Source organism: Salvelinus namaycush, chromosome 4, assembly GCF_016432855.1.
Source record: "Salvelinus namaycush isolate Seneca chromosome 4, SaNama_1.0, whole genome shotgun sequence".
NCBI lineage: Eukaryota > Metazoa > Chordata > Actinopteri > Salmoniformes > Salmonidae > Salvelinus > Salvelinus namaycush.
In genome coordinates this window covers 75,454,678-75,526,766 of record NC_052310.1, presented here as the reverse complement: position 1 = coordinate 75,526,766, position 72,089 = coordinate 75,454,678, and the positions used below count along the sequence as shown (strand labels likewise).

Below are 72,089 nucleotides of genomic sequence, written 5' to 3'. Positions count from 1 at the left end.
CCAGGTCCTCTGACGGCTCCAACAGTAGCCTGGGTCAGAGCTCCTTGGAAATTCACACATCCTCACAGAAAAGGGAAGTTCCTATTCTATGTGCCAAAATCCAACTACTGTAGGATAACATCAACACTAGACCACAGTTACCATTCTGGTCTAGCCAGAGCTACTCTGACCCTGAACACCAACTGAATTCTCTCTCTCTGGACTGTTGCTGCTGTATGAATAATCTGGTGGACGGTTATTTCAAGGAGCACTTCTGAAATGTTAATGCTATATTCGTATTTTATTGGAATATTGGTGTAGTCCCATTAGCACTGGTGTCTAGGTTGTCGGTTGATAAAAGTCACAAAAAGTCACACATTTAGCATTTACATGCAGAGCTACAGATTATTTCATGATACTACATGATGTTTAGATGGAGCTAAAATGACGCTCCACCATGAAGACCATATTTATGATCTACTTTAACAATATCAATACATCTACATTATGGGAAAGTGAACAAGAAATTATCAATGCAAAATGACTTCTTACACTGTGACCAAACCGGCCCAAACCGGCCCACGCTTGCGTCCGCATGCGCCATCGTGCGCATTATCATTTTGTCTATCCCTACCAGACGTGATCATGACACGCAGATTAAAATACCAAAACCAACTGAAACGATTGTATTAATTTCTGGGCAGGTTGAAACACACATTAAACTTTCATAGACATTTAGTTAGTTAGCTGTTGCTAGCAGTTTGTCCTGAGAGATTGGGTTGTTATTTTGCCTGATAGCACACATTCGTCTTCCCAACATAGACACGACATATATAGAATACATCAGGAAGATGCAGTTTAGACATTGTTTGCTCATTGGCAAGACGTCTTTTATTAGAATACCTACATTCTAAATTCTACTGTTCTACATCGTTTGTATGGTCGGCCAGACATCAACATTTTAATCTGATGTCTAGGGGACGTCTTCCCAATGTGTGAAAACTCTCCAAACTATATATTCCCTAAGCAATGTGATACGTCGGCTGAAGGTGTGTGTGTTTACTATGGTCCTTTAGATGGGTCGTTGTAGAACTGACCCAGAGTAAAAAGGGAAACCTAGTTAGATCAAGCACCCACATGGGTTTGTATTTTCAGGAAAACTAATAAGGAAATGGGAGAGGTGGTACTTGCATCGTGTCGAGCATCTTAAATAGAACCATGTTAACTATCAGCGATGCATCACCTAGCCACTCTAGCTTCGCCCGAATGGCTCACCGTGGTTACTAGCATACCGACAGCATGCTAGGTATTGCTAGTGTTACGGAACCGATTGGACAAACCTACTGTTACATTATCCTCGATGAGTCTAGGAGCCTTAGGCTTGCCTAATTGTTCTGTAACCTGACTAGGTGTGTGCATTAACGTGAATGTGTACGGACCGTGTTGGATGTGTGTGTGTGTGCCTGAGGACAGCGAACTAACCGTGATCCAGGACCAGCTCCGTGGGTCGGTTAGACCAGCTCCATCCTGACTCCCATGGGTCGGTTAGACCAGCTCCATCCTGACTCCCATGGGTCGGTTAGACCAGCTCCATCCTGACTCCCATGGGTCGGTTAGACCAGCTTCATCCTGACTCCCATGGGTCGGTTAGACCAGCTCCATCCTGACTCCCATGGGTCGGTTAGACCAGCTTCATCCTGACTCCCATGGGTCGGTTAGACCAGCTCCATCCTAGATCCTATGGGTCGGTTAGACCAGCTCCATCCTAGATCCTATGGGTCGGTTAGACCAGCTCCATCCTAGATCCTATGGGTCGGTTAGACCAGCTCCATCCTAGATCCTATGGGTCGTTAGACCAGCTCCATCCTGAATCCCATGGGTCGGTTAGACCAGCTCCATCCTGAATCCCATGGGTCGGTTAGACCAGCTCCATCCTGAATCCCATGGGTCGGTTAGACCAGCTCCATCCTGAATCCCATGGGTCGGTTAGACCAGCTCCATCCTGAATCCCATGGGTCGGTTAGACCAGCTCCACCTGACTCCCATGGTTCGATTAGACCAGCTCCACCTGACTCCCATGGGTCGATTAGACCAGCTCCATCCCGACTCCCATGGGTCGATTAGACCAGCTCCATCTTGACTCCCATGGGTCGGTTAGACCAGCTCCACCTGACTCCCATGGTTCGATTAGACCAGCTCCGTCCTGACTCCCATGGGTCGGTTAGACCAGCTCCATCTTGACTCCCATGGGTCGGTTAGACCAGCTCCATCTTGACTCCCATGGGTCGGTTAGACCAGCTCCACCTGACTCCCATGGGTCGGTTAGACCAGCTCCACCTGACTCCCATGGGTCGGTTAGACCAGCTTCATCCTGACTCCCATGGGTCGGTTAGACCAGCTTCATCCTGACTCCCATGGGTCAGTTAGACCAGCTCCACCTGACTCCCATGGTTTGATTAGACCAGCTCCACCTGACTCCCATGGGTCGGTTAGACCAGCTCCACCTGACTCCCATGGTTCGATTAGACCAGCTCCACCTGACTCCCATGGGTCGATTAGACCAGCTCCACCTGACTCCCATGGGTCGATTAGACCAGCTCCATCCTGACTCCCATGGGTCGATTAGACCAGCTCCACCTGACTCCCATGGTTCGATTAGACCAGCTCCACCTGACTCCCATGGGTCGATTAGACCAGCTCCACCTGACTCCCATGGGTCGGTTAGATCAGCTCCATCCTGACTCCCATGGGTTGGTTATACCAGAGGATTATTTATTAGGGAGGTCAAAATATTTACAAAAAGACACTCAGATAGACCGGTTGAAAATTAAAGAGGTCAACTACTGTAAAACTAAAGCTTTTAACTACTGTAAAACAAACTAAAGAGGTTTTCTACTGTAAAACCAAATAAAGAGGTTAACTACTGTAAAACCAAATAAAAAGGTTAACTACTGTAAAACCAAATAAAAAGGTTAACTACTGTAAAACCAAATAAAAACCGGCAGGCCTATGGCTACCTCTTTCTCAAGGATTAACCAACCTCCCAATTGGCCTTACCTGCACACTTTTTGCCACACCGGACAGTAAGACATTTTTTTATTTTATAGGAAGTAGAGTTTAACTCAAAGGAATTCAAACAAATTCAACTTCAAAGTCTCATTCATTTGACACATTTTTTGTCAAAAGGATAAGTCACTTATTAATGCAAAGAATACACATACCATTTTATTTTTCTTTGTCATAAGACGTTAGATTGTTCCCTTCCATACTGCAGTGTTTGATGTAATGCATTCTGGAAAATAAAATATATCTCATATTTCAAAACATTAAGGGAATTATGAATTATTATAAACAATCCACAGTATGATCTTGGAATATTTCCAGACCACTGTAATTACTTACAATTGTTATAGGAGAATGAGTTTAAAAATTAAAGGTTTCAACATTAAACATTTCTGTGGTGATGTGTGGAATACATAAAGCAATTGTAATTTCATTTAATTAAATTCTACTTCCTTTAATTCAAATTCAATTCAACTTCTGCTTCATGTTTTTATTTATTTATTTTGCTCCTTTGCACCCCATTATTTATATTTCTACTTTGCACATTCTTCCACTGCAAATCTACCATTCCAGTGTTTTACTTGCTATATTGTATTTACTTCGCCACCATGGCCTTTTTTGCCTTTACCTCCCTTATCTCACCTCATTTGCTCACATTGTATATAGACTTATTTTTCTACTGTATTATTGACTGTATGTTTGTTTTACTCCATGTGTAACTTTGTGTTGTTGTATGTGTCGAACTGCTTTGCTTTATCTTGGCCAGGTCGCAATTGTAAATGAGAACTTGTTCTCAACTTGCCTACCTGGTTAAATAAAGGTGAAATAAAAAATACAAAAATTAAATGTGGGGTGTGGACAATTCAAATTCAAGAATATAATTGGAATTGAAGAGTAGTTCATAACTCAATTCAGAATTGACCCCAACCGTGCAATCTAGTAGGGGCTGGAAGCTATAGTGAACTTCGATTGGTCAGTTCACCTTTCCCAAATGTAGGTCTCGCCCTGTTCACGATCCCTCGCCCATGCTTGTATCATCCAATGGTCCCCGCCCACTTCTCTTCTCTTCCATTAAAAATGAATGGCTTCTGTTGTTTCATCGCCCCACATCCTTTTCAGTTTATCAGCACCTTTACATGCTGACTAGACCGCTCGCGTGAGTGCGTCTGCGCACGCCATTGCGCGCATGTTGATTTTGTTCACCCACACCAGACGCAATCAGGACATGCAGGTTGAAACATCAAAACGAACCAACTATATTAATTTGGGGACAGGTCGAAAAGCATTAAACATTTAAGGCAATTTAGCTAGCTTTGAATTTTTTTAATTTATTTTACTAGGCAAGTCAGTTAAGAACAAATTCTTATTTACAATGACGGCCTAAGAACAGTGGGTTAACCGCCATGTTCAGGGGCAGAATGACATATTTTTACCTTGTCAGCTCGGGGTTTCGGTTACTGGCCCAACACTCTAACCACTATCTTGCTGTTGCTATCTCACTTGTCCTGGGACATAAACATTGGGTTGTTATTTTACCTGAAATGCACAAGGTCTTCTACTCCGACAATTAATCCACAGATAAAAGGGTAAACAGAGTTTGTTTCTAGTAATCTCTCCTCCTTCAGGCTTCTTCTTCTTTGGACTTTATATGGTGGTTGGCAACCAACTTTAAGGTGCATTATCATCACCAACTGGACTGGAGTGTGGACCTCAGTTCATTTTTCAATCATCCACGTGGGTATATGCTCCTAAAAACCAATGAGGAGATGGGAAAGGCGGGACTTGCAGCACACAGTCACAAATATAACCAATTTCTATTTTAGCGCCTGGCCACGCAGACGCCTGCGAGCAGTGTGGGTGCAATGATTGAATAAAATGTATGTGTACATATATTTTGCAACACTCGCTCACGCGACGCGAGTGGTGTGGTCAGTATGTTAGCGTTTGGCAATGCAGACGCTTGTTGATGCGCGCAAGCAGTGAGCATGAAATGATTGAATAACATGTATGTGCACATTTATTTTTCAACGCTAGCGCACCCAACGTGGCAGGTCTAGTCACGGTGTGAGGAAAACCACTTGCACATCTGAGTAGGCTTATTGCAGGTGCATGGTAATCATTTGATGTCTTTAAAGAAAAGAAAATCTTGCACTTGTCTGTAATACTTACGTATCGTAAGGACAGAATACTTCTAACATAATTCACTGACTGTTTTGGAAACAGTCCAGTCCCTAGTGTGATTTTGTAGACATCTACCCACCCAACTAATAACTATGCTGCTCCATATTTGGACGACGAAGTTCTCTGCTTTTCTCATCTGTTTTTGTGAACAGCAAATGAAACCAATGGGCAAAAACATAATGATATAATTTCATCCAACAGTAATCAATCAGCATGTGGGTGTAAAGTAAATACTTTCTACCTTGCTTCATGTATAATCAGATGGTTTACTGCTGTACCACTGTTTACACTAGCATCTATCTTTCCCTTCCCATATTTAGCAGATAGAGGGTGGATACTGGCAAGGGCTTCCTCTAGGTCCCTATCCATTTCCTCAGTAAAACTTTTGCCCAGACATCATCAGTCAGTGGGAACAATAGACTCAATGGTTGTTTAGCAACAAAAGCAATGCGTGCGCAACTATGGGGCAAAACAGACAGGGTTGGCTTAGATTGTTGACAACATGTAAACTATATTTTGTCTCCAATGCTTATTGAAAACAAAAATAAAGTTGCACAATGATCACTTGTCTCTCAAATACATAGATACAGTTGTTGGTTAGCAAGCTAACAAATGTTTGCCATTTTAACATCGACGTGACATCTGTCAAAACACCACAAAACAAGATATGGTATCAAGGACAAGATGAAACTAGCTGAAACGAGCCACTGCCGATTTCCCACATGGCAGTTTCTTGTCATTGTTGCTAGCTATCTGGCCATCCAGAATCACAACAACCAGTGGAGGGTCCTCAGAGGAGGAAGGGGAGGACCATCCTCCTCAGTGAATTTCAAAAAAATTAAAATAGTGAAACTTTAAAGTTATCCCTTTTAGATAAAACTGTACTAAATATATCCACGTCACCAAATAATTGATTAAAACACACTGTTTTGCAATGAAGGCCTACAGTTGCCTCAGCATAATTCTGTAGGGTAACACCATGGTATAGCTGGAGGACAGCTAGCTCCTGTCCTCCTCTGGGTACATTGACTTCAATAAAAAATCTAGGTGGCTCATGGTTCTCACCCCCTTCCATAGGCTAACACAGTAATTATGACAACTTCCGGAGGACATCCTCCAACCTATCAGAGCTCTTGCAGCATAAACTGACATGTTGTCCACCCACTCAAAGGATCAGAGAATGAATCTAGTACTGAAAGCATAATCTACAGCTAGCTAGCACTGCAGTGCATAAAATGTGGAGAATAGTTGACTCAAAGCTAGAGAAAGACAATAGTTGAACAGTTGAGAGGAGGAGAACGTGTAGATGGTTGCGAGAAGGAATTATACAACGAGCAAAGTGATCATGCTGTTTTTATGTTGCTGCTATGAAAGTGAACTGTGTGATCAGGGGTGTATTCATTCCACTGATTCTGTTGAGAAACATTTCTTAAACGGAAGCAAACTGAATGAAACAGGGATAAATATGAATTTGTTCAATAGAAACTCTCATTTGCAACTGTTGGACTAATGATTACATCCTAGATCAGCTAGATGCAGGCAAGAGTGTGCAAGGCTGTATCGTATGTGTCAATGTCTGTCACCTTGATTACTCAAAGTTCTCTCGACCTGTGCACCTTCATTGTAAACTTTAATTAATATGCTAGATTGTAGCAACCTCATGATGGGTATAGGTCAAATTCGAGTATCATGTAGTAGCCTAAACATATCGATGTTACATTGAGCTGTGTTAATGGAATATGAATGACAGTCATCCAATGTGCTGTAATAGAAATAAGGCCATGCTCATAAAAAATAATCATCCTACCTCATCTTAAAAGTCACCGACCGCCACTGAGAACAATACACAGACTTCCACCCCTTTGAAGTGCGCACATCGTTTTCGTGACGTTGTCAGCTAACCCATCTATATCTCAAGCATTCCTCTGGAACGAACACCCACGCACACACACACACACACACACACACACACACACACACACACACACACACACACACACACACACACACACACACACACACACACACACACACACACACACACACACACACACTCTGTTCTTGTCCAATTAGCTTTAACCAGAAAGCAAAGTCACTTTTCCCCTACCTACATGTATAAATTACCTCAATTACCTCGACTAACCTGTGCCCCCATACATTGACTCGGTACCGGTATCCCCTGTATAGCCTCGTTATTGACATTTTATTGTGTTACTTTTTTTACTTTAGTTTATTTAGTAAATATTTTCTTAACTCTATTTTCTTAACACTGCATTGTTGGTTGAGGACTTGTCAGCAAGCATTTCACGGTAAGGTCTACACCTGTTGTTTTGGCGCATGTAACAAATAAAATTTGATCTGTTGTGTTTTCCCCACCAACCCCATGGTGGGCTATTATCTGTTGTGTTTTCCCCACCAACCCCATGGTGGGCTATTATCTGTTGTGTTTTCCCCACCAACCCCATGGTGGGCTATTATCTGTTGTGTTTTCCCCACCAATCCCATGGTGGGCTATTATCTGTTGTGTTTTCCCCACCAATCCCATGGTGGGCTATTATCTGTTGTGTTTTCCCCACCAACCCCATGGTGGGCTATTATCTGTTGTGTTTTCCCCACCAATCCCATGGTGGGCTATTATCTGTTGTGTTTTCCCCACCAATCCCATGGTGGGCTATTATCTGTTGTGTCTTCACCACCAACCCCACGGTAGGCTATTTGCTGTGTTTTCCCCACTGATCCCACGGTGGGCTATTATCTGCTGTGTCTTCCCCACCAATCCCACAGTGGGCTATTATCTGCTGTGTCTTCCCCACCAATCCCACAGTGGGCTATTATCTGCTGTGTCTTCCCTACCAACCCCACAGTGGGCTATTATGTGATGTGTCTTCCCCACTGATCCCACAGTGCGATATTCTATTTGCATTGTGATTTCTTTACCTACCTATTGTTCACCTAATACCTTTTTTGCACTATTAGTTAGAGCCTGTAAGTAAGCATTTCACTGTAAGGTCTACACCTGTTGTATTCGGCGCACGTGACAAATAAACTTTGATTTGATATTCTGCTATGACTCAGTGGACAATGTCAGGAGGTAAAAGTGGCTCCCTAGGGACCAAGCTTCTTTGAGTCCCTTGTGCTCACTCCTCCCAGAAGAGGCTCTTGGAAATCCTACCAGATACACCACAGGAGAGAAAACAGACAGGGAATCTACCATATTGGACAGATAGTTATCAAATTTCGCTGTGGTGAAAAATTCACATTTTTATAGATTCACCTTGTTGTTCAAAATTTTTCTGTGCTCAATCATTTTCCAGTTCAATACAAATTTCAGCAGTTTCTCCTTGTTTAGCAATATCATAAACTCAACTTTTCAGAGGTTGATGGTTTTTTTCATGCCCTCATAGGAAAGTGAAATGAAGAGTAGCATCCTCCCAATGAGGATCACTGTGCAGAGGCAATGACAACAGGTTTCTAAGCATGGCAATAACTTCCTTTGCACGATTCGTGGGAACCGCCTGCGGCAGACAATGATTAAATTCACAATGGTGCATACAAAGGCCACCTTTGGGAGAAACCATATCCCACAGCATGATGGGAAAGGGGAGCAATGGAAGCAGATGTCAGAACTATAAGCAACAGATGCCTCCTTGCAAGAATTCAGCCCTGCGCACAAGCCAAACCCACAGAGCTGTGCTGAGCCAAAGAGCGTTGAGAGCTCATGAATGGAAGTGCACACAAATAATAATGGATTACTCTCTGTTTGGTGGAGAGAAGGAAAATGTGATGAAATCAAGGTACAATTGATTCGTGATTGTTTTAATTGTATTCAATGTTGTACATATTGATGGGAACTTATTGGTTAGTTATTATTCCAAGTTTTCTTCACGCCAAAAGAATAAAGATGTCAAAACAAAATCTGGGTAAAGACAACCACATACATATTTCAGACCAGGGAAACCAGTCAGTCATTTACATTTATCAAATTGTGAGTGAAATGGTCCTCACATCCCATTATATTGAAATAGATTTTTTTTAAAGACACTGAACAATGTTCGTGTTTTATAAGCTACTGCGAGTAAAATAAATGGATCATAATGAGTTTTATCCAACAGACCCATTTAGATTACATAATTTTACAGGTCTTCAGTAGCTCAATTGGTAGAGAAATGGTGCTTGCAATGCCAGTATAGTGGGTTTGGTTCCTGGGACCACCTGTATGTGAAATGTATGCACACATGACTGTTAGTTGCTTTGGATACAAGCATCTTCTAAGTGGCATAGTTATTTATTAAACCTAAACTCAAACTAAATGCTTTGAAATTCCTGGTGATCCAGTCCTTGCTTGGTGTTTTTGATCTGCTCATTCATAGATAGACCTGCTGAAAATGTCAATGTTCATTCAGAAACAGAATGATCAATTTATTTCACTGAGAAGCCACAAGGAATTTAGTGGAATTTATGAGTGATAATATTGCTGGGAGGAGATTATAAATTGTGCCAATGAGTAGTAATAGTTGCATTTGTATTTGTATTTATTATTGATTCAGTGAGATGCTGCTGTTGTTCCCAGTCAAGAATCATTGTTGTTTTCTTCTCTGTTTTGTGTTGCCTGGCCCTGTGGCCAGTGTGGCTTCTGGTCAATGCTAAACGATCCTCTGAATATGAGGCCTTTTCTGAGGGCCCTTCGTGACCTATGGAGTTCACAGGACACAGGACCTTGATCCCAGGCACCGTAATTGACACGGTGCAAAAAGAGCCACGACACCCCAATAAATAGCATGCCCCCATCACGAGAGCAAATATAATGTGTATATAAATGCACAGCACCTTTACTCTCGTGCTCGGAAAGCGCCGGGTTGCCAGGTCTTCTCCATTGAAGCGAGAGCGGGGCGTGTCCCTTGGAGACAGCGTTCAATGTGGGGTGTGTGGGAATGGATCGGTGAACTGACGCCTGATTAATGACCACTAACACTGAATGCTCTGCTCTCTTGAGATGATAATCATTTCAAATGGCAGATGGGTAGGAAAGTTGATGTTTGGCCACAATCAACTGAATGAAAATCCCTTCGGTTGAGAACAAAGGAAAAAGTATTCCATGTCCTCCTTTGGCCTTTAGCTTAAGGCCAATTACAGGGAAAACAAGAGAGGGGACGGATGTGTGCTGTTCACCAGATTAACCATGAGGAGGCATCTCACTGGGATTATTGTGACTAGACGTGAGATGTGACTCATCATTTCACTTATTTATTTGGACAGTTATACCCCTGAGAAGAAAACAAGAGAGGAAGAGGAAGACATGATGTCATCCCTGACAACACTGTATATGGGATCTTCCACTGCTGACACACAAGGACAGAAAGTCAGTCTCACATTCAGATGAATGACAATGACACAAGACAGTGTGAGTATGCCCAGTCATGGCGGGGGATGGATGTATCCATAAACATCAGTGCTGAACAGCCCCTCTCTCACCCACCCATCCCCCCAGTACATTGTCCTCCCCTCCCGTGTCTGCGTGGGACTGCTCTAGCCAGCGGAGCTCTGGGGACCTCACTCTGGCTCCAGTCTGCCTGTGATGCCATGCAGCTGGGAGTTGACATGGATGCCTCGCCACTCCAACGGACAGATGGTGAGCAACGCCCATCAATGGGCTGAGCGGTATTGCTCCGTCCCTTCTGGTATCTACCGGCCTGTGCTGGCATTTTCTCATCCCTCTCCTCCGGCAGACATGCCAGGGCCTGGCTGGCTTGCCCCATACTTCCCTCCACAGTATGTAAATGACTAGACAGAGAAGGCTTTCATCTGAATATGAATGGAGGAAGAAGAAGCTGAGGGAGAGAGATCAAGAGAGAGAGAGAAAAGCCCGCCCCCCTCCCTTATAGACTTGATTCTAAAAACAAAACTCAGACAGGACACAATCAAACTGATTAAAACAATGAGATATGTCCCATCGTCTCCCATCATTTTTCTCTTCTTCATTGTGTTTAGTATAACCATAACAATAATAAATGCTATTTTGGTCATATACAGCAAACAGTTTACATGAATACAGAATTGAATTTGGTTTGTGTTTAGTCTCGTTCTTTGAAAGGAGTAACTTCTGAAGGGATCTAATGAGTGAGTTGAATTGACCCCCGTCTCTATGAATGAACATCAGGAAGTCTAATCAGAGAGCAAAGCAAGTCCTAAAGACCACATCAAAATGAGACAGCCCACAGGGTGTGAATTAGCCACGCTAAACGCTAAAATGGTTATTGTATTCTACTGAGTCATTTACTTTATGTTCATATTCTTATCTTTAATTATTTCTTATTTTTGTTCCATTGTCCAGAAGGAATCTGCAAGTAAGCATTTGGTTGGACAGTGTATACCATGTGTATCCTGCACATACGACCAATAAAACGTAAAACTTTAAGTAGTAGTCACACAGTCACATTGACCTAGGTTTCATCCCTGCCTTCCTCCTTTGACACAGGGTTTTATCCCTGCCTTCCTCCTTTGACACAGGGTTTTATCCCTGCCTTCCTCCTTTGACACAGGGTTTTATCCCTGCCTTCCTTCTTTGACACAGAGTTTCATCCCTACCTTCCTCCTTTGACACAGGGTTTTATCCCTGCCTTCCTCCTTTGACACAGGGTTTCATTCTTGCCTTCCTTCTTTGACACAGTTTCATCCCTACCTTCTCCTTTGACACAGGGTTTTATCCCTGCCTTCCTTCTTTGACACAGAGTTTCATCCCTACCTTCTCCTTTGACATGGTACCGTACAGTGTGGTTGAGCATGATGATCAGCTTTAGTAAAATTTGATTTATTGATGTATGTGTGTACTGAATAAGCCTAAATACACCTTTGCCAAAGGATAATTACACTTTTTGAATGACATTTACATACATACATTAGATATTTTCCTGTAAAGTGTAAAAGTTCCTTCATCTTTTGAATTTAAACACAATATTTGTGCTCCTTTCTGACGTTAAAGTACCAAAGAGACTGGGATATCGGTTTTGGAAGATCCATTTGTATCTGCAAGCCCTATTGGAAACTAAATGATGGTTCAAACTGGAGTGTTCCTCCTAGACCAGGCTGGGAGAGCAAGGTAAACATTCTTCATCCGCATGGTAGGATAACGGAGAGTTGCTGATTAAGAATGCGTTCGTCGACGGGGGACTGCAGGCTACTAGAGTTATTGCAGCAGGAAACAGTGCCTGCTTCTTCCCAGGAGTCCCCTGAACCGAATAAAAACAAGTGATAGATTCAGACTTGGATTGGTAGATTAACACGTTGTACATGTTATTTGGTCTAATTACTGTAAAAAATAATTTTGAAAAACCAACCAATTGAGAGTAAAAGTTATGCAGACAGTTATGAACTTGTTATAGACATGGGTAATGAGGAATTCAGCTATAGGTATTTAGTTGTAATAACTGATCTGCTAACAATCTGACTGGAAAGCAGCACAATGACAGCCTTGCCATAGAGTTTATTTCCCATGTCCTTTCCGCATTCTGTGTTTGACATAACCCACAAAGAAACTCATTGCCCATCAGTATGAGCGAACTTTGGGAGATAACTGTGCATTTTGACTGGACAGAGAGGTACAAATCTCTTCCATAGCTTCTCCCTGGTCCACATGGAGGGGAACAACCTCTCTGCCTGTCATCTACTCCAGTATAAATCTAACTAAATCAAACTCTCTGACAGTCAACACAAGGCCCTAAAACAACACAGAACACACTTTCCCTCTCCCTCACCAAAGTTATCTGCCAGAGCAAAAAAAACAGCCACGTTCCCCAAACGTTGGCATTTGTTCCAGAGAAGCCCACTGCTAGCTGTCAAGTGGGATAAACGTTAAAACCGTTTCGGGCAGGCCCAGATAGCCACTGAAAGGGCCTTTCTGCCTGGTCTGCCTAATGGGGTTCCCGTGTTAAAAACAAATGTGCTGCTGCAAAGGGTTCACTGCAAGATTTGTAATTTGTGAGATTTAATTTGTCCAAGAATGAGCACGGAATCAGAGGTCAATGGGCAGGAGAACAGGCCTGCTGACAGGTTGAGCCCTGAATCAGAGGTCAGTGGGCAGGAGAGCAGACCTGCTGACAGGGTGAGCCCTGAATCAAAGATCAGTGGGCAGGAGAGCAGACCTGCTGACAGGTTGAGCCCTGAATCAGAGGCCAGTGTGCAGGAGGACTGGTTGATCCCTGAATCAGAGGTCAGTGTGCAGGAGAGCAGACATGCTGACAGGTAGAGCCCTGAATCAGAGGTCAGTGGGCAGGAGAGTAGACCTCCTGACTGGTTGAGCCATGAATCAGAGGTCAGTGAGCAGGAAAGCAGACCTCCTGACAGGTTGAGCCCTGAATCAGAGGTCAGTGGGCAGGAGAGCAGACCTGCTGACAGGTTGAGCCATGAATCAGAGGCCAGTGCGCAGGAGAGCAGGGCATGCTGACAGGTTGATCCCTAAATCAGAGGTCAGTGGGCAGGAGAGCAGACCTGCTGACAGGTTGAGCCCTGAACCAGAGATCAGTGGGCGGGAGAGCAGACCTGCTAACAGGTTGAGCCCTGAATCAGAGGTCAGTGGGCAGAAGAGCAGACCTGCTGACAGGTTGAGCCCTGAAACAGAGGCCAGTGTGCAGGAGAGCAGACCTGCTGACAGGTTGAGCCCTGAATCAGAGGCCAGTGTGCAGGAGGATAGGTTGATCCCTGAATCAAAGGTCAGTGGGCAGGAGAGTAGACCTCCTGACTGGTTGAGCCCTGAATCAGAGGTCAGTGTGCAGGAGAGCAGACCTGCTGACAGGTTCAGCCCTGAATCAGAGGCCAGTGCGCAGTAGAGCAGACATGCTGACAGGTTGATCCCTAAATCAGAGGTCAGTGGGAGGAAAGCAGACCTCCAGACTGGTTGATCCCTGAATCAGAGGCCAGTGTGCAGGAGGATAGGTTGATCCCTGAATCAAAGGTCAGTGGGCAGGAGAGTAGACCTCCTGACTGGTTGAGCCCTGAATCAGAGGTCAGTGTGCAGGAGAGCAGACCTGCTGACAGGTTCAGCCCTGAATCAGAGGCCAGTGCGCAGTAGAGCAGACATGCTGACAGGTTGATCCCTAAATCAGAGGTCAGTGGGAGGAAAGCAGACCTCCAGACTGGTTGATCCCTGAATCAGAGGTCAGTGCGCAGTAGAGCAGACATGCTGACAGGTTGATCCCTAAATCAGAGGTCAGTGGGAGGAAAGCAGACCTCCAGACTGGTTGATCCCTGAATCAGAGGTCAGTGTGCAGGAGAGCAGACATGCTGACATGTTGAGCCCTGAATCAGAGGTCAGTGGGCAGGAGAGCAGACATGCTGACAGGTTGAGCCCGGAATCAGAGATCAGTAGGCAGGAGAGCAGACCTGCTGACAGGTTGAGCCCTGAATCAGAGGTCAGTGGGCAGGAGAGCAGACCTCCTGACTGGTTGATCCCTGGATCCCTGAATCTAAATTTTGAACAACAAGGTGAATCTATAAAAATGTGAATTTTTCACCACAGCGAAATTTGATAACTATCTGTCCAATATGGTAGATTCCCTGTCTGTTTTCTCTCCTGTGGTGTATCTGGTAGGATTTCCAAGAGCCTCTTCTGGGAGGAGTGAGCACAAGGGACTCAAAGAAGCTTGGTCCCTAGGGAGCCACTTTTACCTCCTGACATTGTCCACTGAGTCATAGCAGAATATCAAATCAAAGTTTATTTGTCACGTGCGCCGAATACAACAGGTGTAGACCTTACAGTGAAATGCTTACTTACAGGCTCTAACTAATAGTGCAAAAAAGGTATTAGGTGAACAATAGGTAGGTAAAGAAATCACAATGCAAATAGAATATCGCACTGTGGGATCAGTGGGGAAGACACATCACATAATAGCCCACTGTGGGGTTGGTAGGGAAGACACAGCAGATAATAGCCCACTGTGGGATTGGTGGGGAAGACACAGCAGATAATAGCCCACTGTGGGATTGGTGGGGAAGACACAGCAGATAATAGCCCACCGTGGGATCAGTGGGGAAAACACAGCAAATAGCCTACCGTGGGGTTGGTGGTGAAGACACAACAGATAATAGCCCACCATGGGATTGGTGGGGAAAACACAACAGATAATAGCCCACCATGGGATTGGTGGGGAAAACACAACAGATAATAGCCCACCATGGGGTTGGTGGGGAAAACACAACAGATAATAGCCCACCATGGGATTGGTGGGGAAAACACAACAGATAATAGCCCACCATGGGATTGGTGGGGAAAACACAACAGATAATAGCCCACCATGGGGTTGGTGGGGAAAACACAACAGATAATAGCCCACCATGGGGTTGGTGGGGAAGACACAACAGATAATAGCCCACCATGGGGTTGGTGGGGAAAACACAACAGATAATAGCCCACCATGGGATTGGTGGGGAAAACACAACAGATAATAGCCCACCATGGGGTTGGTGGGGAAGACACAACAGATAATAGCCCACCATGGGGTTGGTGGGGAAAACACAACAGATAATAGCCCACCATGGGGTTGGTGGGGAAGACACAACAGATAATAGCCCACCATGGGGTTGGTGGGGAAAACACAACAGATAATAGCCCACCATGGGGTTGGTGGGGAAAACACAACAGATAATAGCCCACCATGGGGTTGGTGGGGAAAACACAACAGATAATAGCCCACCATGGGGTTGGTGGGGAAAACACAACAGATAATAGCCCACCATGGGGTTGGTGGGGAAAACACAACAGATAATAGCCCACCATGGGGTTGGTGGGGAAAACACAACAGATAATAGCCCACCATGGGGTTGGTGGGGAAAACACAACAGATAATAGCCCACCATGGGGTTGGTGGGGAAGACACAACAGATAATAGCCCACCATGGGGTTGGTGGGGAAAACACAACAGATAATAGCCCACCATGGGGTTGGTGGGGAAAACACAACAGATAATAGCCCACCATGGGGTTGGTGGGGAAAACACAACAGATAATAGCCCACCATGGGGTTGGTGGGGAAAACACAACAGATAATAGCCCACCATGGGGTTGGTGGGGAAGACACAACAGATAATAGCCCACCATGGGGTTGGTGGGGAAAACACAACAGATAATAGCCCACCATGGGGTTGGTGGGGAAAACACAACAGATAATAGCCCACCATGGGGTTGGTGGGGAAAACACAACAGATAATAGCCCACCATGGGGTTGGTGGGGAAAACACAACAGATAATAGCCCACCATGGGGTTGGTGGGGAAAACACAACAGATAATAGCCCACCATGGGGTTGGTGGGGAAGACACAACAGATAATAGCCCACCATGGGGTTGGTGGGGAAAACACAACAGATAATAGCCCACCATGGGGTTGGTGGGGAAAACACAACAGATAATAGCCCACCATGGGGTTGGTGGGGAAAACACAACAGATAATAGCCCACCATGGGGTTGGTGGGGAAAACACAACAGATAATAGCCCACCATGGGGTTGGTGGGGAAGACACAACAGATAATAGCCCACCATGGGGTTGGTGGGGAAAACACAACAGATAATAGCCCACCATGGGGTTGGTGGGGAAAACACAACAGATAATAGCCCACCATGGGGTTGGTGGGGAAAACACAACAGATGATAGCCCACCATGGGATTGGTGGGGAAAACACAACAGATAATAGCCCACCATGGGGTTGGTGGGGAAGACACAACAGATAATAGCCCACCATGGGGTTGGTGGGGAAAACACAACAGATAATAGCCCACCATGGGGTTGGTGGGGAAAACACAACAGATAATAGCCCACCATGGGGTTGGTGGGGAAAACACAACAGATGATAGCCCACCGTTGGGAAGACACAGCAGATGTTAATGATAAACTTTGCTTACTGTCCTCCGCCTCAGGACGACTGTCATTGGTCTGTTCCACTCACAACCTGCTAAGCTGCAGACAACATACAGTAAAAGACTTGCATGATATTTCTGCCACACCACAAAAGAGGCTTGCTTTTGCACACTTAAGAATAACATTTGGCACCTAAGCGAGTGTTTGCGCTTCAGACAAGCTGTGCCTTATAAAACAAATGTGTTTGTGAACACAGAACACATTTATAATTAAACTGTCTGACAGTTTCTGATGTACATTTTCTAAATTAACCTTTACTTTAATGTGGCCATCGCTCATTAATGAAAATGTTGAAGAGTTTGGAAAGTGAAGACTAACAACCTTTATGGCAGACTAAAGAGAAGCAAACAAACCTTTATTAAGTTTGTTGCAGTCTATGTGAGCTACATTTGTGCTACAAGTTTAGATCCACATCTAAATAATGTCAAGTCCTGGTCTGTTGGTTATTAATAAAGTCATTGATGTAAGGCGTTTGTCTGCATTTTTTTGTGCATGTGTCCATCTTGCACTCAGAAAATATAAACTCAGTTTACTCAGTGCATTCAGGACTATTTGATATAGTGATGTTGGCTGGATTTACAGGCTACAAAGATGCTGACATTTCACAGTTCATCCAAAGATCATGTTGATTCACAACAGTGTTCAATCAAATTCAATGATTTTAATAAGCTCCTCCTAATACATTTCTACCTTCACAACTCAAGCTTCTTTTCCTACCTTTGCCCGAGATACTCAGTCCTACTCAGCCATATTTGTCTGACATGATGAACCAATCTCTGGACAGATGAGAAGGAGTCCTGGATTCATGCCTGTCTTCCATGACTAAGGAAATGTGGAAACCTTGGACTCCTGCAGAGACTTTCAGGAGGACCAACACTTCCCCCAAGGGTGCTAGCGGTCCCAGGACAGTGAAAGTGTCAGCTAGAACATTCGTTGAGAAAACAAAGGGAATGGTTGTGCTCTCTCGATCACTGAGTTTGTACCAGACTGTGATTTACATGGGTGGAGAGCTCTGTCCCTCTCAAGATGAGAGGGCGTGTGATGGATGGTCCCTGTGGGGGCTGAGGTGGACTATCACCCCCCAGCTGTGTGGTCCCTCCTGGGCAATGTCAAGGGGCACAAAGGGCCAGAGTGGGTATGGTCATTATAATACATGTGGAATTTTACTTTACTCCACCTGTGTTGCACTAAAGGAATGGAGGATTGCCTCTCCTGTCTTAAATGGGGTGGCAGGTTGCCTAGTGGTTAGCATGTTGGGTTAGTAACCAAAAGGTTGCTAGATCAAATCCCCGAGCTGACAAGGTAAAAATCAGTTCAGTTCTGCCCCTGAACAAGGCAGTTAACCCACTGTTCCTCGGCTGTCATTGTAAATAAGAATGTGTTCTTAACTGACTTGCCTAGTAAAATAAATTTAAAAATGGTTATCCGTGTTGGATTCTGCCAATGGACAGATGATCAGAGATGGTTGTAAATCATCCAGATTACCATGTTTATTTCTTTGATGAAATTCAGGAGATCTAGCTCAATGTTGATAAATGCATACATTTACCCTGCAACTTTGACAAATGTATCCATTTAGCTACATTTATCAAATCAAATCAAATTTTATTGGTCACATACACATGGTTAGCAGAAGTTAATGCAAGTGTAGCGAAATGCTTGTGCTTCTAGTGCCGACCATGCAGTAATATCTAACGAGTAATCTAACAATTTCACAACAACAAAGGAATGAATAAGAATATATACATATAAATATATGGATGAGCGATGGCCGAATGGCATAGGCAAGATGCAGTAAATGGTATAGAGTACAGTATATACATATGAGATGAGTAATGTAGGGTATGTAAACATTATATAAAGTGGCATTGTTTAAAGTGATTAGTGGTACATTTATTACATTACATTTTTAATTATTAAAGTGGCTAGAGATTTGATGTGTTGGCAGCAGCCACTCAATGTTAGTGGTGGCTGTTTAACAGTCTGATGGCCTTGAGATAGAAGCTGTTTTTCAGTCTCTCGGTCCCAGCTTTGATGCACCTGTACTGACCTTGCCTTCTGGATGATAGCGGGGTGAACAGGCAGTGGCTCGGGTGGTTGTTGTCCTTGATGATCTTTTTGGCCTTCCTGTGACATCGGGTGGTGTAGGTGTCCTGGAGGGCAGGTAGTTTGCCCCCGGTGATGCATTGTGCAGACCTCACTACCCTCTGGAGAGCCTTACGGTTGTGGGCGGAGCAGTTGCCATACCAGGCGATGATACAGCCCGACAGGATGCTCTCGATTGCGCATCTGTAAAAGTTTCTTCAGCCTCCTGAGGTTGAAGAGGCGCTGCTGCGCCTTCTTCACCACGCTGTCTGTGTGGGTGGACCATTTCAGTTTGTCCGTGATGTGTACGCCGAGGTACTTAAAATGTTCCACCTTCTCCACTACTGTCCCGTCGATGTGGATAGGGGGGTGCTCCCTCTGCTGTTTCCTGAAGTCCATGATCATCTCCTTTGTTTTATTGACATTGAGTGTGAGGTTATTTTCCTGACACCACACTCCGAGGGCCCTCACCTCCTCCCTGTAGGCCGTCTCGTTGTTGTTGGTAATCAAGCCTACCGCTGTAGTGTCGTTTGCAAACTTGATGATTGAGTTGGAGGCGTGCATGGCCACACAGTCATAGGTGAACAGGGAGTACAGGAGAGGGCTGAGAACGCACCCTTGTGTGGCGCCAGTGTTGAGGATCAGACGGGTGGAGATGTTGTTTCCTACCCTCACCACCTGGGGGCGTCCCGTCAGAAAGTCCAGGACCCAGTTGCACAGGGCGGGGTCGAGACCCAGGGTCTCGAGCTTAATGACGAGATTGGAGGGTACTATGGTGTTAAATGCTGAGCTGTAATCGATGAACAGCATTCTTACATAGGTATTCCTCTTGTCCAGATGGGTTAGGGCAGTGTGCAGCGTGATTGCGATACCGTCGTTTGTGGACCTATTGGGGCGGTAAGCAAATTGGAGTGGGTCTAGGGTGTCAGGTAGGGTGGAAGTGATATGATCCTTGACTAGTCTCTCAAAGCACTTCATGATGACGGAAGTGAGTGCTACGGGGTGATAGTCATTTAGCTCAGTTACCTTAGCTTTCTTGGGAACAGGAACAAAGGTGGCCCTCTTGAAGTATGTGGGAACAGTAGACTAGGATAGGGATTGATTGAATATGTCCGTAAACACACCAGCCAGCTGGTCTGCGCATGCTTTGAGGACAAGGCTAGGGATGCCGTCTGGGCCGACAGTCTTGCGAGGGTTAACACATTTAAATGTTTTACTCATGTTGGCTGCGGTGAAGGAGAGCCCGCAAGTTTTGGTAGCGGGCCGTGTCGGTGGCACTGTATTGTCTTTTTTTTATTTTTTATTTTTTATTTAAATTTTATCCCCTTTTCTCCCCAATTTTTCGTGGTATCCAATCGCTAGTAATTACTATCTTGTCTCATCGCTACAACTTCCGTACGGGCTCGGGAGAGACGAAGGTCGAAAGCCATGCGTCCTCCGAAGCACAACCCAACCTAGCCGCACTGCTTCTTTAACACAGCGCGCCTCCAACCCGGAAGCCAGCCGCACCAATGTGTCGGAGGAAACACCGTGCACCTGGCCCCCTTGGTTAGCGCGCACTGCGCCCGGCCCGCCACAGGAGTCGCTGGAGCGCGATGAGACAAGGATATCCCTACCGGCCAAACCCACCCTAACCCGGACGACGCTAGCCCAATTGTGCGTCGCCCCACGGACCTCCCGGTCGCGGCCGGCTGCGACAGAGCCTGGGCGCGAACCCAGAGACTCTGGTGGCGCAGTTAGCACTGCGATGCAGTGCCCTAGACCACTGCGCCACCCGGGAGGCCCTGCACTGTATTGTCCTCAAAGCGAGCAAAGAAGTTATTTAGTTTGTCTGGGAGCAAGACATTGGGGTCCGCGATGGGGCTGGTTTTCCTTTTGTAGTCCGTGATTGACTGTAGACCCTGCCACATACCTCTCGTGTCTGAGCTGTTGAATTGCGACTACTTTGTATCTATACTGACGCTTAGCTTTTTTGATTGCCTTGCGGAGGGAATAGCTACACTGTTTGTACTCTGTCATGTTTCCGGTCACCTTGCCCTGATTAAAAGCAGTGGTTCGCTCTTTCAGTTTTGCGCGAATGCTGCCATCAATCCACGGTTTCTGGTTGGGGAAGGTTTTAATATTCGCAGTGGGTACAACATCATCGATGCACTTGCTAATAACTCGCTCACCAAATCAGCGTATTCATCAATGTTGTTGTTCAACGCTATCCAGAACATATCCCGGTCCACGTGATCGAAGCAATCTTAAAGCGTGGAATCAGATTGGTCCCTGCAACTTTGACAATGTAGCTATTACGTTACAAAATTTATCCTGCAACTTTGACAAATGTATCCATTTACCTACATTTATCATGCAGCTTCAAAAAATTTACCATTAAGCTACATTTACCCTACAAATTCGACAAATATATCAATTTGGCGACATTTACCCAGCAACTTTTACAAATGTATCCATTTATCTATGTATCTACATTTATCCTTTAACTTTGACAAATTTACCAATGAAGCTACATTTTCCTTTAACTGTGACAATGTATCCATTTAGCTACATTTACCCTACAACTTCGACAAATATATCCATTTAGCTACATTTACCCAGCAACTTTGACCAATGTATCCATTTAATGACATTTACCCTGTATCTTTTGACCAATGTATCCATTAAGCTACATTTACCATTTAGTTACATTTAACCTGCAACTTTGACAAATGTATCCATTTAGCTACATTTACCCTGCAACTTTGACAAATGTCTCCATTTAGCGACATTTACCTTGCAACTTTGACAAATGTTTCCATTTACCTACATTTACCCAGCAACTTTGACCAATGTATCAATTTAGCTACATTTACCCTGCAACTTTGCCCAATGCATCCATGTAGTTACATTTATCCTTTAACTTTGACAAATGTCTCCATTTAGCTACATTTACCCTACAACTTTGACCAATGTACCATTTAGCTACAGTTACCGTGAAACTTTGACCAATGCATACATTTAGCTACATTTACCTGCAACTTTGACAAATGTATCAATTTCTTTACATTTACCCAGCAACCTTGAAAACTGTATCATTTAGCTACATTTACCCAGCAACTTTGACCAATGTATCCATTAAGCTACATTTACCATTTAGCTACATTTAACCTGCAACTTTGACAAATGTATCCATGTAGCTACATTTACCCTGCAACTTTGACAAATGTATCTATTAAGCTACATTTACACTGCAACATTGACAAATGTGTCCATTTAGCTAAATTTACCATGCAGCTTCGAAAAATGTATCCATTTAGCTACATTTACCCTCAAACTTTGACCAATGCAAACATTTAGCTACATTATTCCTGCAAAGTTGACCAATGTATCCATTTAGCGACATTTACCCAGGAACTTTGACAAATTCATCAATTACGCTACATTTGCCCTGCAAATTCTACAAATGTATCCATTTAGCTACATTTACCCTGTAACTTTGACAAATGTATCCATTTAGTTACATTTAACCTGCAACTTTGACAAATGTATTCATTTAGTTACATTTACCCTGAAACTTTGAAAAATGTATCTATTTAGCTACATTTGCCCTGCAAATTCAACAAATGTCTCAATTTAGCTACATTTACCCTGCAATGTTGACAAATGTGTCCATTAAGCTACATTTACCATGCAGCTTCGAAAAATGTATCCATTTAGCTACATTTATCCTGCAACTTTGGCCAATGTATCCATTTAGCGACATTTACCCTGAAACTTTGACAAATGTATTGTCACGGCTGGTGAAAGGAGAGGACCAAGGTGCAGCGTGGTGAGCGTACAAAACCAAACCGTGAAGCTCAAAGGCTATGTGCCCTAAACAAAGTCAACTTCCCACAAAGACAGGTGGAAAAAAGGGATACCTAAGTATGGTTCTCAATCAGAGACAACGATAGACAGCTGCCTCTGATTGAGGACCATACCCGGCCAAACACAAAGAAATACACAACATAGAACATAGAATACCCACCCCAACTCACACCCTGACCAAACCAAAATAGAGACATAAAAAGGATCCATTTGACTACATTTACCCTGCAACTTTGACAAATGTATCCATTTAGCTACATTTACCCTGCATTTTAGAAAAAAATTATCTATTTAGCTACAATTACTCTGCAACTTTGACCAATGTATCCATTTTGCTACATTTACCCTGAAACTTTGACAAATGTATCCATTTAGTGACATTTACCATGAAACTTTGACAAATGTGTCAATTTAACTACATTTGCTATTTAGCTACATTTACCCTGCAACTTTGACAAATGTCTCCATTTAGCAACATTTACCTGCAACTTTGACAAATGTATCCATTTGACTACATTTACCCTGCAACTTTGACAAATGTCTCCATTTAGTTACATTTACCCTGCAACTTTGACAAATGTTATCCATTTAGCTACATTTATCCTGGAACTTTGACAAATTCATCAATTTCGCTACATTTGCCCTGCAACTTTGACAAATGTATCCATTTAGTTACATTTACCCTGTAACTTTGACAAATGTATCCATTTAGTAACATTTACCCTGCAACTTTGACCAATGTATCTATTTAAAAACATTTACCCTGCAATGTCGACAAATGTATCTATTTAGCTACAATTACCTTGCAACTTTGACCAATGTATCTATTTGAAAAATTTATCCTGCAACGTCGACAAATGTATCCATTTAGCTACATTTACCCTGAAACTTTGACAAATGTATCCATTTAGCTATATTTACCCTGCAAATTCAAAAAATGTGTCAATTTAGCTTCATTTACCAAATCAAATCAAATTTTATTTGTCACATACACATGGTTAGCAGATGTTAATGTGAGTGTAGCGAAATGCTTGTGCTTCTAGTTCCGACAATGCAGTAATAACCAACAAGTAATCTAACCTAACAATTCCACAACTACTACCTTAGACACACAAGTGTAAAGGGATAAAGAATATGTACATAAAGATATATGAATGAGTGATGGTACAGAACGGCATAGGCAAGATGCAGTAGATGGTATCGAGTACAGTATATACATATGAGATGAGTAATGTAGGGTATGTAAACATAAAAGTGCATAGTTTAAAGTGGCTAGTGATACATGTATTACATAAAGATGGCAAGATGCCGTAGATGATATAGAGTACAGTATATACATATACATTATATTAAGTGGCATTGTTTAAAGTGGCTAGTGATACATTTTTGATCAATTTCCATCAATTTTCATTATTAAAGGGAGCTGGAGTTGAGTCAGTATGTTGGCAGCAGCCACTCGATGTTAGTGGTGGCTGTTTAACAGTCTGATGGCCTTGAGATAGAAGCTGTTTTTCAGTCTCTTGGTCCCTGCTTTGATGCACCTGTACTGACCTCGCCTTCTGGATGATAGCGGGGTGAACAGGCAGTGGCTCGGGTGGTTGTTGTCCTTGATGATCTTTATGGCCTTCCTGTGACATCGGGTGGTGTAGGTGTCCTGGAGGGCAGGTAGTTTGCCCCCAGTGATGCGTTGTGCAGACCTCACTATCCTCTGGAGAGCCTTACGGTTGTGGGCGGAGCAGTTGCCGTACCAGGCGGTGATACAGCCCGACAGGATGCTCTCGATTGTGCATCTGTAGAAGTTTGTGAGTGCTTTTAGTGACACGCCAAAATTCTTCAGCCTCCTGAGGTTGAAGAGGCGCTGCTGCGCCTTCTTCACAACGCTGTCTGTGTGGGTGGACCAATTCAGTTTGTCCGTGATGTGTACGCCGAGGAACTCAAAACTTACTACCCTCTCCACTACTGTCCCGTCGATGTGGATAGGGGGGTGCTCCCTCTGCTGTTTCCTGAAGTCAGCAATCATCTCCTTTGTTTTGTTGACGTTGAGTGTGAGGTTATTTTCCTGACACCACACTCCGAGTGCCCTCACCTCCTCCCTGTAGGCCGTCTCGTCGTTGTTGGTAATCAAGCCTACCACTGTAGTGTCGTCCGCAAACTTGATGATTGAGTTGGAGGCGTGCATGGCCACGCAGTCGTGGGTGAACAGGGAGTACAGGATAGGGCTCAGAACGCACCCTTGTGGGGCCCCAGTGTTGAGGATCAGCGTGGTGGAGATGTTGTTTCCTACCCTCACCACCTGGGGGCGGCCCGTCAGGAAGTCCAGTACCCAGTTGCACAGGGCGGGGTCGAGACCCAGGGTCTCGAGCTTGATGACGAGTTTGGAGGGTACTATGGCGTTAAATGCTGAGCTGTAGTCGATGAACAGCATTCTCACATAGGTATTCCTCTGCAACTTTGACAAATATATCCATTTAGCTACATTTATCTTAAAACTTTGACAAATGTATCCATTTAGTGACATTTATACTGAAACGTAGAAAAATGTATCCATTTTGCTAGTTTTACCCTGCAGCTTTAACCAATGTATCCATGTAGCTACATTTACCCTGCAACTTTGACAAATGTGTCAATTTAACTACATTTGCTATTTAGCTACATTTACCCTGCAACTTTGACAAATGTATCCATTTAGCGACATTTACCCTGCAACTTAGACAAATGTATCTATTTAGCTACAATTACCCTGCAACTTTGACCAATGTATCCATTTAGCTACATTTACCCTGAAACTTTGACAAATTCATCCATTTAGCTACATTTGCCCTGCAAATTCTACAAATGTATCCATTTAGCTACATTTATCCTGTAACTTTGACTAATGTATCCATTTAGTTACATTTACCCTGCAACTTTGACAAATGTATCCATTTAACTATATTTACCCTGCAGCTTTGACAAATGTGTCCATTTAGCTAAATTTAACATGCAACTTAGACAAATGTATCTATTTAGCTACAATTACCCTACAACTTTGACCAATGTATCTATTAAAAATGTTACGAACAATGAGGAAAATTGTAAGGAGTCAGGCGCAGAGAGCAAAGATATGGGGAAAAACCACTCTTTAATGTCCAACCAGAAGAACAACTGGTAACGTCAAAACATTGGCGTAAAAATCCACTTGAATAAAGTACACACTGGAAAAATAAATCCAGACTGTGGAAAACCCCAAATAAAACGAACAACCTCATACAAAACAGAAAGACAAGCCCGCACAAACAGAAGCGGGCTAAACGAACTTAAATAGCACCACCCTAACAACCAAACAATAAACAGGTGAAAACAATTAGTCAAAACCAAACGAAAAGGAAAAAGGGATCGGTAGCAGCTAGTAGACCGGCGACGACGACCGCCGAGCGCCACTCGAACAGGAAGGGAAGCCACCTTCGGTAATACTCGTTACAGTACCCCCCTCCTGACGCGCAGCTCCCGCAGCGCGCCGACGCCGGCCTCGAGGACGACCCGGGGGCCGAGGCGCAGGGCGATCCGGATGGAGGCGATGGAACTCTCTCAGCATCGATGGATCCAATATATCCCCCACCGGGACCCAGCACCTCTCCTCCGGACCGTACCCCTCCCAGTCCACGAGGTACTGCAGGCCCCTCACCCGGCGTCTGGAGTCCAGAATGGACCGTATCGTGTACGCCGGGGACCCCTCTATGTCCAGAGGGGGCGGAGGGACCTCCGGAACCTCACCTTCCTGCATGGGACCAGCTACTACCGGCCTGAGGAGAGACACATGAAACGAGGGGTTAATACGATAATACGAAGGAAGTAACAATCGGTAACACACCTCGTTTATTCTCCTCAGGACTTTAAATGGCCCTACACACTGCGGACCCAGCTTCCGGCAGGGCAGGTGGAGGGGCAGGTTTCGGGTCGAGAGCCAGACCCTATCCCCCGGTGCAAACACGGGGGCCTCACTGCGGTGACGGTCAGCGCTCTTCTTCTGCCGTCTACTCGCCTGACGCAGAGACTCCTGGACGGCTCTCCAGGTCTCCTTAGAGCGCTGTACCCACTCCTCCACCGCAGGAGCCTCGGTCTGACTCTGATGCCATGGTGCCAGAACCGGCTGGTACCCCAACACACACTCAAATGGTGACATGTTGGTAGAGGAGTGGCTTAGTGAGTTCTGGGCAATCTCTGCCCAGGGGATGTATCTTGACCACTCCCCTGGCCGGTCCTGGCAATACGACCGCAGAAACCTACCCACCTCCTGGTTCACTCTCTCCACCTGCCCATTACTCTCCGGGTGATACCCCGAGGTCAGGCTGACCGAGACCCCCAAATGCTCCATAAACGCCTTCCATACTCTGGAAGTGAACTGGGGACCCCGATCAGAAACGATATCCTCGGGCACCCCGTAGTGCCGGAAGACATGGGTAAATAGTGCCTCCGCAGTCTACAGGGCCGTAGGGAGACCGGGCAACGGGATAAGACGGCAGGACTTAGAGAACCGATCCACAACGACCAGGATCGTAGTGTTTCCCTGAGATGGTGGAAGGTCAGTCAGAAAATCCACCGAAAGATGGGACCACGGCCGTTGTGGAACAGGGAGGGGTTGTAACTTCCCTCGAGGCAGGTGCCTAGGAGCCTTACTCTGAGCGCATACCGAACAGGAAGAGACATAGAATCGCACATCCCTCTCCAAGGTGGGCCACCAGTACTTCCCCCTAAGACCTCGCACTGTCCTCGAAATACCCGGGTGACCTGACGAGAGTAAACTATGAGCCCATCGAATCAATTGATCACGAACAGCGAGCGGTACGTACCTACGACCCTCCGGGCACTGTGGAGGCGCAGGTTCCTCCCTTAACGCCCGCTCGATGTCCGCGTCCACCTCCCATACTATTGGTGCCACCAACTTGGCCGCCGGAATGATGGGAGTAGGATCGATGGACCGGTCCTCTGAGTCATAGAGGCGAGACAGCGCGTCGGCCTTAGTGTTTAGGGAACCTGGTCTATAAGAGATCGTAAAACTAAATCTGGTGAAAAACATGGCCCACCTTGCCTGACGCGGATTCAGTCTCTTAGCTGATCGGATATACTCCAGGTTACGGTGGTCAGTCCAGATGAGGAAAGGGTGCTTAGCCCCCTCAAGCCAGTGTCTCCACACCTTCAGGGCCTTAACCATAGCCAACAACTCCCTATCCCCCACATCATAATTCCGCTCCGCTGGCCCGAGCTTCTTCGAAAAAAAAGCACAGGGGCGGAGTTTTGGTGGCGTACCCGAGCGCTGTGAGAGCACAGCTCCAACCCCAGCCTCGGATGCGTCCACCTCTACTATGAACGCCAAAGATGGGTCCGGATGCGCCAACACTGGCGCCTCGGTAAACAGCACCTTCAACCTACGGAAGGCTCCGTCCGCCTCTGCTGACCACTGCAAACGCACCGGCCCCCCCTTCAGCAGTGAGGTAATAGGATCTGCTACCTGACCAAAACCCCGGATAAACCTCCGGTAGTAATTGGCAAACCCTAAGAACCGCTGCACCTCCTTTACCGTGGTCGGAGTCGGCCAATTACGCACGGCTTTTACGCGATCACCCTCCATTACCACCCCCGAGCTGGAAATGCGATAACCCAGGAAGGAAACGGCTTGTTTGAAAAACTCACATTTCTCCGCCTTCACGTACAGGTCATTCTCCAGCAGTCGCCCAAGAACCTTGCGCACCAGAGACACATGCGCGGCTCGTGTAGCGGAGTAGATCAAAATATCATCAATATACACCACCACACCCTGTCCGTGCAGGTCTCTGAGAATCTCGTCAACAAAGGATTGAAAGACAGCTGGAGCATTCTTTAACCCGTACGGCATGACGAGGTACTCATAATGGCCCGATGTGGTACTAAACGCGGTTTTCCACTCATCTCCTCCCCGAATACGCACCAGATTATACGCGCTCCTGAGGTCCAGTTTCGTGAAGAACCGTGCTCCGTGGAATGATTCCATCGCCGTAGCGATGAGAGGTAGTGGGTAACTAAAACCCACCGTGATGGAATTGAGATCTCGATAATCAATACACGGACGCAACCCACCATCCTTTTTCTTCACAAAAAAGAAACTCGAGGAGACGGGTGACATGGAGGGCCGAATGAATCCCTGTCCAAGAGCTTCCGTGACATATGTCTCCATAGCCAACGTCTCCTCCTGGGACAAAGGATACACATGACTCCTGGGTAGTGCAGCGTTTACCTGGAGGTTTATCACGCAATCCCCCTGTCGATGGGGTGGTAATTGGGTCGCCTTCTTTTTACTGAAAGCGATAGCCAAATCGGCATACTCAGCGGGAATGCGCACGGTGGAAACCTGGTCTGGACTCTCCACCGTTGCACCGATGGAAACTCCTACACACCTGCCTGAACACTCATCAGACCACCCCTGTAGAGCTCCCTGTCTCCACGAAATCTTCGGATTGTGAATAGCCAGCCAGGGAATCCCCAGCACCACCGGAAACGCAGGTGAATCGATAAGGAACAGATTAATCCGTTCCTTATGATTCCCCTGCGTAATCATCTCCAAAGGAATTGTGGCCTCCCTGACCAGCCCTGACCCTAATGGTCGACTATCTAAGGAGTGCACAGGGAAGGGGGGTTCTACCTTAACTAACGGAATCCTCAACTTCTGAGCGAGTCCGCGATCTATAAAGTTCCCAGCTGCGCCTGAATCGACTAGCGCCTTATGCTGGAGAGAGGGAAAAAATTTAAGGAAACATATTAACAAAAACATGTGACCAACAGGAAGCTCTGGGAGAGTGTGGTGCTGACTCACCTGAGGTGACCGAGGAGTGTTCTGCCTACCCTCTCGATTCCCAGATGGACTCCTCCAGCACCGACCGGAAGTGTGCCCTCTTCGGCCACAACTGGTACAGGAGGAGCCTCCTCCTCCGATCTCCCTAGATGCTGCCCCTCCTAGCTCCATCGGGATGGGAGCAGGAGGGTCAGGAGGTGGAACTGACAGGACCCTTTCAGAACGTCCGCGAGCAGCTAGCAGATGGTCTAACCGGATAGACATGTCTATTAGTTCATCCAAACTGAGCGTCGTGTCCCGACAAGCCAGCTCTCTGCGGACGTCCTCTCTCAGGCTACACCTGTAATGGTCTATCAGGGCCCTGTCGTTCCACCCTGCTCCAGCGGCCAAGGTCTGGAAATCCAGCGCGAAGTCCTGCGCGCTCCTCGTCCCCTGTCGGAGATAGAACAATCTCTCACCCGCCGCTCGGCCATCTGGAGGGTGATCGAACACGGCCCGAAAACGGCGGGTGAACTCCGGGTAGTGGCCCCTCGCTGAGTCGGGCCCGTTCCAGACCGCATTGGCCCACTCTAGGGCTCTACCCGTCAGGCAGGAGACGAGGACACTCACGCTCTCTTCGTCCGAGGGAGCTGGTCGAACGGTGGCCAGGTACAGATCTAATTGTAGCAGGAATCCCTGGCACCCCGCCGCCGAACCATCGTACTGACTTGGAGGCGTGATACGCAAAGCGCTGGCACCAGATCCCGCTGGAGGAGATGGTATAGTTGCTGGAGGGAGGGTAGGTGGGGTAGTAGGGAGACCACTCCTCTCCCAACGAACCATCCTCTCCATCATTTGATCCATAGCTGATCCGATGCGATGGAGGATGGACGTGTGATGAAGGACTCTCTCCTCCATCGTGGGGAGAGGGGTGGTCGCTGCTCCTGCTGGCTCCATATGACGGTGCGGGCTTCTATTACGAACAATGAGGAACATTGTAAGGAGTCAGGCGCAGAGAGCAAAGATATGGGGAAAAACCACTCTTTAATGTCCAACCAGAAGAACAACTGGTAACGTCAAAACATTGGCGTAAAAATCCACTTGAATAAAGTACACACTGGAAAAATAAATCCAGAAAAAACCCCAAATAAAACGAACAACCTCATACAAAACAGAAAGACAAGCCCGCACAAACAGAAGCGGGCTAAACGAACTTAAATAGCACCACCCTAACAACCAAACAATAAACAGGTGAAAACAATTAGTCAAAACCAAACGAAAAGGAAAAAGGGATCGGTGGCAGCTAGTAGACCGGCGACTACGACCGCCGAGCGCCACTCGAACAGGAAGGGAAGCCACCTTCGGTAATACTCGTTACAAAAAAACATTTACCCTGCAACTTTGACAAATGTATCCATTTAGCTACATTTACCCTGAAACTTTGACAAATGTATCCACTTGGCTATATTTACCCTGCAGATTTGACAAATGTATCCATTTAGATACATTTACCCTGCAACTTTGACAAATGTTTCCATTTAGCTACATGTTCCCTGAAACTTTGACAAATGTATCCACTTGGCTATATTTACCCTGCAGATTTGACAAATGTATCCATTTAGCTACATTTACTCTGGAACTTTGACAAATTTTTCAATTTAGCTACATATACCCTGCAACTTTGACAAATGTATTCATTTAGCTACATTTACCCTGAAACTTTGACAAATGTATCTATTTAGCTACAATTACCCTGCAACTTTGATTCCTTCCCCAGACATTATTGTTTCAGTTTCCTGTCTTTGTGTTGTTCGTGTTTTGTTAATTAAATTATGCACTCCCTGAACTTGCTTCCCGACTCCCAGTGCACTCGTTACAGCAATTTTGCAACAGAAAACAATACACACACACAAACATTTGGCATCCCACTATATTCCAAACATATAGTTGGATCAACCCCCCCCCCCCCCCCCCCCCCCCCAGTGAATGAATAGAAGATGCAAATCCTAAGGATGAATGCACTACCAATAGCTGAAAAGCAGAACGTTTCACAAGAAGTATGCATTACACCCATTACATTGTGGGAATTACATTACAAATGCATTTATAAGCATGAATAGGTATGGTTTTTTAAAAGAACCATGAGCCGTTATGATTGTTATTATGTAAATGGTTATTTTGTAACTATGTAATGCATTACAGACAGATTTATAGTGGTTGTACATTTATACAGACTGTTAGAAGATTACAGATGTGGGGTACAACATTTTAAATTTAGGAAACAGAACATTTAGCAAGAGAATGAATCTTTAGTCAAAAACAAAACTTAATTTTAAACATTTTGAATATAAAGATCTCCATGTTATAGTTTAGTGTAATTCCAAACATAAATGCAAGTAAATCAGACTTTTTGAAAATCCTTAAAAATCCATGCTTATCAAATAGTTTCAAAGTTCTTCATTCAAAACACTCTGGCATATTAGCGTTAATCTGTGACCTATGTCATAAAAATAGCAGGTGTATAAGGCAGGTCTGGTCGATTAATATTTGCTATGCCACATCATTAGCATGGTCAGAACACTAGGTTGACTTTCCTCATCCATGATTAAAGTTGCTCACAGCTGTTTGATTCAAGAGCCTGTTTATCATTTCAGTGAGCAACCTGATAGTACACATTCAACTACCCCTATATACCCCTGCCCCTTCTGGTCAGAATATAAAACCTATATACCCCTGCCACTTCTGGTCTGAATATGAAACCTATATACCCCTGCTGAAGTCAAATCTTTGTTCAGATGGCAAACTAGAGGAGCACATTTTTTCTAAAATAATTCATCTTTATAGTAAACACGGATAAATAGTTATGTAAATAAGAACATAAAAAAGTTGTAACAATATATCAGCTAACTGATACATTTCTAAGGTATCTTACTGTAGCATTTTTACAGATGGATGCTATTTATCAAATAGAAAACGGAGCAAACATTAACATGATCTGGCTCAGCATTCTATGAACATAAACATGACAACTCTGGATCAGCATTCTATGAACATAAACATGACAACTCTGGATCAGCATTCTATGAACATAAACATAATATGGATCAGCATTCTAAACTCAGCCCAAAAAAAAACGTCCTCTCACTGTCAACTGCGATTATTTTCAGCAATCTTAACATGTGTAAATATTTGTTTGAACATAACAAGATTCAACAACCGAGACATAAACTGAACAAGACATGTGGCTAACAGAAATGGAATTATGTGTCCCTGAACAAAGGTGGGGGTTAAAATCAAAAGTAACAGTCAGAATCTGCTGTGGCCACCAGCTGCATTAAGTACTGCAGTGCATCTCCTCCTCATGGACTGCACCAGATTTGTCAGTTCTTGCTGTGAGATGTTACCCCACTCTTCCACCAAGGCGCCTGCAAGTTCCCGGACATTTCTGGGGGGAATGGCCCTAGCCCTCACCCTCCGATCCAACAGGTCCCAGACGTGCTCAATGGGATTGAGATCCGGGCTCTTCGCTGGCCATGGCAGAACACTGACATTCCTGTCTTGCTGGAAATCACGCACAGAACGAGCAGTATGGCTGGTGGAATTGTCATGCTGGAGGGTCATGTCAGGATGAGCCTGCAGGAAGGGTACCACATGAGGGAAGAGGATGTCTTCCCTGTAACGCAGTGTTGAAATTGCCTGCAATGACAACAAGCTCAGTCCGATGATGCTGTGACACACCGCGCCAGACCATGACGGAACCTTCACCTCCAAATCGATCCCCCGCTCCAGAGTACAGGCCTCGGTGTAACGCTCATTCCTTCGACGATAAACGCGAATCCGACCATCACCCCTGATGAGACAAAACTGCAACTCGTCAGTGAAGAGCACTTTTTGCCAGTCCTGTCTGGTCCAGCGACAGTCGGTTTGTGCCCATAGGCGACGTTGTTGCCGGTGATGTCTGGTGAGGACCTGCCTTACAACAGGCCTACAAGCCCTCAGTCCAGCCTCTCTCAGCCTGTTGCGGACAGTCTGAGCACTGATGGAGGGATTGTGCGTTCCTGGTGTAACTCGAGCAGTTGTTGTTGCCATCCTGTACCTGTCCCGCAGGTGTAATGTTCGGATGTACCGATTCTGTGCAGGTGTTGTTACATGTGGTCTGCCACTGCGAGGACGATCAGCTGTCCGTCCTGTCTCCCTGTTGTGCTGTCTTAGGCGTCTCACAGTACGGACATTGCAATTTATTGCCCTGGCCACATCTGCAGTCCTCATGCCTCCTTGCAGCATGCCTAAGGCACGTTCACACAGACGAGCAGGGACCCTGGGAATCTTTCTTTTGGTGTTTTTCAGAGTTAGTAGAAAGGCCTCTTTAGTGTCCTATGTTTTCATACCTGTGACCTTAATTGCCTACCGTCTGTAAGCTGTTAGTGTCTTAACGACCGTTCCACAGGTGCATGTTCATTAATTGTTTATGGTTCATTGAACAAGTATGGGAAACAGTGTTTAAACCCTTTACAATGAAGATCTGTGAAGTTAATTGGATTTTTAAGAATTATCTTTGAAAAACAAGGTCCTGAAAAAGGGACATTTCTTTTTTTGCTGGGTTTATGAACATAAACATGACAACTCTGGATCAGCGTTCTATGAACATTAATATAACAATTCTGGATGCTTGGCTCTGTTGTGCTTCTACAGTGGTACAGTATAATGCATTTGCCTCATGCACCCCAACTCTGGAATGGGGTGTCTCTCCATCTGGACAGCTGCAGGTCAATGTGTTATTCAGTGTAGATTTCAGCTGTCCACTTCTTACTCAATGCTTCAAAGAGTGATTATGAATGAAGACAGTCGTACAGTACATATTGTAATGTTTGTTTTTCCTGCTTTCATATAGGTTTCTAACCATTTGTCGTGCTGGTTTTGGATTCTCTTTAAGGACCAAATTAGTCTTTGATGAGTACGAAGTGCAAGTTGCTTGTAGGCCTTACTAAATGACATTGACGAAGGTTTAAAATAAGTTAGAAAACACTGACCAGATCATTTTCCAGGGGTGGTTTCTTTTTTTGTCAGAAGGTTCTTTCTTCCTAAAAATAAATTGCCATCAAGATGAGGGTAGTAATTTGTGATTACCGTTTGTGCCTTCGTGTCAGTTAGTGAGTTTCCTCAGGGAAACAGTTGCATCAGGCCAAGAATACTCACACAGTTTGCAGTAAGACTACATACAGAACTTAGGGTGAAACATCGCATGCATTTATGTCAAAGAGAAATCACTCTAATATTCAATGTTGGATGTTTTGCGTGACATGTTATGTAGGTGGATAATCACAAAGACACTTATATGCTATTATTTCATACATTATTTATTTTTCAAAAGTATTTAGTTGATTTTCTTAATGGGCAACAGTGATAAAACAATTCCAATAGCTTCTGTACAATGCTTCTTAAATACATTTTTGTTGGAAAACAAAGTCACATTGACCTGAACTGCCTTATATACATTAGACATAAATTATATCAAAATGATATCTACAAATTCACAAACAAATGGAACACATAACACAATTAAATTAAAAGAATACATCTTTGAAAAACAACAACAGTATGTTTACAAATTTAAAGGCAGTATTTTCCCATCTTAAAACTAATTCAGAAGACTGCCTCAAAGGCTTTACAAATATACACTGCAGTCAGTGCATACTCATTATACACAGTAATTAACTCAAATGTGTATGTTTAAATACATATTAAAAAGCAACCCTCCATAGTGCAATGAGGTACAACTGTTCTCACAGGCAGTGCAACAAATCCATATTACGCACGTTCCTGGGAAACATAAATTGTGAGAGCACGGACCAGTGTGGTCCAACATCCTTTATCTGCAGCCACTGTGCTTACTTCAGTTGAGAACCAGCTCATTCTGAATATCACTGTCAATGTCTTAGTCTCACAGCAGCAGTCACACGAAGGGAAACCTTCCCCCTGGGTTTGAGCAGCATTCACCGGAGTAAAACCTCCTGTAGAGAAGACGAGCTACACCTCAGCTGTGGTGTTACACCTGGGGAAGACAAGAGGCAAAGATGCTTTAGTTTCAGAGTATTTGGCTATTCGCAAACCAGTGAAAAGTAAATATGCAAACTGCAAAGAGATTTCATCAGCAGTGAAAAAGAGGAAAATCAACTCACCTCAGTTGCAATGATACATTCATCTTTCTCGTCTGATATGACGTAGACTGACTGGTACTTTGTGTTGTTGCAAATCGATGCTTCGTTGCACATCGACTCCTCTGGACGTTTATTTTCTGAGGCGTCACTGAGAACACAAGAAAAATAAATACATTAACATCAACATTCACTCTTCAGACACAAGCATGACTACTCCCATATGTGGCACATCATTTATATCTAAATGTGTAGATATTCACCTCTTTAAACGTTTTCTGTGTTTCTCTTCAAACTCACTGTCGGAACAAAAAGATTCAGAACAATTTGATTCGGAACACTTTGCTTCACTCTTTTCTTGGTCCTCTTTCAACACATCTTCTGGCTTCAGCTCATGCACCAGATTATAATCCGTTGACGAGCATCGGGACTTGTAGCCATTCTGCTCTCCTCCAGCATTGTCCGAGTGAAAGTCCACTTTCTTATTGGTGTTCTTGACCCCTGTCGTGCCGATCACGCTGACAGATAGGTCCTTGTCAGGCCGTTGACAGTTGTTGGCCAGGTTGTTCATGGTCTCACTCTCACTGTGGGTGTCTCCCTGCTGACTCCTCTGCTGCACCTTGACCCGGATGTAAACCATCAGCACGGCACAGGCCACCAGCAGCAGCAGCGCCAGGATAATCCCAGCACACACTGCGGTCCAGGGGAATGTGCCTTGGTCCTCTTCATCAGAGTATCTCTTACCAGCTCCTTCCAACCCGGGTTGTCCCTGGGGGTGCTCCGGCAGGAGGAACTGGCAGTTATGGCCGCCGTAGCCTGGCACACAGGCGCACACATAGCGATTATTCCTCTCGTGGCAGGTGGCTCCGTTGTGGCAGGGATTGTGCTCACATTTTCTGATAGTCGAGCTGCAGTTCTTGCCGGTGTATCCAGGTGGGCAGGTGCAGGTGTAATCATTCATGCCATCCAAGCATGTGCCACCATTCTGGCAGGGGTAGTTGGCGCACTCGTCAATGTTGTCTTCGCAGTTGGCTCCGGAGAAGCCCTCAGGGCACTGGCACATGTAGGAGTTCACTAGGTCCATACACTGGGCACCTGGAGACATTAAAAAGTCATGTTAAACCATCTGTTCCAGTATTCATTCATGTCCTCAGACTTTGAATAGAAAGGTTAAACTGGTAAACACAGAACTAGAGAACTTTGTTTCAGCTTACCGTTGGAGCATGGGTTGGAGGTGCAGTGGTCGATCTTCTTCTCACAGTTGAATCCGGCATAGCCGAGAGGACACTGGCAGTAGTATCCTCCCTCTGGGTTGTCAGCACAGCGTCCGCCGTTAAAGCAAGGCCCATCGGCACAGGTCATGGCACTGAGCTCACAGCTGTTGCCATAGAAGCCTGGGGGGCAGGCACATGTGTATGTGTTTTCTAAATCCTGTCAGAGGCGAGACAAAGCACTTGCTAAGCAAAAGTTACAACTCCTTAATGACTTGTTATTAATTTGTTATGCTACATTCACCATGAGGAATGCCTGCCAGCTCTAGCATGACAGCACCACACACTATGTGACACTACATCACTGAGAAATCATTTCTAATGTAACTAATGAGGGGCAGCTCAAAAAAAAATACTTACAGTGCAGCTTCCCCCATTTTGGCAGGGGTTGTCGGAACATTCATTAACCTCAATCTCACAGCTGGCCCCAGTGAAGCCGGGTTTACAGGAGCAGGTGTAGCTACCCTGGCCAGTATTGGTACAAGTGGCTCCATTCATGCAGGGCTTGTGGTGTGTGCAGTAGTTGAGATCTGAAACAGACAATGGCACATGTGGATTAGTCTTCTGAGAGTTAATGTACAGTGATATCGAGGATGTTTTTATGACTTGTTTTAAGGCCAAGATGTGCCCTATTCTCTGAACCTGATTGGTATGGTGGCTTAGATAACATAGTGGGGATACTGTATGATTGGCATGGTGGCTTAGAGAACACAGTGGGGATACTGTATGTTATCTCAACACCAGCACAGTCTGGATCTGGTGGAGAAGGACAGATGAGCACTAGTCAGTTGCATATGGGAGATAAACAGAACTCACCTTGGTTGCAGAAAAGGCCACCCCACCCCTCCAGGCAGCTACACTGCCACGGCTGCTGGCAGGTGCCATGAAGACACCCTGGATAGCGGATGCAGTCATCACAGTAACGCCCACTGAAGCCAACTCTACACCTGTAACCACACACAATGCTCATAGTTAGATATCTAGCATATATGAAACTATACCAAACGGTGATCCTGTTGACTGGTGTTTAAACCAGACAGAAGATGGACAAATCACTGAGACTTACTTGCATTCACCAGGCTTGTCACAGAACCCGTGCTCCTCGCCACAACCAGGAAGACAGATTGCTGCAATGAGATAGACCATCACAAGTGAATCACAGGAATCTAACTCATTGGAACATGTGTTTATACCAGCAGAGCTTACTTTCAGATGGGCCCTTTCAGTAAACACTGGTTCATTAATTTCAGTGGGCTGGTGGCCCCATTAGCCGTTACCTAGAAAATATGCTCCACTTGTCACCAGGGGACCAAAATTCTGCTTAACACAGTTGCTGCCTATACAAAGGCTTCTTTTTCGGCTAACTATGGGTCAGAAGGGTTAGGGTTAACCATAACTATGGGTCAGAAGGGTTAGGGTTAACCATAACTATGGGTCAGAAGGGTTAGGGTTAACCATAACTATGGGTCAGAAGGGTTAGGGTTAACCATAACTATGGGTCAGAAGGGTTAGGGTTAACCATAACTATGGGTCAGAAGGGTTAGGGTTAACCATAACTATGGGTCAGAAGGGTTAGGGTTAACCATAACCATGGGACAGAAGGGTTAGGGTTAACCATAACCATGGGACAGAAGGGTTAGGGTTAACCATAACCATGGGACAGAAGGGTTAGGGTTAACCATAACTATGGGTCAGAAGGGTTAGGGTTAACCATAACTATGGGTCAGAAGGGTTAGGGTTAACCATAACTATGGGTCAGAAGGGTTAGGGTTAACCATAACTATGGGTCAGAAGGGTTAGGGTTAACCATAACCATGGGACAGAAGGGTTAGGGTTAACCATAACAATGGGACAGAAGGGTTAGAGTTAACCATAACCATGGGACAGAAGGGTTAGGGTTAACCATAACAATGGGACAGAAGGGTTAGGGTTAACCATAACTATGGGTCAGAAGGGTTAGGGTTAACCATAACAATGGGACAGAAGGGTTAGAGTTAACCATAACCATGGGACAGAAGGGTTAGGGTTAACCATAACCATGGGACAGAAGGGTTAGGGTTAACCATAACCATGGGACAGAAGGGTTAGGGTTAACCATAACTATGGGTCAGAAGGGTTAGGGTTAACCATAACTATGGGTCAGAAGGGTTAGGGTTAACCATAACCATGGGACATAAGGGTTAGGGTTAACCATAACTATGGGACAGAAGGGTTAGAGTTAACCATAACTATGGGACATAAGGGTTAGAGTTAACCATAACTATGGGACATACGGGTTAGGGTTAACCATAACTATGGGACATAAGGGTTAGGGTTAACCATAACTATGGGACATACGGGTTAGGGTTAACCATAACTATGGGACAGAAGGGTTAGGGTTAACCATAACTATGGGACATACGGGTTAGGGTTAACCATAACTATGGGACAGAAGGGTTAGGGTTAACCATAACTATGGGACAGAAGGGTTAGAGTTAACCATAACTATGGGACAGAAGGGTTAGAGTTAACCATAACTATGGGACATACGGGTTAGGGTTAACCATAACTATGGGACATAAGGGTTAGGGTTAACCATAACTATGGGACATACGGGTTAGGGTTAACCATAACTATGGGACAGAAGGGTTAGGGTTAACCATAACCATGGGTCAGTAATCCCTTTTTTCTTTCTGCTTATACAGCCCCTCCCCTTAATGTCCCTGAGTCTGTGCAGATACAATGTGGACAGCTGGTGTACGTGGTGCCAATGCAGGACAGCTGGTGTACGTGGTGCCAGTGCAGGACAGCTGGTGTACGTGGTGCCAATGCAGGACAGCTGGTGTACGTGGTGCCAATGCAGGACAGCTGGTGTACGTGGTGCCAGTGCAGGACAGCTGGTGTACGTGGTGCCAGTGCAGGACAGCTGGTGTACGTGGTGCCAGTGCAGGACAGCTGGTGTACGTGGTGCCAGTGCAGGACTGCTGGTGTACGTGGTGCCAGTGTAGGACAGCTGGTGTACATTGTGCCAGTGCAGGACAGCTGGTCCATTGTCTACTCTCACTCAGCAGCTGCCCGCTTCCAACAATACCTCACTAAGCCAATCAACGCCAAGTGCACTGCCAAGTAGCCAATCAGGCATTACATTTAATCTATGGCTTGCGTGTGAATATTCGGCAAACTTCTCTTATTTAAATTTGCCTAAACAGTGCAACCCACATTTTTGATAAGTGAAACTATTTGGTAATAACGCATGATTTATTCTGACTAATGACTGCAAATTAACCACATTCATACTTTTGTAAAAGAAAAACGGAACAACAAAAGTTAGTATGGGCAAAGCAGAAGTAAGGAGGATGCAGCCTACTTACGTTCTGTGCAGTAGGTTCCCTTCCATCCTGAGTTGCAGATGATCTCGCCACGGTCCCCGCAGGTGAAGTGACCGAAGGCATCATCTCGTGGACGGCAGAAAACAGAACAGCCCTCCCCGTAGTAATGCTCATCACAAACAAATCGGTAGGAGTACTTCAGCTCTGTTCTTCCACTAGTCTGTAAATCAGAGGACCACTCATCGCCCACTGTCAGATGCTTCTGAGTGGTGAAGAGACTGATCAGACCTTCAGGGTTATCTGAAAATTGTGAATACAGGAATTAGTACATATATCCCGATAAATATTTACAATTAATAGTTTTGTTTGGTGACCTGTTGCTCTGTATCGAATTTACCTGTTGAAAGATCATTGTCAGAATCCGTGTGTAGGGCCTCAATGATGAGAGAGAATGTCCCCTGTTGAAAAAAAAGAAGAAACAATTATAATAATGAACAACTGTGCCAAAGGGTTAGAAGGTGCTGAGGCCCCACAGGCCATAAACATTGGGCTGTTAGGTCTGATAGAGGTGAGCCACCGTTAGGCTTCTGTTAGGTCTGATAGAGGTGAGCCACCGTTAGGCTTCTGTTAGGCCTGATAGAGGTGAGCCACCGTTAGGCTTCTGTTAGGCCTGATAGAGGTGAGCCACCGTTAGGCTTCTGTTAGGCCTGATAGAGGTGAGCCACCGTTAGGCTTCTGTTAGGCCTGATAGAGGTGAGCCACCGTTAGGCTTCTGTTAGGCCTGATAGAGATGAGCCACCGTTAGGCTTCTGTTAGGCCTGATAGAGGTGAGCCACCGTTAGGCTTCTGTTAGGCCTGATAGAGGTGAGCCACCGTTAGGCTTCTGTTAGGCCTGATAGAGGTGAGCCACCGTTAGGCTTCTGTTGGGCCTGATAGAGGTGAGCCACCGTTAGGCTTCTGTTTGGCCTGATAGAGGTGAGCCACCGTTAGGCTTCTGTTGGGCCTGATAGAGGTGAGCCACCGTTAGGCTTCTGTTGGGCCTGATAGAGGTGAGCCACCGTTAGGCTTCTGTTGGGCCTGATAGAGGTGAGCCACCGTTAGGCTTCTGTTTGGCCTGATAGAGGTGAGCCACCGTTAGGCTTCTGTTAGGCCTGATAGAGGTGAGCCACCGTTAGGCTTCTGTTGGGCCTGATAGAGGTGAGCCACCGTTAGGCTTCTGTTAGGCCTGATAGAGGTGAGCCACCGTTAGGCTTCTGTTAGGCCTGATAGAGGTGAGCCACCGTTAGGCTTCTGTTAGGCCTGATAGAGGTGAGCCACCGTTAGGCTTCTGTTAGGCCTGATAGTGAGCCACCGTTAGGCTTCTGTTAGGCCTGATAGAGGTGTGCCACCGTTAGGCTTCTGTTGGGCCTGATAGAGGTGAGCCACCGTTAGGCTTCTGTTGGGCCTGATAGAGGTGAGCCACCGTTAGGCTTCTGTTGGGCCTGATAGAGGTGAGCCACCGTTAGGCTTCTGTTTGGCCTGATAGAGGTGAGCCACCGTTAGGCTTCTGTTGGGCCTGATAGAGGTGAGCCACCGTTAGGCTTCTGTTGGGCCTGATAGAGGTGAGCCACCGTTAGGCTTCTGTTAGGCCTGATAGAGGTGAGCCACCGTTAGGCTTCTGTTAGGTCTGATAGAGGTGAGCCACCGTTAGGCTTCTGTTAGGCCTGATAGAGGTGAGCCACCGTTAGGCTTCTGTTGGGCTTGATAGAGGTGAGCCACCGTTAGGCTTCTGTTGGGCCTGATAGAGGTGAGCCACCGTTAGGCTTCTGTTAGGCCTGATAGAGGTGAGCCACCGTTAGGCTTCTGTTAGGCCTGATAGAGGTGAGCCACCGTTAGGCTTCTGTTGGGCCTGATAGAGGTGAGCCACCGTTAGGCTTCTGTTTGGCCTGATAGAGGTGAGCCACCGTTAGGCTTCTGTTAGGCCTGATAGAGGTGAGCCACCGTTAGGCTTCTGTTTGGCCTGATAGAGGTGAGCCACCGTTAGGCTTCTGTTGGGCCTGATAGAGGTGAGCCACCGTTAGGCTTCTGTTTGGCCTGATAGAGGTGAGCCACCGTTAGGCTTCTGTTGGGCTTGATAGAGGTGAGCCACCGTTAGGCTTCTGTTAGGCCTGATAGAGGTGAGCCACCGTTAGGCTTCTGTTTGGCCTGATAGAGGTGAGCCACCGTTAGGCTTCTGTTAGGCCTGATAGAGGTGAGCCACGCCATAGCCCGTTAGGCTTCTGTTAGGCCTGATAGAGGTGAGCCACCGTTAGGCTTCTGTTAGGCCTGATAGAGGTGAGCCACCGTTAGGCTTCTGTTAGGCCTGATAGAGGTGAGCCACCGTTAGGCTTCTGTTTGGCCTGATAGAGGTGAGCCACCGTTAGGCTTCTGTTGGGCTTGATAGAGGTGAGCCACCGTTAGGCTTCTGTTTGGCCTGATAGAGGTGAGCCACCGTTAGGCTTCTGTTTGGCCTGATAGAGGTGAGCCACCGTTAGGCTTCTGTTAGGCCTGATAGAGGTGAGCCACCGTTAGGCTTCTGTTTGGCCTGATAGAGGTGAGCCACCGTTAGGCTTCTGTTAGGCCTGATAGAGGTGAGCCACCGTTAGGCTTCTGTTAGGCCTGATAGAGGTGAGCCACCGTTAGGCTTCTGTTAGGCCTGATAGAGGTGAGCCACCGTTAGGCTTCTGTTGGGCCTGATAGAGGTGAGCCACCGTTAGGCTTCTGTTGGGCCTGATAGAGGTGAGCCACCGTTAGGCTTCTGTTTGGCCTGATAGAGGTGAGCCACCGTTAGGCTTCTGTTTGGCCTGATAGAGGTGAGCCACCGTTAGGCTTCTGTTAGGCCTGATAGAGGTGAGCCACCGTTAGGCTTCTGTTAGGCCTGATAGAGGTGAGCCACCGTTAGGCTTCTGTTAGGCCTGATAGAGGTGAGCCACCGTTAGGCTTCTGTTAGGCCTGATAGAGGTGAGCCACCGTTAGGCTTCTGTTAGGCCTGATAGAGGTGAGCCACCGTTAGGCTTCTGTTGGGCCTGATAGAGGTGAGCCACCGTTAGGCTTCTGTTGGGCCTGATAGAGGTGAGCCACCGTTAGGCTTCTGTTGGGCCTGATAGAGGTGAGCCACCGTTAGGCTTCTGTTGGGCCTGATAGAGGTGAGCCACCGTTAGGCTTCTGTTGGGCCTGATAGAGGTGAGCCACCGTTAGGCTTCTGTTTGGCCTGATAGAGGTGAGCCACCGTTAGGCTTCTGTTAGGCCTGATAGAGGTGAGCCACCGTTAGGCTTCTGTTTGGCCTGATAGAGGTGTGCCACCGTTAGGCTTCTGTTGGGCCTGATAGAGGTGAGCCACCGTTAGGCTTCTGTTTGGCCTGATAGAGGTGAGCCACCGTTAGGCTTCTGTTTGGCCTGATAGAGGTGAGCCACCGTTAGGCTTCTGTTTGGCCTGATAGAGGTGAGCCACCGTTAGGCTTCTGTTAGGCCTGATAGAGGTGAGCCACCGTTAGGCTTCTGTTTGGCCTGATAGAGGTGAGCCACCGTTAGGCTTCTGTTAGGCCTGATAGAGGTGAGCCACCGTTAGGCTTCTGTTAGGCCTGATAGAGGTGAGCCACCGTTAGGCTTCTGTTGGGCCTGATAGAGGTGAGCCACCGTTAGGCTTCTGTTGGGCCTGATAGAGGTGAGCCACCGTTAGGCTTCTGTTTGGCCTGATAGAGGTGAGCCACCGTTAGGCTTCTGTTGGGCCTGATAGAGGTGAGCCACCGTTAGGCTTCTGTTGGGCCTGATAGAGGTGAGCCACCGTTAGGCTTCTGTTTGGCCTGATAGAGGTGAGCCACCATTAGGCTTCTGTTAGGCCTGATAGAGGTGAGCCACCGTTAGGCTTCTGTTTGGCCTGATAGAGGTGTGCCACCTTTAGGCTTCAAACTTAATTCCACCACTTCCCCATTTACTCGAAGTTTCATGCAGAGATGCCAATTATACTCCAACTATGAGGATGTGAAGTTTCCCACCCTGATAGCATTTGTTTAACGTGCCTTAGTCCCCCTCCTGTCCTGGGATATGCTACATCTCACTATGACCGTTAATGACATTGTCAAAGCCCCATAAGTGGCGAACCTTGAGCATGCTGACCAAGATTGTATAATTTGACAACGCTGTGTTTAAATACTCACCGGCCACGTGAATCCAAAAGAAAACGGAATAGGGTTGGCGAATGCTTCTGCAGTTGTTTCCGGCACTTGGAAGGAGTTTGATCCGAGGACAGGAGTCATCGCACCACCATAGGTACAAGGGGGTTCCGGTGATACATTAACTTGATAATGCTTCAAGCAGATTCTAAAAAACGTTTTGCATTCACACTGCTGAATCCCAGAGGCTCCTTTGCAGCAGTTTGTATTGCCTGACACTCCTTTCTTGTTGAGAAACTCTTGCAACTTCAACTCGAAAACCCCTGAACAAAAACCCTGTAAAAACACAATTAAAACATGAAGGTTGTATTCTATTATGTTTTTGATATGTAGCCTACACATGACTAATGAATACACTTAAATTACAAATCAATTCAAAAGAGAGTCAAATTCGCAATACCTGGCATATCAAGACACAAAGGATGACAGCTATCACAAGCGACTGGCGTCCCATTGTGCTGAGGATATTCAATAAATAGTAAAATGTCCACGAGCCAGGGCAATTGATGTTTAACCCAGCTCAGAAAATCATCGAGAAAGTTATTTTCCGTAATCAAAAGTCCCACTTAAAAATCCGTACGGTCTTCAGACGTCTTGAATGGAACTGGAGTTTATCTCGATGCTTCTCAGTGTGACTTCATGAACAAAGTTTACAATACAATGTAATCCTCAGCAGTGGTGCCGGTGACGAAAAATCCCAACGAAAAAATGGGGAATGAACTCGAAATTCCGTGCCAAGGTGTTAATACCGATCCAGTTATTAGATATTGCAGTTCTGCACAGCTTCAGACTTGAGGGTGCAAATGAGACAACCCAGTTTTAAGGCTGCTTGTGTTTTGTTTATTTCCCCTTGATTGACAATGATAAAAAAAAAAATGTACTGATCCAAAACAATCCAAACACTTCCCCAAGGCTTTCTCAGATCTTCGCCCTATGTAACTATGCGTGTGTCTGACGTCCCAGCCAGCCTGCCGCCAGTTATATACAGACTGCGCTGCTACGGTAATGAGATGTAAATGAGCTAGTCTACTCCCCAATCTGTCTCGAGCTGTCACAAAGGAACACTTTTCAAAACCTCCCTCTCAAAATATCGCCAAATGGTCATTGAGCCGTAAAATGTACAACCCTTCCCCATGGCACAAAACAAAACATTCTCATTTAGATTCCAACAAAATTTTCACTTCAAGAATCCTTTACATCTCTCTGATATAAACCTCAAATTACATCACATAACATATCCGCATTGTAAAACCCATGTAGGCTACAGTACGCAAATAGGCCTACATCTTCCACGCGTAATCCAATGTAAGACTATTTTTCATTCTTTAGCTTTTCAACATCACCCTTTATTCCTAAACTTAACTTGTTATTTCATTTTTTAAAACAACAATTCATGTATTTAATCACAATATAAAACTAATGGTCAACATGAATTTAAATTGAATCAAAATGGAAAATCAATAACTTATAAATAGGTTTTCACATAGCTCTTGGAAAATCTTGCCAAAAACCAAAGGATATTATCTTGATATAATTCAATGAAATTTACAAAAACATATACTTTCTTTTGTTAATTATGAGTTTTGACAACTTTACACATCAACAGGTCAAGTGGATGCTTTTTTTCTTGTATTTTTTTTTTTTTTTTTTTTTACAAATGTAAATATTGTGTTGACTTTAGGTATATATGTATAGATTTAACATTTTACATTCTTGTATGCTGGGCAGTAAAAACTGAGCTGGTGGGTCGTTTGCATGGCTGTCATTAAGGCACTTTGTTATTGTGCGGGCCAGGGAAAGAATACGTTTCTTCTTTGTTGCTCTCAGCTGTATGGTAATTCAGGCAGCAGCACCTGCTCTCTCCACAATGTACTAGGGAGAAAGAGCTCCCCTCGGCGCACGCTGCCGTCCCTACAACAATGTCCTCAGTTTAAAGAAAAACGCGTAGTTTGCTATTCCAGAAAAAAGTCAACAGTTGTTTAGTTATTTCAATATTAACCAACAACAGAGATTTTTAAACTAGCCTATAACATTTGGTAAACTGTCCAATCTTTTTCATTGGTGAAACTTTTAGAAACATATTTGTGTCCTGTGAAAGAGGACATCATTTGTACTGGTGGTTCTAAGCTGATTACTCTGCCTCTCTGGTGACACTTAAACTGTGTGTGTGTGTGTGTGTGTGTGTGTGAGGGTGGGTCGGGTGGTCTTAATTAGGACGCTAATTGAAACGGAATTTCAATTTTTGGCGGGTGGCAGCAACGACATTTGAATTTTTGAGCGGCGTTCCAAAACAAGAAAAGCATTGATCCCATGCGCATTTACGCAACGTTTTTCCTCGTGTGTTTTAGTCTACTCTTGGGTTTACTAAGACATTGTGTGTAGCCGATGTAATGTCTGAGTGATGTTTTTATGTTTAGAATCATTATAATGGTCAAGATATGACACTTCCAAATAAAGATATGGAATAGGTGCCTACCTTTGTACCCAAAGGAAAAGGCGGAGAGAACATTTCAACACTATGACTAATACCATTATGCATGTGTTTACATGGCCATATGTATTCGAAGATCCGTGTTGTATTTAACCAGTTGATTCTTCAATACACTCAATGCAGTAATCCGAAGGATGTGCCTCTACAGTTTTGCAGGTTTTTGCTCTGTACGTAATTCCGCGTGCTTGAGGTTTACGCGATCACCTCTTCTCCCAACCCTTCTATCAACATATAGGCAGGCCTACGCTGCACTATCAGGCATTTATTTTATTGACGTGGCATTCATTTATCGATTATGGCAGCAAAGCATAACTGAAAGGCATGGTGAAATCCTTCAGAATCATGATCATTACACGTATTATTTTCAAACAAAATGTATGCCTCGAGATTCTGTTTTGGCTAAATCAAGCATAAAGCTTCTTCTTCGAACTCCCCCTTCATTCCGAAGGTGGACTATGGGGAGACTGTTTAACTTAAGTGTTTCTATAAGGGGCTGTTGTACTTTAACTCCTGCCCACCAGTAGCTCCATTGAACAAAAGAGAGACTCGAGGTCTGACTATTCATCTTTTCTTTGCGCTTTAATTTTCATTGATTTTGAATACAAGGGGAAGCCCTTGGGGATTTTATCTGAAGGGCACGACACGCCTTTAGACGCGGACAGCCTCCCAAGCCAACCATCTGCTCCACACCAAATGGCGTTTCCCCCCCAACCTCAACTGCATGTCTCTGCGGTTCTGTACATATTGCACAATCTTCATCCAAATTGGACTGGAAGCATGTTAAAGAGACTGCAACGGTATGATGCTGACCATATGGTTAGGGAAGCCAAAATGTAAGTTTTTCGGATAGATTGCTCGTGGGAACATAAACACTGTGAACATCACACCATACGACCAGATAGATAGCAACTCAGGCGTATAGCCTACGTTACCATTCACTAAAATTCGACCTAATTTTAAGTAGCCTACCGCGGTATGCGCAATTGTTCATTTGGATCAATATTCAAAGTCATCAATATTATGACCTGCTGTTATAACTGTGTTGAATAAATATGTTATTAGTTGTAAATAATAAATACATGTTTTAAAAAAACAGACACCAGTGAACATAACGTACATGTCTAACTTTTTGCTTTGCCAAATAGACATGCAGGCCATCGTTTCCCTCAGTGATATAACTGGACTGGAGTTCAGACAGAGGACGGAGCTTGTTTAGCGCGCTGAATCTCCACGTAGATTTATTTTAGGACAATGAGTTTCTCGTCGGCCTCCTGTGTGATGCTGCAAAGTAATTGTGCTGTAATCGTGCTGATTACAATTATAAAGAATCTGTCGCGTGGCTCGAATGCCTGCCTCCAGATGATGGATATCAGCAGTGCAGCCTCACCACATGACGACAGAAACTCGATAGCAAATCATCTGCTCGCTTTGGCCCTGCCCCTATTTTAATGACAATACCCGTGTGATTACCTGTGATCCTATGAACGAGACGAGATTCATTTGTCTTCAAGAAGTCCGATTACTCCGGCCAGCTGCTCTGTGAGTGAACAAGGACCCATTTCAAAGAGGCCGTTCTTTGTGCCCTGTATGTTGTTGGGGTCATGGGGGGATATTGGAGTAACTTTGCGTGTGTGTGCGCGCGTGCGTGTATTTGTGTGCATTCTTCAGGACGGGGTTTACTGCTGAGCCTCTATAATTCTTTAGCAGAGTGGAAGGCAGTCGCGTGCTTTATGGAGAACATCTGCTTCTGTTTTGGGTGTCTTTTTCCCTGTGTGTCAAGCTTGGGTCCTAGAGGGGGTTGGAAAAAATCAATAAAAAGTTAGAGGTGATCCAAACGGCAATAACAAGAAGAAGGCCATATGCCTACATAACCTATAGGCATAATATCCTAAGAAAATCCACGATTCATTGGATTAGACCTATAGTTTAAGGTAGGCTGGAAAAGGTCTAATTCACTCCATTAAATTGAAAGATCGTTGAGAATAATTTTGTATGCTCCAGCCTTTTTTGATTCAGAGTAGCTGCTGATGTGAATTCTTTGGAACCCTCTTCCCAATAACTAAAGGTCTGAAGCGTCTGGCATATGCAAGATTGCTTTAGCACAGATTGGCAGATTATTTTTTATGTAAGAGCTTTTAGTTTTTAGCAAACTTCATCCCTACCCCCATAAAACCATCTTCACTATTTCACCTTGGGGATGAGCTCCAGTGCTAGGATACCATCAGACCGTCATTATGAGCCCCTCACCCCCAATTCCAGAGCAAGGCAATCTGAATTACGGCACAACGCCATCCCACTGAATGGAGGATTTAACGGGGCGGTGCCCCTTTAGAATGGCTCCCCAGGTCCCTGGGAGCATCTGCCCAGAGATGACCAGATGTAGGCACCTGTGGTGACAGCCTGCGTATGCTCCAACCTATTCACACTTTTCTAGTCACGGCCACAATAGAAGATAAAGCTTTGTGTGCACAGTATTATGCACCTGGATGATCTATTTCTCAACAGCAGTAGGCTGAAATCTACTTTTTCTACTTCACTATTGAACTCTTTCTCCAACTTTATTTTCAAACGTTCAACAAATTATTAGGGTATGAAGTGTGACAACTTTTAGGCTATTTAGCAGCCAACCTGAATCATAGCCTAGGCCCTAGGCTTAGTTCTTATTATTAAACAGTTCAAACATTCTGTTGCAATAGCTAGAATACGTCTCCCTGTAAAGCATGGCCAGAGAGTCACACTCAGTGCACTTTGAAACTATTTTTCTGAATATTCTGTGAGCATTTAACCTATTTAGTCAGTTATTAATTAAATTACATGACATACATTCACTGGTATGAGCCAGTGTATTGTATTGCTCCTAGCCACTATTTAAAACATATATTTAATTTGTCTTTGTATGAGTTGGTATAAAAGGCTTGCAGTATTTCATGGAGAAATGTTGTCTAGAAACCTGTGGACCTCAGGGAGATGGCATTGCAGCATGTCAACAGCCACCAACAGGGGAGCAGCACCACTCCTCCTACACTGGTGGTGGATGGCATGGCCTGTCTGAGGGACTGGTATGGTGGCCAGTGGAAAGAGTTAATGCATTGCCTGGAGGAGTTTGTGGGTGCCTTCATGAATGCAGGTATCTGACTTCTGTTTTTCTTTGACTGGGTAGTGGAAGAAGGCAAACAGGCAGAGTTGGTGAAACGGCAATTGAGGGTCAACGAGAAGGTTGCCAGGGTGTTCCACCATTTAAAGTGCCATCATCAACAGCCTGGCCGGGTGCTGTTCTGCCTCCCCTCAGGGCTGGCCACCTTCTCTCGCTTTGCCCTCAAGTCTCTAGGCCAGGAAACCTGGTGTTCTGCCCGTGAGGACGACTATGAGATCGCCAGCTTTGCCCTCCGTCACAACTGTAGGGCACCCTGGGACAGGACACAGACTTCATAATCTTTGGCTCAGTCCCCTATCTGTCTGTGAGTCAACTGAGTCTAGACACCATGACCACATGCTGATTTCCAGAGACAAACTGTCCCACGCCCTCCAGCTCCCTCTGCTCGCTTGTCTCCTTCGTAACGATGTGGTGCTAGAGCAGTAGATGCAGCGGCCGCGTAGTGATGTCCTGGCAGCTTACAGGACATCCACATCCTCCACAAGGGTAGAAAATGTATGCTGTTGCAGATTTCATCAGTAACAACAATCTTTCCAGAGTGGGAAGCCATGGTGTTAGCTCTCTGCCTCTAACAGAATGAGAGGTTCTGGACAAAGGAATACAGTACTATCTACTTCCTGGTCAAAAGCTACTATGGGACATTAGTGACACCTCTCCTCGTAGAGTTATCTGAAGAAGAGCTGCTTGAGTCCTTACAGCAGCGTTTCCCAAACCCGGTCCTCGGGACACCAAGAGTTGCACGTTTCATTTTTTGCCCTAACACTACACAGCTGATTCAAATGATCAAAGCTCGATGATTAGTTGATTATTTCAAGCAGCTGTGTAGTGCTAGGGCAAAAACCAAAATGTGCACCCCTGTCCCCCAGTTTGGGAAACCCTGCCTTACGTCCTCCAGGGAAGAAACAGATGTAAATTGTTAAAAAGCCCAAACAATATGATGGTTATGTTTGTTTTGAATCCTGTTTTTTCTTTACAGGCAGACAAAGAAAAGCACATGTGAGCAGAATGTTTTATGGTGTACAATGTACTGTATGATTTTGTGCTGGAATGCAGTAATACACTTGAAGACAGGGAGGATGCTGAGATAGCTCCACAGGCAATTGTGTGTCAACCTTGCAGAGAACACCTCTATGGCATTCAGTTACCTACAAATCCATGTGTTGTATATTATTACGTGGTTATTACAAAATGACATACGGCGTGATGATTATTTCATGGTTATCACAAAATGACATATGGCATGTTGAATATTACATGGTTATTAAAACACTGCATGGTTATTTGTTGCCAGTTTTACTACCAGGCACCATCTTAATGAAACATGTTTCACTATGAAGTACACAGAAATACATTGTACATCTTTGGATACATTTCTTGTCATTTATCATGCATCTTTTCTCAGCAGTGGTGGACGGGCCCAAACATTGAGGGAATGGCTTGTCTTTCCTGGAAACCCACTGAAGGAGCCCAAAGTAGTGTCTCCCTTGCTGCTGGATGCCGCTGGTATGTTGTGAATTCTTAACATTAATTTAACAACGTGGAATAGGTGATTTCATATTGATGCAAAGTGCTGTAGATGGATTTCACCTTGAAATAATATTTTCCTTGCCAATGTGGAAAACCAGATTTTAAGATTTTATGGTCTGGGAAGGACTCCGAAACAATATGCCTCCACATCTCCACTTTCTTGGCAGTATTTGAATTGGATTCATTCTCAGTGGAACATGGTCGTATGGAAGGCTCTCTGATGGCTGTGCTGTGCCTTGCGACCTACACTGCCATGCAGGTGAGGAAAATACTATGTTTTAATGTAGAGTCTTTTTTTTGTCTGGTTATTTAGAAACACCTGTACCTCCGCCTCTGTAACGGTGTTCCTCCTCCTCTTCATACGAAGAGGAGGAGTAGTGATTCGACCAAGATGCAGCGGGTTGTGAATACATAATGATATGATTTATTTAAAGCAAAAGACGAAAACACGAACTTCACTATAAACTAACAAAAACAACAAACGGAGTAGACAGACCTGGACGACGAACTTACATAAAACACGAAGAACTCACGAACAGGAAAATGACTACACAAAATGACGAACGCACGAAACAGTCCCGTATGGTGTAACATAGACACAGACACAGGAGACAACCACCCACAACAAACAGTGTGAAAACACCTACCTAAATATGACTCTCAATCAGAGGAAATGAAAAACACCTGCCTCTAATTGAGAGCCATATTAGGTACCCATTAACCAACATAGAAACAGAAAACATAGACTGCCCACCCAAACTCACGTCCTGACCAACTAACACATACAAAACTAACAAAAACAGGTCAGGAACGTGACAGCCTCTCGTCTCAGTAGAGTGTTATCATGATTGAACAACATAGAAGCAGTCTCCCCTCTGGGGTTCTACAATGTTGTCGTTGGTCTAGCTCTTATTATTGACCTTTATTATGAGGGCTGGCATTATCACATACAGTAGGAAAGATGGCGCCGACGAAGAAGGGCGACATCTTATGAGTTCCATCCTAACTTAGCTATATAGTGACTTGTATCGTGTTCATCTTAGTTTTTTTTTACAGAAAGGTAATACTATTAACACATATGACCTCCAAGCAATTCTGGACATCAGATCGACACTTACTAACCTCGATTTCCACTTCAAATGCGACTCAGCTGTTCCACTGTTCATTCCTGACCATATTCATTTGTTCCATGCCTACCAAAACACTGCAGGCGTAGACGCAGGAGACGAGGTGGAGTCCTGGTAAAATTGAAAGAGAAAACCGAATGACTCACTCCTCCATTCTATTGGCAAATGTCCAGTCATGTAACGTCCTGACCAGAGTTCTTATGTGTTTTGCTTGTTTAGTGTTGGTCAGGACGTGTGCTGGGTGGGAATTCTATGTTGTGTGTCTAGTTCGTCTGTTTCTGTGTTCAGCCTAATATGGTTCTCAATCAGAGACAGCTGTCAATCGTTGTTCCTGATTGAGAATCATATATAGGTGGCTTGTTTTGTGTTGGGGATTGTGGGTGGTTGTTTCCTGTCTCTGTGTTTGTATTCTGCACCAGATAGGACTGTTTTGGTTTGCCACATTTTGTTATTTTGTTCGTTGTAAGTGTTCACTGTTTTTGTTTAATTAAACATGTTGAGCACTGGCTACGCTGCGTGTTGGGCCGATCCCTGTTTCACCCTCTCTTATAGTGAAGAGAGGGAAGGCAGCCGTTACAGAACCACCCACCAATCTCGGACCAAGCAGCGTAGCAACGGGCAGCAGTGGCAGCAGCAGCAGCAGCGGGACCAGGAGAAATGGACATGGGAGGACGAGCTGGATGGAAAAGGACCCTGGGCAGAGCCAGAGGAGTATCGCCGCCCCAAAGCAGAGCTGGAGGCAGCAAAAGCAGAGAGGCGGCGTTTCGAGGAGCTAGCTCGGCAGCAGGAGCCGGATCTGGGTTACATCACTTGGGAGGAAATAGACAGGTGGTCGGTTGACCCAGGGAGAGTGCCGGAGCCCGCCTGGGATTCGATGGAGCAATGTGCAGAGGGATACCGGCGAATGAGGTTAGCACGACGACGCGGTAAGAAGCCCGTGAAGAAACCCCCAAAATTTCTTGGGGGGGGGCTAAAGGATAGTGTGGCGAAGTCAGGTAGGAGACCTGCGCCCACTTCCCATGCTTACCGTGGAGAGCGGGAGTACGGGCAGACACCGCGTTATGCGGAAGAGCGCACGGTGTCTCCTGTACGTGTGCATAGCCCGGTGCGGGTTATTCCACCTCCCCGCACTGGCCGGGCTAGATTGAGCATTGAGCCAAGTGCCATGAAGCCGGCTCTACATATCTGGCCTCCAGTACGTCTCCTCGGGCCGGTGTACATGGCACCAACCTTACGCATGGTGTCCCCGGTTCGCCAACACAGCCCAGTGCGGGTTATTCCACCTCCCCGCACTGGACGGGCTACGGGGAGCATTCAACCAGGTAAGGTTGGGCAGGCTCGGTGCTCAAGGGAGCCAGTACGCCAGCACGGTCCGGTATATCCGGCGCCACCTTCCCGCCCCAGCCCATTTCCTCCAGTTCCAGCACCCCGCACTCTCCTTATGGTGCGTGGCCCCAGCCCAGTACCACCAGTGCCTACACCACGCACCAGGCTTCCAGTGCGTCTCCAGAGGCCTGTTCCTCCTCCACGCACTCTCCCTATGATGCGTGTCTCCAGCCCAGTACCTCTAGTTCCGGCACCACGCACCAGGCCTACTGTGCGCCTCAGCAGGTCAGAGTCGGCCGTCTGCCTAACGCCGCCTGCACTGCTCGTCTGCCCAGCACCGTCTGTACTCCCTGCCTGCTCAACGCCGCCTGCACTGCTCGTCTGTCCAGCGCCCTCTGAGCTGCCTGCACTGCTCGTCTGCCCAGCGCCGTCTGAGCTGCCTGCCTGCCCAGCGCCATCTGAGCCATCTGTCTGCCCAGCGCCATCTGAGCCATCCGTCTGCCCAGCGCCATCTGAGCCATCCGTTTGCCCAGCGCCATCTGAGCCATCCGTCTGCCACGAGCCTTCAGAGCTGCCCGTCTGTCCCGAGCCATTAGAGCCGTCCGTCAGTCAGGAGCCGCTAGAGCCGTCCGTCAGTCAGGAGCCGCCAGAGCCGCCAGCCAGTCAGGAGCCGCCAGAGCCGCCAGCCAGTCAGGAGCCGCCAGAGCCGCCAGCCAGTCAGGAGCCGCCAGAGCCGCCAGCCAGTCAGGAGCCGCCAGAGCCGCCAGCCAGTCAGGAGCCGCCAGAGCCGCCAGCCAGTCAGGAGCCGCCAGAGCCGCCAGCCAGTCAGGAGCCGCCAGAGCCGCCAGCCAGTCAGGAGCTGCCAGAGCTGCCCTCCAGTCATGAGCTGCCTTCCAGTCATGAGCTGCCTTCCAGTCATGAGCTGCCCTCCAGTCATGAGCTGCCTTCCAGTCGTGAGCTGCCTTCCAGTCGTGAGCTGCCCTACAGTCATGAGCTGCCCTACAGTCATGAGTTGCCACTCAGTCATGAGCTGCCACTCAGTCATGAGCTGCCACTCAGTCCGGAGCTGCCACTCAGTCCGGAGCTGCCACTCAGTCCGGAGCTGCCACTCAGTCCGGAGCTGCCATTCAGTCCGGAGCTGCCATTCAGTCCGGAGCTGCCATTCGTCCTGAGCTGCCTCTCTGTCCGGAGTTGCCCCTCTGTCCTGAGCTACCTCTCTGTCCTGAGCTACCTCTCTGTCCTGAGCTACCTCTCTGTCCTGAGCTACCTCCTAAATCATGTGGGGGCCTTGGGGAGGATTCTTAGGCCAAGGTCGTGGGCGAGGGTCGCCACTCAAAGGACGCTAAGGAGGGGGACAAAGACAGTGGTGGAGTGGTGTCCTCGTCCACCGCCGGAGCCGCCACCGCGGACAGATGCCCACCCAGACCCTCCCCTTGAGTTTTAGGGGTGCGTTCGGAGTCCGCACCTCAGGGGGGGGGGGGGGGTACTGTAACGTCCTGACCAGAGTTCTTATGTGTTTTGCTTGTTTAGTGTTGGTCAGGACGTGAGCTGGGTGGGAATTCTATGTTGTGTGTCTAGTTCGTCTGTTTCTGTGTTCAGCCTAATATGGTTCTCAATCAGAGACAGCTGTCAATCGTTGTCCCTGATTGAGAATCATATATAGGTGGCTTGTTTTGTGTTGGGGATTGTGGGTGGTTGTTTCCTGTCTCTGTGTTTGTATTCTGCACCAGATAGGACTGTTTCGGTTTGCCACATTTTGTTATTTTGTTCGTTGTAAGTGTTCACTGTTTTTGTTTAATTAAACATGTTGAGCACTGGCTACGCTGCGTGTTGGGCCGATCCCTGTTTCACCCTCTCTTATAGTGAAGAGAGGGAAGGCAGCCGTTACAAGTCACTCGAGAATAAGATGGATGAGCTTAGTTCGAGTGTCTCCTATTAGAGAGACTTGAAAAACTGCAATATATTATGTCTTACTGAAACATGGCTGGATGATGATGCTATGCACATAGTTCTCGGTGGATTCTCCATGCAGTGGCAGGATCGTACTGCGGCTTCGGGGAAGTCAAAAGGACGGGGAGTGTGTTTTTTCATAAATAACAATTGGTGTGCTGCTTCAAGTGTGAAGGAAATCTCAAGCTTTTGCTCACCTTATATAGAATACCTCATGGTAAGCTGCAGACCTTCTCATCCGTAATTATCACAGCTGTCTACATCCCTTCACAAGCCAACACCACTCTGGCACTTAACGAACTGTATCGGGCTATAAACAAACAACTAACCGCTCACCCAGAGGCAGCGTTTCTGGTGGGCAGAGACTTAACGCAGAGCGACATAAAACCCGTCCTACCTCCGTCCTGACATATTGCCAAGGCTGGTTGGTTGGGTCGAGAACAGGAACATCCCCCAAGTCATCCAGGAGCATCCTACGAGCTCCATTCACCAGGGAAGGGGAGACCCCTGTGGGGAGGGATTCCTGCGACACTTCCACCAGACCAGAGCGGCGTCCGGCTACTGGGGTAGAAGAAAAAGAAAAACTAGGCGGGCGTGGATTCCCCAGTAGCTTGTTTAGGTTCGCTACTTGTTTGCTAAGAGTAGCCACTTTGCACCTATAGTCCTCTGCAAGCAAACAGTTGCTACATTGAAAGTCAGAGCGGTCCACATTGTCCCGGAATAAAGCAAAGTTAACACAGCTCCTGCAGCATTGAAAACGTTCAATAGCGACCTCCATTTGAGACTGCCAGCTAGGCTAGCTGGGTTTCCGTGTTTCTCTCTTCACATGGAATCTGCGGGAACCCGGGACAGATAGTAGAGTTCACAGTAACTGAGCCCAACTGTGCTGCGGGATCCAAAATTAAAATAAAAAGTATATAAAATCACACTGTCACAACTTTACAAAAACAATAAACCGATAAACCGAGGTCTCTCGTTCAGTGTTCTGATGCTCGTTGTATGTTTATAAAAAAAAAAAAAAAAGTCACCTTTATTTAACCAGGTAGGCCAGTTGAGAACAAGTTCTCATTTACAACTGCGACCTGGTCAAGATAAAGCAAAGCAGTGTGACACAAACAACAACACAGAGTTACACATGGAATAAACAAACGTACAGTCAATAACACAATAGAAAAAAGTCTATATACAGTGTGTGCAAATGGCGTGAGGAGGTAAGGCAATAAATAGGCCATAGTAGCGAAGTAATTAAAATGTATCAAATTAACACTGGAGTGATAGATGTGCAGATGATGATGTGCAAATAGAAATACTTGCCATCCTGACACCAGGCCATCCTCCAAAGTCTTCGCCTCACTGTGCGTGCAGATGCACTCACACCTGCCTGCTGCCATTCCTGAGCAAGCTCTGTACTGGTGGTGCCCCGATCCCGCAGCTGAATCAACTTTAGGAGACGGTTCTGGCGCTTGCTGGACTTTCTTGGGCGCCCTGAAGCCTTCTTCACAACAATTGAACCGCTCTCCTTGAAGTTCTTGATAATCCGATAAATGGTTGATTTAGGTGCAATCTTACTGGCAGCGATATCCTTGCCTGTGAAGCCCTTTTTGTGCAAAGCAATGATGATGGCACGTGTTTCCTTGCAGTTAACAATGATTGACAGAGGAAGAACAATGATTCCAAGCACCACCCTCCTTTTGAAGCTTCCAGTCTGTTATTCGAACTCAATCAGCATGACAGAGTGATCTCCAACCGTGTCCTCGTCAACACTCACACCTGTGTTAACGAGAGAATCACTGACATGATGTCAGCTGGTCCTTTTGTGGAACTGAATTTTTGGGATTCAGTTCATTTGCATGGCAAAGAGGGACTTTGCAATTAATTGCAATTCATCTGATCACTCTTCATAACATTCTGGAGTATATGCAAATTGCCATCATACAAACTGAGGCAGCAGACTTTGTGAAAATTAATATTTTTGTCATTCTCAAAACTTTTGGCCACGACTGTACACAAAAGTATGTGGACACCGCTTCAAAATAGTGGATTCGGCTATTTCAGCTATTTCCATTGCTGACAGGTGTATAACATCGAGCACACAGCCATGCAATCTCCATAGACAAACCTTGGCATTACTGAAGAGCTCAGTGACTTTGAACGTGGCACCATCATAGGATGCCACCTTTCTTACAAGTCAGTCTGTCAAATTTCTGCCCTGCTAGAGCTGACCCGGTCAACTGTAAGTGCTGTTATTGTGAAGTGGAAACATCTAGGAGCAACAATGGCTCAGCCACGAAGTTAGGCCACACATGCTAAAAAAATCGTCTGTCCTCGTTTGCAACACTCAGGACCGAGTTCCAAACTGCCTCTGGAAGCAACGTCAGCACAATAACTGTTTGTCGGGAGCTTCATGAAATGGGTTTCCATGGCTGAATACAGCCTAAGATCCCCATGTGCAATGCCAAGTGTTGGCTGGAGTGGTGTAAAGCTCACCGCCATTGGAATCTGGAGCAGTGGAAACGCGTTCTCTGGAGTGATGAATCACACTTCACCATGTGGAAGTCCGAGGGACAAATCTGGGTTTGGCAGATGATAGGAGAACGCTACCTGCCACAAATGCATAGTGCCGACTGTAAAGTTTGGTGGAGATGGAATAATGGTCAGGGGCTGTTTTTCATGGTTCGGGCTTGGCCTCTTAGTTCCAATGAAGGGTAATCTTCACGCTACTGCATACAATGATATTCTAGACAATTCTGTGCTTCCAACTTTGTGGCAACAGTTTGGGGAAGGCCCTTTCCTGTTTCAGCATGACAATACTCCCGTGCACAAAGCGAGGTCCATACAGAAATGGTTTGTCGAGATCGGTCTGGAAGAACTTGACTGGCCTGAACAGAACCCTGACCTCAACCCCATCGAACACCTTTGAGATGAATTGGAACGCCGACTGCGAGCCAGGCCTGATCGCCCAACATCAGTGCCCAACCTTACTAATGCTCTGGTGGCTGAATGGAAGCAAGTCAATGCAGCAATGTTCCAACACCTAGTGGAAAGTCTTCCCAGAAGAGTGGAGGCTGTTATAGCAGCAAAGGGGGGACCAACTCCATACTAATGCCCATGATTTTGGAATGAGATGTTCAAGCAGCTGTCCACATACTTTTGGTAAGGTAGTTTGTCAGTGTCTGCGAAGGAACAATAGCTATGTCTACTGCTGCACTTAGGGTGCTCTATGCATAATGCACAATTCATGTTTTCTCAGTGATTTCTCAATGTTGGATGTTCATTTTTTTATACGAGACCTTGTTTCCATTACCCTTAGACTAGTACACTTCTCATGCTTGTTTTTATGTGGGCCACCTCTCCTTGGAAGACATAGATGCATATCTCAGCCAAGCTATCTGCGTCAGTACATATCCTATGCAAGGGTGAGTGAAATACACTAGTGTCTCTGACATAAACCCGTTATATGGGGTTTATAGAAGCTTCCTAAAGTGGTTATATCATATTTGGGAAAGTGTCAGATATAAAGACCTGTTACTTATGTAGTTGTATATTTTCTTAGAAATTATTTGTGTAGCAAATGCTAACCTGTTGCACCCTCTACAACCACTGTGATTATTATTATTTGACCCTGCTGGTCATCTATGAACATTTGAACTTCTTGGCCATGTTCTGTTATAATCTCTACCCGGCACAGCCAGAAGAGGACACCCCTCATAGCCTGGTTCCTCTCTAGTTTCTTCCTAGGTTCTGGCCTTTCTAGGGAGTTTTTCCTAGCCACCGTGCTTCTACACCTGCATTGCTTGCTGTTTGGGGTTGTAGGCTGGGTTTCTGTACAGAACTTTGTGACATCAGCTGATGTAAGAAGTGCTTTATAAATACATTTGATTGATTGATTGACCTTTCTTTTGTGGAAAAACTGAAGATAGTTGGAAAGCTTTTGGAAAGCTTTCCGGTATAGGCACTGCATCTGTATCTTACTCATCCAAGTTAAACATTTTCTGGAGTGATGAATCACACTTCACCATATGGAAGTCCAACGGACAAATCTGGGTTTGGTGGATGACAGGAGAATGCTACCTGCCCAAATGCAACCACACCCAGGACAACAACAAGAGAAAGGGGCTGGGAGAATAGTCAAGAAGACATTTTTCCACAATATAGTAAGTCCAGCAGAAGAAACTCAGTTGACTCTTTCTCAATATGCAACAAGATGCAGCAGCAGAAACTGCTGAGAGGGGATAATTTTGGGGCGCATTGCAACATTCCTGCTCAAACTGCTCTAACTGTGGTCTGAACCTGAGAGTGATGCTCTGGCGACGGACTCCAAGCTGTCCCCGACACTGACCACAGTGGCTATTTGCACCTCCCCACCCTACTTTAAACCCAACTACGCCTGCTATTTCTGCCCCAGCCGCCCAGAGCGGCCGGCGGTTATCCTGGGCCCGGGTTGATAGCGGCTCCCTACGGTAGAGATAATGGATGATAGCAGCGACAAATTAGAGCCTGGTGGGAGACATCCAGAAAGCCACATCCTGATTTACGGTGCTTCCATAGCATCCTCCCAGCGTCCCCCCTAAAGCTCGCATCAGTCAGTTTCTCTGCTCTTGCCAAATCACTGCATGTTTTTGTTGTGTTGTTTGTTGTTGTTTGTTTTAGGGTAGGTCAGCTTTAATATTTCAGATTGTGGCTTCTAACAATGTAATTGTCTGCATCATTTTCAATTCCCCATATATATTTTTTGTAAATGTATATATATTATTTTAAATAGATATTTATATATATATATATTATATATTTTCCTTTATTATTTTCCCCTAACCCTACCACCCTCCCCTAATTGGAGTAAACTAATGCACAACAACACTTAGGCTTCCACTTCCAGCTTATACATACTATATACATTTTATGGACACAGTATATTTGACATTAGTTATCTTTTTTGTCCCATCCTTCAGCTACCCTCAACCCCTTACATCTATCTCTGAAGACCATCCAGTTTTTATTTATTTTTGCCATATATTTTTCAACTGTGCTGTGATGTTTCACAAATTTCTGAACCTACAGTATATATAGTTTACGGACAATCTATACTTTACATGAGTTATCTTGTTTTTTGTGTGTTATTTTTAGTTCCACCCTTCAGCTCCCCTCAACCCCTCCCATCTATCTCTGAACACCATCCAGTTTTGATTTCTATTTGCCATATATTTTTCAACTGTGCTGTGATGTTTCACAAAAGTTCTGAGCCTTTCTATTCTCATAGTTTCTACAGATTGTAAATTAAAGATAAACATTTTTGCTAAGAGTATAATTATATTACTGATTGATTGACTATGACTTTTCAAATCACCCAGCAGTGCTATTTTCAGAGTTAGCTCCAGGTAAATGTTGCAATTCTTCAGCCATTCCTGAACCTGTGACCAAAAACAGGCTACATATGGACAGTACCAAAACAAATAATCGAATGATTCTGTCTCTTCGCAGCAAAATCTGCAGAGCTGGGAAGGTTGTATCCCCCATATATTTAACATTCTATTGGTTGCAAGAATTTTGTATAATAATTCAAATTGAACAATTCTAAGTTTTGAATCCGGTGTCGTTTTGGTATCGTTCCGGTGTCGAAACCAGACCTGGTTTCCCAGATTTTTCATAGTGTTCTATTGTTTCCAGTACTTGTCTTATATTATCTCCAATGTATCGTCCATGTAAAAAAACTGTCTGATTAGGATGAATAACATCCGACAAAACCTTTTAATTCTATGTGCTATGCATTTTGCTAGAATTTTTGCATAACCATTTTTTTAATGTTCTGGATCTTTATATTTACCACCTGGGTCCTGTTTCAGGAATAGTGAAATCAGACCTGCTTGTTGAGTATCTGATAATCTACCATTTTTATAGAAGTGGTTAAAATATGCTAATAACAGTCCTCTGAGTACATCAAAAAAGGTTTGATATACCTTAACTGGTATGCCATCCAGCCCTGGAGTTTTCCTGGACTTAAAGGCTTTAATTGCATCAAGAAGTTCTCCCTCTGTAATTTCACCTTCACATGAGTCTTTTTGTACAGCTGTTCATTTGACATCATTAATAGAAACAAAATTATTACAATTAACTTTGGTTAGTGGAGATGGGGGAGACTGAAATGAAGACATATGCTTAAAGTACTTTGCTTCCTCTTTCAAAATATTGTTTGGTGAATCATAGTAGCATTTCTACGTTGAAGATTACACATTTATTTGGTGAATTTGTCTCCATATTCCATCCAGTTCACTTTATTTGTATAATATATATTTCACTTGATCTTTCTTGAATATGTTCCTCCAGTTCTTTTAATTTTTCCTGTAACTTATTCTGTGCCTCAATGGTACAGTTTCAATTGCTATCTATCTGTACTGTTAGTCCCTCTATTTCCTTTGTTAATATGAACTCTTTTGACCTAAATTGCTGTTGTTTTAAAGTTGAGTATTAAATTGTATTGCCTCTAAAGGCACATTTAAAAGTGTTTCATACAATAAGGGGATCTGCAGTACCTACAGTGGCAAGAAAAAGTAAGTGAACCCTTTGGAATTACCTGGATTTCTGCATAAATTGGTCATCAAATTTGATCTGATCTTCATCTAAGTCACAAAAATATACAAACATAGTGTGTTTAAACTAATAACACACAAATTATTGTATTCTTCTTGTCTATATTGAATACATCATTAAAACATTCACAGTGTAGGTTGGAAAAAGTATGCGAATCCCTAGGCTAATGACTTCTCCAAAAGCTAATTGGAGTCAGGAGTCAGCTAACCTGAAGTCCAATCAATGAGACGAGATTGGAGATGTTGGTTAGACCTGCCTTGCCCTATAAAAACACTATTCACAAGAAGCATTTCCTGATGTGAACCATGCCTCGAACAAAAGAGATCTCAGAAGACCTAAGATGAAGATTTTTTGACTTGCATAAAGCTGGAAAGGATTACAAAAGTATCTCTAAAAGCCGTTATGTTCATCAGTCCACGGTAAGACAAATTGTCTATAAATGGAGAAAGTTCAGCACGGTTGCTACTCTCCCTAGCAGTGGCCATCCTGCAAAGAGCACAGTGCAGAATGCTCAGTGAGGTTAAGAAGAATCCTAGAGTGTCAGATAAAGACTTACAGAAATCTCTGGAACATGCTAACATCTCTGTTGATGAGTCTATGATACGTAAAACACTAAACAAGAATGGTAATCATGGGAGGACACCACGGAAGTTTGGAAAAGTGCACCTGGATGTTCGACAACGCTACTAGCAAAATATTCTGTGGACTGATGAAACTACAGTTTGAGTTGTTTGGTAGGAACACACAACACTATGTGTGAAGAAAAAAAGGCACAGCACACCAACATCAAAACCTCATCCCAACTGTAAAGTATGGTGGAGGGAGCCACATGGTTTGGGGCTGCCTCAGGGACTGTACAACTTGCTATCATCGACGGAAAAATAAATTCACAAGTTTATCAAGACATTTTGCAGGGGAATGTTAGGCTATCTGTCCACCAATTGAAGCTCAACAGAAGTTGGCCGACGCAACAGGACAACGACCCAAAACACAGAAATAAATCAACAACAAAATGGCTTCAACAGAAGAAAATTCCAGTCAGAGTCCTGACCTCAACCCGATTGAGATACTGTGGTATGACCTCAAGAGAGCAGTTCACACCAGATATCCCAAGAATTTTGCTGAACTGAACCCGTTTTGTAAAGAGGAATGGTCCAAAATTCCTCCTGACCGTTTTGCTGGTCTGATCCGCAACTACAGAAAACATTTGGTTGACGTTATTGCTGCCAAAGGAGGGTCAACCAGTTATTAAATCCAAGGGTTTATATACTTTTCCCACCCTGCACTGTGAATGTTTACACGGTGTGTTCAATAAAGACATGAAAACGTATAATTGTTTGTGTGTTTTTAGTTTACGCAGACTGTGTTTGTCTATTGTTGTGACCTAGATGAAGATCAGATCAAATTGTATGACTAATTTATACAGAAATCCAGGTATTTCCAAAGGGTTCACATACTTTTTCTTGCCACTGTATGTTATGTAGGAAAAAGTAAGTTATAAATTCTTCTGTCTTAGTTAAAAACAAGTTGTCATCCAATAGGCTTTGATTTAATTTCCAATATCCTCGCCAACGTGGAAATTCTATAAGAGTAATGTATATGCCAATTATTTTATGGTCCGACCGCTTTCTGTCCCCTATCAAACTTTTTAAACGTTTGGTGCCAGCGAGAATGACATAAGAAAATAGTCAAGACAGCTACCTTGATTGAGCCTCTGCCATAAACAGTACCAGTCAAAAGGGTGGACACACATACTCCTTCCAGGGGTTTTATTTATTTTTACAATGTTCTACATTGTAGAATAATAGTGAAGACATCAAAACTGGGAAATAACACATCTGGAATCATGTAGTAACCAAAAAAATGTTAAACAAATACAAATATATTTGAGATTCTTCAAAGGAGCCAACCAGCTAGTCACCTGGAATGCATTTCAGTTAACAGGTGTGTCTTGTTAAAAGTACATTTGTGGCATTTCTTTCCTTCTTAATGCCTTTGAGCCAATCAGTTGTGTTGTGACAATGTAGGGGTGGTATACAGAAGATAGACCTATTTGGTAAAAGACCAAGTCCATATTATGGCAAGAAAAGCTCAAATAAGCAAAGAGAAATGACAGTCCATCATTTCTTTAAGACATGAATGTCAGTCAATCCGGAAATTTCAAGAACTTTGAAAGTTTCTTCAAGTGCAGTCTCAAAAACCATCAAGCGCTATGATGAAACTGGCTCTCATGAGGACCGCCACAAGAGAAGGAAGACCCAGAGTTACCTCTGCTGCAGAGGATATGTTCATTAGAGTTACCAGCCTCAGAAATTGCAGCCCAGATAAATGCTTCACAGAGTTCAAGTAACAGACACATCTCAACATCAACTGTTCAGAGAAGACTGTGTGAATCAGGCCTTCGTGGTCAAATTACTGCAAAGAAACCACTACTAAAGGACACCAATAATAAGAAGAGACTTGCTTGGGCCAAGAAACACGAGCAATGGACATCAGACTGGTGGAAATCTGTCCTTTCGTCTGATGAGTCCAAAATTGAGATTTTTGGTTCCAACCGCCGTGTCAGTCTGAGACGCAGAGTAGGTGACGGATGATCTCCGCATGTGTGGTTCCCACCGTGAAGCATGGAGGAGGAGGTGTGATGGTGCTTTGCTGATGACACTGTCAGTGATTTATTTAGAATTCAAGGCACACAACCAGCATGGCTACCACAGCATTCTGCAGTGATACGCCATCCTATCTGGTTTGCGCTTAGTGAGACTATCATTTGTTTTTCAACAGGACAATGACCCAACACACCTCCAGACTATGTAAGGGATATTTGACCAATAAGGAGAATAATGGAGTGCTGCATCAGCCTCCACAATCACCCAACCTCAACCCAATTGATGGTTTGGATGAGTTGGACCGCAGAGTGAAGGAAAAGCAGCCAACAGGTGATAAATATATGTATTTAAACCTTTATTTAACTAGGAAAGTCAGTTAAGAACAAATTCTTATTTACAATGACAGCCAAACCCGGACGACGCTGGGCCAATTTTGCGCCGCCCTATGGGACTCCCAATCACAACCGGTTGTGATACGGCCTAGAATTGAACTACGGTCTGTAGTGACACCTGTAACACTGAGATGCAGTGCCTTAGACCACTGCGCCACTCGGGTGCCCAGATCTGGGTACTCCTTCAATAATGTTGGAAAAGCATTCCAGGTGAAGCTGGTTTAGAGAATGCCAAGAGTGTGTAACACTTTTTTGGTATCTAATTATGGAGAGGTATAAGTTAGCCTAGCATCCTAACTATGGAGAAGTATCAGTTAGCCTAGCATCCTAACTATGGAGAAGTATCAGTTAGCCTAGCATCCTAACCATGGAGAAGTATCAGTTAGCCTAGCATCCTAACTATGGAGAAGTATCAGTTAGCCTAGCATCGTAACTATTTGTACATATTACTTTGCGGTCGTTTTTCTCTTATTTTAAAAGTTATGTTTGTTGTAATCATCGAACGGTTTTTGTGTGTGTTTGTTTATATAACAACTTCAGTAAACTCCAGCTAGTGTAACAGCTAACTTCAGTGAACTCCAGCTAGTGTAACAGCTAACTTCAGTAAACTCCATCTACTGTAACAACTAACTTCAGTAAACTCCAGCTACTGTAACAACTAACTTCAGTAAACTCCAGCTAGTGTAACAACTAACTTCAGTAAACCCTAGATCCCAGAATATATGAGGTAATAAGAATTGTTTGTGTTGGGGAGATTTCTGTTTAGTGAGTGCACAGTAGCAGCAGGTGTTGAATGGGTGGGCAGGAGGAGGTTATTATGAAAGTGTGTGTGTGCAAGTGTGTACAAGTGTGTGTGTGTGTGTGTGTGTGTGTGTGTGTGTGTGTGTGTGTGTGTGTGTGTGTGTGTGTGTGTGTGTGTGAGTGAGAGAGAGAGAGAGAGAGAGAGAGAGAGAGAGAGAGAGAGAGAGAGAGAGAGAGAGAGAGAGAGAGAGAGAGAGAGAGAGAGAGAGAGAGAGAGAGAGAGAGAGAGGGGGGGAGGCTGGGCGGGAGGGCGGGCGGGCGGGGTGGTGACAGCCTGCTGCTGGACAGATTAGAGTGTGTGTAGACTTGTGTCTGCCTCCTACTCCAGGGCTCCACACGCACCTGTTGCCCCACGCCATTGTTGCATCCCATCAGGAAGGATATTGTCACATCTGCCTGAAATCTCAGAAAGCCAGGGGAGGGGAGGGGTAGAGAGAGGAGAAGGGGGAGACAGATGGCAGGAGACTCTCCAGGGGCAGTCTGATGCTTTTTTTCTCTCTCTCTCTCTCTCGCCCCCCCTCCCCCTCTCTCTAATCTCTCTCCCCCTGCAGTGCTTTCTCATACTGGGGGAATGTCCATTAAGCCTAGGGCTGTGGATCAGGGGATGCCACTGCATCAGGGAGCTGCTGGGAGCCAGCATTCAGCCATCCACACACACAAATAAACCTTTTTATTCAATGGCAAGGACTACAGATTAGACCAGTCCTAGTTCCTACTAGTGTTGTGAGTAGGGTTGCAAAATTCATGGAACTTTCAATAAATTCCCTGGTTTTCCAGAAATCCTGGTTGGAGGGTACCGGATTTCCTGCTTATTCATTCCTGATTTTGGGAACTCACCAACCGGGATTTTATTGAATGTTACCGTAATTTTGGAACCCTAGTCATGAGCCACTGATCATCTAAGCTTGTTCAGCAGAATGGGAATTGTGGTGCTGTTTCAAAGAGACCTGTTTCTCACTGGTAAGATCCTCCGTTGTGTAATGGACGGGGAGACGGTTGTCCAAAACACAGAGGGTTGCCCCCAGGGGTATCAACTGTCTCAGGCACCTGGTTGGACAAGATTTGAATGTTTATGCTTTAGTGAAGCTACTGTGGGGACAGCTGCACTCCTGTACTTAAAGACGTGGGCCTTCCTAACGTATACCTTCTTCATTGAGGGTGGCTCCATGGCTGGAGATTAGCATTCTGGTTTCGAGAAAAACACAACAAATTATGGAAAGGAGGCCTGACTATGTTTAGAAAAATGAAAATTGTAACTGGTATGCTAATTGGCCAGGGATCCCACACACAAGCATGTGTTTCCTACTTTGAACTGCCACTTTCAACCAATGAACAGGACAAGTGTAGCCACATTGTCAAATTACTACTTGTGCATGCTCAGAGATACTCCGTTTTGAATTAGCCCCAAAGTAGTTGCTTCCCTTGCTTGCCTGTATGTGTGTTTAAATGTGAGATGAGTGCTTTGTTTAGGGGCGGTGTGCCTGGAAGGCGCCTGCTGCTGGCTGCAGCCTCTTTAACTTGATCTCTCTTCTCTCTTTGCTTTAGCTGAAGCTGTGGTTGAGTGGGGAGCAGGTGGCAGGCAGGTCTCTGGGCCCATGTGTTTGACAGGGCCTAATCAGCCCTATTTTATCTCCTATGGGCTGAGGGCCCAGGTGAGACCTGAGGGTAAATACAGGGGACATCTGCCTGTTGGCTAGCTAGCTACCACTCCTGTCCTGCTGCGACCCCTGGCTCTCCTCTCTCTGTGCTGCTGCAGATCAACTCTCTGGGACAGAGTTTATTTACTGTAACTAGCCTGGTTCCATGCTGTATGTGCTATAGCACATACTCTTCTATTGTCATCATGCCATACAGTTAGGACCATACATTACAGAACATTCCCATAGAAACATTTGGTGTCGAACAAATATAATTGTATGTCATGTAGAATAGAGAATCATGTCAGCTCTGTTCATTCCATTTCTATCTTCTCTGCAGGTCTCTCATGTGGAGCCCCGAGCGGTTGAGCTGGGCTCTGTTTGTTCAAGGGCTGACCCACCTGGCGGCTGCCAAGAGCGCTTGCGGCTGCCCCTTCCCCATGTAGCAGCTGGTGCCCTGAACACCTTTGACGGCCTGCTCTTCCACTCAGAGTACCTGCTGGGTCACTCATGGAGGCCACAGGGGGAGCTGCTGGAGGGCAATGTGAGTAAGTGGAAACACTGGTAGTAGAATTGATTATAGCTATTAGCTACTATAACTGTTGGTAGGATTGATTATAGCTATTAACTACTGTAACAGTGCTAGAAGGATTGATTCTAGCTATTAGCTAATGTAACAGGGCTCCCGAGTGGCGCAGCGGTCTAAGGTACTGCATCTCAGTGCTAGAGGCGTCACTAAAGACCCTGGTTCGATTCCAGGCTGTATCACAACCCGCCGTAATTGGGAGCCCCATAGGGCAACGCACAATTGGCACAGCGTCGTTAGGGTTTGGCCGGGGTAGGCCGTCATTGTAAATAAGAATTTGTTCTTAACTAACTTGCCTAGTTAAATAAAATGTAAAAAAAAATGTAAACTGTGGTAGTAGGGTTTATTATAGCTATTAGCTACTGTAACAGTGGTAGTAAGATTGATTATAGCTATTAGCTACTGTAACAGTGGTAGTAAGATTGATTATAGCTATTAGCTACTGTAACAGTGGTAGTAAGATTGATTATAGCTATTAGCTACTGTAACAGTGGTAGTAAGATTGATTATAGCTATTAGCTACTGTAACAGTGGTAGTAGGATTTATTATAGCTATTAGCTACTGTAACTGTGGTGGCTGGCTCCTCTAACTTGAGTCAGTCTTTCCCCAATTTGATTTTCAAGATGAGGCCCTAAAAGGAACATCCAGGCATTGTGGCTCCAAAGTTCTCTATTGGAAACAAATAGAAGTTAATATATTGCAAGGGAAGCCCTACCTTGGGTGTACACTCTAGGGGGGAGTGTTTCTCTTACTGTAACTTGGCTCATCCTCTTGTCTAGACCACCTGGGTGTTCCTGTTCCATTCCCTCAGAGAGCTGGTCTTGGGAACCTGCAGCTGGCGTGGCCAGACCATCTAGTCCAGAACATCTAGTCCAAACCATCTAGGCCAGACCATCTAGTCCAGACCATCTAGTCCAGACCATCTAGTCCAGACCATCCAGTCCAGATCATCTAGCACAGACCATCTAGTTCAGACCATCTAGGCCAGACCATCTAGTCCAGACCATCCAGTCCAGATCATCTAGCACAGACCATCTAGTTCAGACCATCTAGGCCAGACCATCTAGTCCAGACCATCTAGGCCAGACCATCTAGTCCAGACCATCTAGTCCAGACCATCTAGGCCAGACCATCCAGTCCAGATCATCTAGCACAGACCATCTAGTCCAGACCATCTAGTCCAGACCATCCAGTCCAGACCATCCAGTCCAGACCATCTAGTACAGACCATCTAGTCCAGACCATCTAGTACAGACCATCTAGTCCAGATCATCTAGTCCAGAGGATCCAGTCTCGACTATCTAGTCTAGATCATCTAGTCCAGACCATCTAGTCCAGACCATCCAGTCCAGACCATCCAGTCCAGACCATTCAGTCCAGACCATCTAGTCCAGTCCAGACCATCTGGTCCAGTACATACCATCTAGGCCAGACCATCTAGTCCAAACCATCTAGGCCAGACCATCTAGTCCAGACCATATAGTCCAGACCATCTAGGCCAGACCATCCAGTCCAGCTCATCTAGCACAGACCATCTAGTCCAGACCATCTAGTCCAGACCATCCAGACCAGACCATCTAGTCCAGTACAGACCATCTAGTCCAGTACAGACCATCCAGACCAGACCATCTAGTCCAGACCATCTAGTCCAGACCATCTAGTCCAGACCACCTAGCCCAGACCATCCAGGCCAGACCACGGACAACACAGCCCGGTGAGACACATTCATCTCACTAATGAAACATGTTGACGTCCCAGTGTCGGTGAACATGGCACACATACTGTATTTACACAAACACAGAGTCTATTAGTGAGATGAAACAGAGTCCATCCGTTCAATGTATTTACTAAATATTTTTATATCTGCCTATACTATTTGTTTAGGCTAGTGTTCAAAAGGCCATGGCAACAAATACTTAACAAAGGAGTCTTCATAGTATCTTCCCCAAAGTTATGTGATTCCTGAGGCAAAGACATCGCTACTCTTTGCCACGCTCAAATAGAGACAGCCTATTATTATCCATATGTTCTGAATAAAGGAAATAATGATGATTGAGAGAGAATGTGTACTGTACCATGCGGGACTGTTGGTGCCCCTTGAGGGGGAACAATACCCAGTATTCTCTACAGTCTATAATATGATCCATCTGGGCTCCAATCCATTGAAAAAGTTCCAGTGGTAGATACTTTTGGCTCCTCAAGATACTTTGTCATAACAAGAATAATTCTGGGTTTATTTTTATACGACGTGATCTATATTAAGTAACATAACAAGACAACCAAATTATAACGTCCTAGAACTAGTCTGTTACAAAGGCCTCAACCCCACTGCTTTCAACTTGCATCCTGCTTCCTGTGGTTCTCTATAGAGATTAAAAGAACATAGAAGGCAACATTTTCTCCATCTGTTTGTTCTCTTGACGTTGAACAACACGTCAAGTATGACCTACATTTTGTAGAGCTTTTGCTACTATGATATGATTTGTAATGTCTGCTCTTCGTCCACACACAGTATTTGAATTAGTGTATGATAGCCTATTTCAGTGGACCACAAATACTATGAGATATTGAGTGTGGAAAGGGAGCTTCAGTTCGAAAGTATCAAATAGTTCTGTAGACAAAATCTATCATAACTCAAAATAACTGTTGAAGTATAGATGGGAATGGGAACTTGTCCAAAACCGACATGGTTAGTAAATTTACCAGTTAGTAAATATACCACAGTTAGTAAATATACCATAGTTAGTAAATGTACCATAGTTAGTAAATATACCACAGTTAGTAAATATACAACAGTTAGTAAATATACCATAGTTAGTAGATATACCACAGTTAGTAAATATACCACAATTAGTAAATATACCATAGTTAGTAAATATACCACAGTTAGTAAATATACCATGGTTAGTAAATATACCATAGTTAGTAAATATACCATAGTTAATAAATATATCATGGTTAGTAGGATCAAAATGTTTGATTCACCTTAGAGGAACTCAATATTTTAGCAGCATAACACAATTATGTAGAACAGGTTTACTATGGTATATTTACTAACTGTGGTATAATTGTATTATGCTGCTAAAATATTGAGTTCCTCTGAGGTGAAACAAACATTTTGACCCAAATAACATAAT

General features: G+C 45.1%; 1 protein-coding gene and 1 pseudogene across 1 annotated transcript; one reads left to right on the top strand and one right to left on the bottom strand.

The window, feature by feature from the left end:
• Positions 1 to 14,082: 14,082 nt before the first annotated feature.
• On the bottom strand, positions 14,083 to 45,223 carry LOC120046003 (delta-like protein D). The gene is made up of 15 exons (XM_038990918.1): positions 45,170 to 45,223; positions 44,755 to 45,045; positions 40,977 to 41,037; positions 40,622 to 40,879; positions 38,338 to 38,398; positions 38,088 to 38,218; positions 37,632 to 37,801; positions 37,215 to 37,431; positions 36,264 to 37,095; positions 36,025 to 36,151; positions 35,662 to 35,665; positions 29,888 to 30,633; positions 27,984 to 28,057; positions 14,446 to 14,681; positions 14,083 to 14,312 (listed from the first exon to the last, which is right to left on the bottom strand). Exons 1-15 carry the CDS (start codon positions 45,221 to 45,223, stop codon positions 14,083 to 14,085), a joined length of 3,492 nt encoding a protein of 1,163 aa, XP_038846846.1.
• Positions 45,224 to 49,593: 4,370 nt separating this feature from the next.
• LOC120046002 lies at positions 49,594 to 51,087 on the top strand (annotated as a pseudogene).
• The last annotated feature ends 21,002 nt before the right edge of the window (positions 51,088 to 72,089 follow it).

Bases quoted from the DNA above. Each gene is read 5' to 3' on its own strand.
- LOC120046003 (XM_038990918.1), bottom strand. From the start codon at position 45,223: ATGGGACGCCAGTCGCTTGTGATAGCTGTCATCCTTTGTGTCTTGATA. The intron at 40,880-40,976 runs GTAAATTCGATA...CACAATTTTCAG, and splicing joins TGACAATGATCTTTCAACAG to ATAACCCTGAAGGTCTGATC. The intron at 36,152-36,263 runs GTGAATATCTAC...TTGTGTTCTCAG, and splicing joins CACAGAAAACGTTTAAAGAG to TGACGCCTCAGAAAATAAAC.